Source organism: Blennius ocellaris (assembly GCF_963422515.1).
Source record: "Blennius ocellaris genome assembly, chromosome: 20".
NCBI classification, from domain to species: domain Eukaryota; kingdom Metazoa; phylum Chordata; class Actinopteri; order Blenniiformes; family Blenniidae; genus Blennius; species Blennius ocellaris.
This window is the reverse complement of record NC_137669.1, coordinates 19,703,745-19,774,457: the sequence shown is the minus strand read 5'-3', so window position 1 is coordinate 19,774,457 and position 70,713 is coordinate 19,703,745. Positions and strand designations below refer to the sequence as shown.

The following is a 70,713-nucleotide window of genomic DNA, read 5'->3' as shown; positions in this document are numbered from 1 at the left end:
AGAGCAGAAATAACAAAAATATGTTGGCGTTTAAAATGGGTAATGGGATGTAAATTTACAAGAAATGCAGTAAAAATAAAGAAATATATGAGTAAACAGTTTGTATGGGCAGTAGTACAATAGAGAGCGACAGAAAGATGAACAGAAACAAATGTGCAAATAGACGGTAGAGTGGATGAAGTGAAAACGGCACAAACGATTGAGGAATGTGTGGATAGTGAAAAGAAGTGTGGCAGAAGAAGAAGAGGGGAAAATGAAAATGGAAGCACATTAAAGAAAAAAAAGTGCAAAAACAAATAGTGGGAGAGAAGAGACACAAACGTGTACAATTCATGACGAATCAATACCTCACAACACGTCCCGACTGTTTTTACACACAGTAAATGCATAAACAGAGTGAAGTCATATACAATATAACCATTTCATAACTATTTGAAGACAATTTCAACATAAATTACAATGAAATAAAATACTTGTGATCTGTTTGACTGAATTATCACACGTTTGTCAGAAAATAATGTCATAGTAAGTTTTTCCATTTCTGAATGATAATCACATTATTGAAGATGAAACCATCCAAAATTAATAATTGCTCCACAGTGAAGCCCAAATGCAGTTTCTATTACTTTCCTGACATTAAAAACAAATGTAATGATCATTTTGATTTGGTACTTTGTGTTTCCAGTTCTGAGAAAACAAAGTAAAGTAAATTCACTACGTTGTGTTGCAAGTCAAACATTAAGACAATCTCTCCAGACTAAATTTGAACATCTTGTATGGAATTTAGTCTCCAGTTACCTGGTTTGAACCAAGATCTTGATTCAGAACATAAATTTCTATTGACGTTCAATTGGCCTTGTACACACACGAGCATTTCTAACATTAGAACACAAACAGGCAAGAAACCTGTGAAGTGTGACAATCTACTGAAGTGTCTTAACTTCTACAACTTGTTTGAGTGGGGTTATTTTAATATTCTGTTGTTTTTGTTTAAAGAATGAACATCTGATAAAACTCTGTTGTCGATTGTAAATGTTAAAAGCGGTTGGTTCCCATTTTATGTGAACCACAGCAGAATTACTTTGAAAGCCTACAGATGGGTTTTTTTGATGAGCACCTCGGCTTCAGGTGATTCACAAACAATCATGTAGTGTGATCAGAGCTTGTCCAAAGAGTTTTTTTGTTGTATGACAGGTATGCTCATAAAAAGACTGATGTTGTACTGAAGTACACTTTTCTATCTGGCCATGTTACATTTAAATATGTATAAACACATAGCATGTTCGTGAATATATTAGCAAACTGATCAGACCTGATTAACTTGTCGGAGTCACAATTAGCCTTCAACTCATCTCTACTATAAAATCTGCATTTAAAAATATCACATTCGGTTTTTGTGTGAGGTTATAAGGGAAGCATCAATTTCATCATGTGTTTCTTTCTGAGATTGTAGTTTGTAGCGGTAATAAAAACGAGTTGGTCAGATTAAAAACAAGTGTTACTTGAAGGACATCTCATTCACTGGCAGTATGGGGGGCCTTAATATTACAATATAAAACAGAAGATTATTTTGAGCACCTACAACTTAATCAAAAACTGATTCTAGAAAGGTTTGTAACCTGATCGTCTTTGTTTTTTTAATTTGATCTCAAATAGGACAACAATGAAAATAGTACCAACAATATGCTTATTTTTTCTGTGTGACTGTGGCTAAAAATGTAAAAAGGTGTAATGGGGAAACTACCACCCTAACACTAGCATAAAAAAAAAATAAGAATCTGTGAGAAATGTAAATTTCTCTTCAACGAACCTCTAAGTATCTTTTAACAACTACGTCAATGATTCGATGCAACTTCCCTCTGGCTGAAAGGGGCAACTGTGACTTCACTCGCCCTGCAGATGGCAGTAAACAATAAGTAACTTTTAAATAAAGTAAGGTGATGATTAAAAGAAGTGTGCATAGTCAGCGATCTTTCCTTTTCACCATAAAGGGTAACAACACATGGGGAAGTAATTTAAGACCGGCACTGGTCCACCTCTGAGCACTGGCAAGAGGGAATGGAAAAAATATTTCAAACTGGCTCCGTCTAATTGATAGGCAATGTAATATCTCTCTGCCTCTTGCTCACTCATACAGACACACACCCCTCCTTCCCTCTTCTCCTTACATCTGTCGTTCATCTTGGCCACTACAGAAGGAGGGAGGGGGAGAGAGAGAACGAGAGGAAACAAAAAGAGGAAGAGAGGGGGAAAGGGGTTAGTGTTTACAAGGCTCACCCACCCCCATCTCCCTCTCTACGACTCCTTACTCATTCTTTCTATCCTCTAAAGCAACAGATCACAAGCCGTTTTCAGACATGGAAAATGCAACAGTACGGCGATGTTCTATCCAGACATGGATAAGACTGCACAACTTTACTCAGACATCAAGCTTTTGTGGAAGGAACGTGCATGGTATATTTAAAATCTAACATGCTAACAGGAGGAGATACGATTGTCACATCATTTGTATAAGAGCATTAAAATCCTGGGTAATTTACCAGAGGGAAATTATTAGAATTAGACCATATGCCAGTCTTTTCTGAAAGATATTTATACACTGCTGCTTCACACAGAAAATTGGTTCAAATCACAGTTTCTTTTTCTTTTTTTTTTTTAGAGAGCAGCCTCTTTGAGTCATAAACTAGAGGGAAATGATAGAACCGAGTGAACATGGCCATTTGTTTTGAACTGGGCTCAAAGTGACTGAATTATACTATGAATACTGAAATATTACAATGTCATAACATAAGATTTAGGCTATAGTTCTCTCAGACCAAGATGAAAATTCACAATTAAATCCGCACATTTGTCAAATTATGTTAAGTATTACATTTAAAAGAAATCAGTGGTGTTAAAGATTATGCTTGAGGGTTTTCAAAATACACAGAGAGCAGCTAACGGAGGTGCCATGAATGTGCTTCTCGTCTGCGTTTTTGATCTATGATCACAGCAATTCCATTTAACTCAGTAGTATTTGCAGGGACTTGGGGATTTTGGAAAGTATTTGCAAAGGTTTCTGCATCCACTGGAGACACCAGGCATGCTCCACCACTTTATACAGCAACACATTGGACATATGTCTGTTTGTTCACTGAGACTGCAAATGTTGATTTAATTGTGTCTAAACTGCAGTGGACTCTGAACAGATGACTTAACCTTCCTCAAATGGTTGACGGTAATTGTAATTTGCACAGTAGGCTGAAGAGCAAAAGGTGCTTTTCTGACTCAAATATTGTGACTATGAGTAATGTACACATGCTGTTCAGATTTTGATGAGGGTAAAAGACACACAAGTTACACTGCGACAGGTGTACTACAAGTCCTTCTGTTGTGTGCTGCAAAAGACCAATTCTGTTCTCTAAACTTCAGTTAAGGACCTTGAAAAGATAGATCTCCCACGACTAGCAATGAAACAATGAAATGGTGACTGTAAAGCGGCTGGAAAAAACATCTGTGTAGTTGTAGAAGTGAAGCAACTTAGCTTAAAAATAGCTTCTCCGAAACAATAAAAACTGTTCAACCAGTTTACAAATGTGCTACTTTCTAGCATAAAGCTGTCAGTAAAGGCATTATATGTGGCTAGGTTGAGGGGATTTAAGTGCACAAGGCGACAGAAATAAGGAATTTACAGGGTTTGTTTTATGTGAGCTCACCTTCTCTCTTCATGCCCATAGCCAGGCACTTCTGATAGCGGCAGTACTGGCAGCGGTTCCTCTGTCTCTTGTCCACCATACAGTCTTTATTGTCCCGACAGGTGTAGGTCAGGTCTTTTCTCACTGTTCTCTTGAAGAAGCCTTTACAGCCTTCGCAGCTGTAGACACCATAGTGCTTACCTGCGTAATGAGGAAATGAAAGGGAAACGGACAAACGTTTGGGAAAGATTCATCTGAAAGTACTTGTTGTTTCGTTTCAGAATTGCGACTGTACATGTGACCCTCTAAACAACATCTTAAAAGCAACACTGACCAGAGGATCTATCCCCGCAGATGGAACAAAGGCGTTTCTGGGAGAGCATCGGTCCTGGGCTGTGGGCCGTCAGCTGCTTTAAGCCCAGCGGAGGTTTCACATCATCTGAGCTACTGACTGCATGGAGCCCCGACATGGACACCGTGGAGTTGATCTGAAACAATGACGGAAGACAGTGAAGACAATCACATTTGAAAGACACCGTCTCATAGTTAAGATCATCACTGAGTGCACACAGTAAACATAAGGTCTCAGTGGGAGTCTTGGTCTAAAGCTAAATGTTTTCTTGTCTCTGACAAACTGGTGAGAACAAAACAAAAACAAAAATTGGTTTTAAACAAAACGTTGGATGTTTGGCATATGTAGATTAATATTAGAACACACAACGGAAAGGAATGTTAAATAAATATAAACTGTCCCCAACAATCCTTACATAGATAAACTAGTAAAACAAAAACCACCTGATTAAAGACGACATAGTTATGAAAACATAATGTATTAAAAGTGATCTATGAGATCACCGACTGTCATTTTGTCGTATCAAGCAGCTCACACCACCAATCTTTCAAACACCAGTACTGGCAAATGAGAAAGTTTACTCAAAAACTTGGAAAACAAACTAGATGGGACCGATGTTCAACAGTCGGATCTTACCTGGGGGCTGCTAATCGGGCCATAACCCACTGACGGTGTGCCAGGTAGGCAGGGTGATCCTAATGAAGAGCTGATGACGGAGAACGGGGAACCGATGCTACTGATGGGGCTGTTGACGCCGGTGGTGGTGATGGGAGGGAGGGAGGTCATGGACGCTGCCGCTGAGGGAACGAGAGGCGGCGAGCGTTGGCCTGATGGTGGGGAGGACACAGACGAGCTGTCTGGGCTGCGAGAATCTGACAGTAGACGAGAGGAAGGAGATTTTCAGGATTGTTAAATATTACTTAAGAAAATAATGCGGTGCAGAAAAAAAAAAGTGTTTTATAGATGATGTATGTGAGATATGTGTGGCATAGAGGACAAAGAGCTGAGTTCTTACAATAAAAAAGAACATGCGGAGCTATTTTTTTGGCCTAGAACAGCACGAACAACAGTTATATATATATAAATGGTATAAATAATCATTTTTCATCTTAAAGGTTGAAGCCTGCAGTGCACCACAGAATTCTGATCTCATCTACAGCATTTTCCTCAGAAACAAAACCATCAATGACGTGGTTCCATAAATCATCACCTGCAGGCAATAGCGCAAAACACACACTGGGCACATTTTCAAAAGTATAAACGAGGGAAATGATTAAAAGTAATAATCAGATAAGCATTTCACTCTCATGTTATTTCATTAATTTTTGGCAAATCACGAGTTGAGTGTGCCAAAAACACTGTCATGGTTTGCCATTACAGTCCAATTGTGGAAATGGAGGCTCAAACCGCCGATACTATAATGCATTAAGTTAAGAGCTCTTAACACAAATCTCTGCATGGCACTATCATGACTGCAGACAAATGTAGAAACACTAATGTGTTAAATATACCATGGATTCTGTTGGGTCTTTTAATTCAGCTAAGAATGCACAACTACACAACACCACTTATTTTTCAGTCTATTCATCTTAATTTCAACACCTGGACTCAAATAAGTGTTGAACTGAAAAGATGGCATACACATTGTAGCCCCACCTTGAAATTATGCAATTATGCCTCAATGGGCATATGTATGACATATTTAGGTTACTGCATGACCAGCTTTTTATACTGTTTTTATCTATTACGTTCCTCTTAATTGCTGCTGTCATGTTAGGCCTATATTTAATAGTGGTCACGAAATCCAAATTTTGTGGAATAACTGAATTCTACTAACAGAAGCATGCATTATGCTGGTCTAGATATGTCAGTACTATATTCAGAGAATATAACCGAAGCCTGATTAAGATAATCCTTTCTTTTCGATTTTTTTTTTTTTACTTTGCCTGGTGAAAACATTTGCACTTTGTGCATCCAACCTCTACAAAGCACAGTTATGATAAAAGCAGACATAAAAATAGGGTCGATTCTCCATGATGATTTCAGCAGTTAGGTGGGATAAATATGAGCATACATGGTAATGTATGAGCTGAACCGGTTAACATGTGATACATCCACTCGATGCAATCAGAGAAATTAAATGAAAATTCATTTTGCTTGAGATGAATGTCAAAGAAATGATGATCCATACAAAAAAACAACAATTTTTTGAGTTTTGATCACACCCAATTATTTAACCAAATATGCAAGTTTGAGTCAAACACTAGTTCCTAATGTTTTCTCTTCAAAAGTGGCTGGCAGATGAATCCGTGTGGCGTTTCGGCTCACCTCTACTGTCCCCCATGGTTGTGGTTTGGACACCGGGGCTGGCAGGCAGCTGCAAGGCGACGTGCTTCCGTCTCCCGACAGCCCGCTGCTAAACTCTAGGCCGCGGACTGAGGCCCGGGCCGGAGCCGTTTTGGGGAAACCAAAAATGGGTCTGAAATTCCAGCACAAGGGAGAGCACCTTGTAAAAAAAACAACGCTGTGCCCACAGATTGCGCATTTGATCACAGCATGCAGAACAAAATCCAACACCGAGCGGGTGAATACACAGACGCGACGCACCCGTATCCTCGTCCCGAAAGAGAATTAGACAATTTGTGTATTTCGTGAATATTTTGGGGGCTGTTCAAAGTAACGCTGCGCTCCAGCCAGCTGCTCAGCTGACACCACCGCTGTCCTGACACAGGACGAGGCGTTGGCGCAAGATTGTCAAACTTTCAACAATTCACAGACGCACGAATAATAATAATAATTTAAAAAAAGAGTAAACACGATTTGTACCGTCTTTGTGAAAAAGGGGTCAATACATGTTGAGCAGAAACGAGCAGTGGCGACAGGCGGCAGCGCGCGCTCGTTAAATACCCGAGCTAAGCGCTAACGCTCCAGGCTAACTACAATCTGCGCTCGGAAGCTTGCTGCAAGAATGCAAAATAAAACTGCCGCTGCTCGTACGGCACACGATTTCGCTCGCACACTTTGCGAAAACGATGCGAAACGCGCAAAACGCTGGCAGAACGAGCAAAGCGCTAAAGCTAGTGCTACCTAGCCGGCTAGGTTAGCCGGCGTGCTATAGGCGCTCCGGGGGGGGGGGGAAATAGAGCTGGAGGAGCCGGACACCGTCCGTCCCCCCTCCCGCAGCTCATCCTCCATCGCACCGCTCACACACTGTCCACATGACACCAACACACTCTCCGTGCAGATAAATGACACTTCACTGACGGTTTAGCGGCGCAGCTTCTTCGCATGAAAAGATGTGGTGACTAGGCCCCGTGTATGTGTGTGTGTGCCTGTGCCTCTCCCCCCCACCCCACTTTGCCTCGTAGTCAACCCTCCCTCCCCCTGTATGGATGAAAACACGATGATGATGGTGGAGGATTTGGCTTAGTGCTCTCTTTACAGTTGCATGCCGGGCCCGAGTCGCCACAGAGCGCCGCATGCCGGCCTCTGGAGGCGGCGGGAGGGCTGTGTGGTCATGTCGCGCCTCACATGTGGCGGAGTGGGAGAGACGCATCCAGAGCAGGAGGTCAGGAGGTCAAGACAAGTTCATCTCAGGATGTCGCTTACTGGGGAAAAGGTTACTGGCGGACAGTGGAGCGTCAGTGGGCTTGCTGCTCTGGAGAACACTTCAGGGTGCAATGTCCCGCTGAGTGCATTGCTCTTACCTACCTGATCCATTAAATGTGCCTGTACAGAGATTATATGGTGCATTTTTCTTTCTTTTTTTGTAATTTGTGATGAGTTTAAGATGCTTGGGATAATCTTGAAATTTCATGATTTAGGCACGTACATTGAGGATATCCCAGACTATTTGATTTTATTATCAAATAATGTACCATTTGATCATAATAAAAATCCATCCATCCATCCACCCATCCATCCATCATCCATCCATCCATCTCACTTCATTCTGACGGCTGTGGGCGGGTATAAGGGTTAGTGCAAGGACACACCCTGGGTATGTTGCTTGTCTATCACAGGGGCAAATACACAGAAACAGACAATTCCACACACTCGCATTCACATTGACAATTTAGGGTTCCCAATTAACCTCGAAATGCAATACAAAACAACCCACACCCAAATATGGGAATATGAATTAGGATCAGACAATTTAGCATTTTTCAACTAAAATCCATAATTATATTGATATCAAAAATGCCTTATGTTGTTTTGTCACATGTAGAGAATGAGCTTCGGGAACAATTAACTTTCATCAGTATTACATTTTTTTGAGATGCGTCTTAATGATGGGAAGGCCAAAGTATTCGACTCACAGATATAATGCTGTTTTACTCTGCAAACTACAGTTTCTCCTCTAGCTAAATAAAAATTTCTCTGATTGCTAACATAATGATGTTTTTTTTTGCAAGTATGCTTTGCAGCAGAGCTGCGATGCTGGATTAAATTAGACTGTACACGTTTTTGCAGGAGCAGATTGCAGCTGATCAAGGGTGAAGGCAGGCTACACTCTGGACAGTCATGAATGTTCATACCTACATGCAACTTAAAGTCAACAATTGATCATAATGAAATGTTTATAGTGTTATTATCATGTAGTTTTCTTGTAGATTGTCTTTTACATCTGTGGTGCATGATAAATTGACAATGTTTTTGAAGCGATGAGTATCTGGCTGCCTTCAGTGTTTCCTTTAACGTTGGAGGAAGCTTCGAGTTCTTGTCTGTTCGTTGATGTCTTACCGCCCTCCAGGGGTCTAAAATGGAACTACAAAACACTTCCAACCCTCACTCACTCACTCACTCACTCCCTCACTCACTCACTCACTCACTCCATCCATCTTCTATTCCTCGTTATCCTGTGCAGGGATGTAGTACCAGAGTGCTTTTGATATATTATTGCATGAATAGTCATGTTTATTTCCGCACTCACAGATGTGTTTTATGAGGGATGCTTCTATGTTCCATGTTCCACCGTTTAGTTCAAACATTACAGTGCTTGTACATGTTGTCATTTCATTACAAGTGACCCTTGTTGAATTTTATCGAACTGCAGGGTGGGGAAAACACAACGTCAATGTGAATAATCCACTTTTATTTTGGAAAGGTAGCTATCCTCCCTTTTTTTTTTTTTTTTAAGAAAAAAAGAATCTATCCACAGATAGAAAATAAATAAAGGCTAAAGAACAGCTGGTGAATTCCTTTTAGTAGTTAAACATTCTCATATTGAGGATTATTGTGCCACATGAATGAGTAATAGAACATATATGTGAACATTTTATAGATAGGATATAGTTTCTTGATGTTGATTATATTTTATGATGCACATCTGTTAAAAAAAGGAAATATTGATTAACCGAATGCAGAAAGAAAATGTTGACTCGATAGTTTCCTAAAAATACAGCAGACTGAAAGTTCTTCTTCCACAGACAATCACAGCGAGACAACAAAAGTGACGGTTGAATCATAACTTTTATTTCACTTTATTAACATGACCACAACATTAAAGATTACACATAAGACAACATAACATAATGTGATTAAGAACAGAAGACAACTTATATTAAATTGTATTAGTGGTTGAGATTCCTTTTCTCTTTGTGCAACATTACTTATGCAGGGATTATTTGTTTTACTGGCTGGACTCAGAATTTCATATAAAGGATGATAACTACATAATGATCTTGAATTGGATTATCAGACTCACTCTTGCAGTTACAACTCCTCAGGAGATTTGCCTGAAGTCACAGTCCTCTTCACTTTTAGTCTTATTTGGAGGCAACTTTGATCTGCAAAAAAAAAAAAAAAACACTTAATTTTACTGTGATCACTTGACTCTCAGTTTTATCTTTACATCCTGAAAATGTTTTTTTTTTTTTTTTGTTATCAATAACATAAAATCAGAAGTCCACAATAGCAATTATAAGATTCCTACACCAATCAGATATTAGGATTACAAGCACTTTCCATTTCGGCCTGGATATCAGAACATTAACCTCACCCTCAGTGTTGCATTTCAAATCTGTGCAGGGATACAACAATGATTCAATGCAAAATATGTCACTGTCCAAATATTTTAACCCGCACTGAATGGGCATCTGTGCTTGCATGTGTGTGTGTGTGTGTGTGCGTGTGTGTGTGTGTGTGTGTGTGTGTGTGTGTGTGTGTGTGTGTGCGTGTGTGTGAGGACAGCATGAGGGATTAGCCTCAGTGTGTGTCCACCAGTGATTAGCCTGGTCAGTGGGCCTGTTGTGCATTCACTCAAGCCATTAGCATATTAATGCAGCCTCTCTCTCTCTCTCTCTCTCTCTCTCTCTCTCTCTCTCTCTCTCTCTCTCTCTCTCTCTCTCTCTCTCCCCCCCCCCCTACATATTTCCCAGTCTGAGTTGTAGCTTCCTGCAGCGTCAATCTATAAATCTCACCAATTTACGCAACTCGTGCTGTGAAGCAAAGGACAATCTCTCTGCACAAAATTTCAGATGCCAGGTCTTCTTTTCCCTCCAAAAAAATGTCCTCTTGTTCTCCTTGTTCTCCTCGTTCTCCTCGCCCTCACCCTCCTGCTCGTCCTCCTCCTCCTCCTCCTCCTCCTCCTCCTCCTCCTCCCTGTCAGATCTTTGCCTTCTTTTTCATCCTGCATACTGTCTTTCTCCTCTTTCCCCCCAGCCTCTTTCAAATCCTTTACTTTTTCTCATTTTCCCTTTTCTTTCTTCCAGCCTGGCCCCCTGAACTTTGTCAAACACAGGAAAACACACACAGAAGCAAATTCACAGGGGCAAACAGAGAGGACACACTAGAGTGTGCACGCACACACGCACACCTCCCACAGCACACACATGCTCTCACCTCATTCATTCTCTTTTTCTGTCAGTCTCACCCAGTGCAAATTTAGCAAGACCCTCTCTCGGCTGTGGTGCTGAAGTGCGAACCGGACACATTCAACTGTACTTAACACGGTGAGAGCTATTCAGCCTTTTCTCCTCCACAGACAGACTCTAACCCCCTTTTCCAAAGTGGGACACTCCTGATCTGCAGAGCCGGACGTGGACAGGCGCTTAGACTTTGCACCTGTGTGGAAAACGACTGAAATATCATCTGCAGACTTCACAAGCATCAAGTTGATTACAGCCCTCAACTTGTAAAAATGTTCACGTCAGTGTGGAATAGAACGTTCACCGTGTTGCTTCGATTTAAAAATAGGTGTATAAATAATTTGACCTAAAGGCTGGGTTGTTACTGATTTCAGCACTGACCAGTATGTGTGGTGTGAATTTTCAAATGTAATCACTTTCTCCCCACTTCCCCGTTGGCTACTTTCCACCTGCTTTCTCCGTTTGATGTCACTGATTTAAGAAAACAGAGGTGATATGAATCATTTATAGCGTGGATTAAAAACCACGAGTTGTGAAGATAAAGTAAACTTTTTTCATGACACCTGCGATGACTGAACTATTTAGTAATTAATAAAAAAAACGAACAGAAATCATTGTGGTTCTAGTTTGCAAAGCTTTCTTCCAAATATGTGAAGAAATCTTCTTAAGCTGTACATTTACATAAACACACACTCTCTCTCTCTCTCGCTCTCTCATTCACCCTCTTTCCCGTTCTCTGTTTGTCTTTCAGTGTCTCTCTCTCATGCGCCCACAAAGCCATTGAGTTTTATCCCGTCCATGGTGGCCTGTCCCTCGCTGATTTTCAGAGATCAGGGGCGTGATGTCCATCCACAACTCCTGGTTTCACAAAGGCAGACGCAAGAATTGCGTTTGGACAATCAGCTCCGAACCTCCGTCTTTCTCTCCGGCGGGTTTGGCTCGCTTGGACTATCAGGTGCATGCCCTGGTTTGCTTGGAAAATTACCTCATGTTGCTGAAATGAACTAAGATAAAACTAAGAGTTCAGTTTTCATCCGAATATCACCAATCCTGTCGAGGTTCAGCTTCTTGAAAGAATTTGCTGTACGTCAGCAGACCTGCTCATGCAAAAAAAAACAAAAAACCTAAAGGATGCTCAGATCAGAACAGAGGAATGAGCGGGAAGGCAAGAAGAAAGAGAGGAGAGAAAAGAGAGAGGGAGAAAGCTCTAACTCATGCTTGTCTTCTGTGCTGGTGACACCATGATGAACGAAGGGGTCACCACCCGGGGGCAGGCCCATCCAAAAGGAGCCAAAGATGTGACCTTGTACAAAAGGAAAAGTGGGTCCCCTAACGGTCACACGGATCAAAGAAGACAAAAGCTTGAGATGATAACTCAGCACAGCAGTGGAGCGCATTATTATCAGACACATGAGCACCAGCGGTAGTAAATTTCACTGACTTGGAAGTAGGAGGGTGGAGCTGGGGGGGGGGGGTGGTGGTGGTAGAGGAGGGAGGGCGGGGGCCCGAAAACCAAAAAGTAAAGCTCTGACTCGCCCTAATCTGATTTGCCGTACGCAACATTTTCTCTTTATCTGATTCGCTCCGTGAGGCATTTTCTCTTTCTGTGGGACCCCGTCTTTATCCAAATGATGTGGTCTTTGGTGAGGCCTGGCCTATTCATGGGAACCCCATGTGCTGTGTGCCCACCATTGAGGTGCAGAGTAGCATGGCCACAAAGGATGGCAGCATTTCAGAGAGTCCTTTCCTTACAGTTTAAGTCTCTGTTCAGGAAAAAAAAAAAGAAAAAAGTTTACAGTTAAATCACACAGCCAGAAAATCCACCACATCATTTAGAACATTAAAGACTAAAGCAGTCATATACATCTCTTTGGTATGTGCAGTAATAGTGAGTAAACTTTAAAATGTTAACTATTTATACATAATAAATATGATAGAAACTAAACTTCCTGTCATGTATGTGTCAGGCCAAATTATTCTAACTTTTCTGGGAAGTTTTAAAGGAAGTCATTGCAGCACTTAATAAAACCACCCGAAAAAAACATTTGTTCTCTATATTTTTGCATATTCACAGCTAAAAACTAAATTACAGCTAAAAATTGCAAAAGGACAAATTAGTTATTATGACAGACTGTGATCATGCAGACATTAAAAGAGGCCTGAAGGCCTCAGTGTTTCTGGTTTACACTTCTCATGAGATACTACTTGCACACATGCTGCAAAGTTGCATTTAAAAGAACCTATTACACAACTTAAAACAAACAAAAATAAAAATAGTATAATTTCTAAACTGACAAGCTCAAAGCACAAATTCAAGAAAAAGGGAATAAACCAGGAGCGGAGTGGTGTCCAGTGTTCGGATCTGGATCGAGGAAAAACTGCATAAAGCAGGTAATAAAGTCCCCGTGAGCCTCAGAGCATTCATCCTTACATGTGCGTCAGACATCCTGCCTCTTGTTCTTCCTCCTTCAGTTCTGGGTCGAGTTTTAGCCGCATCTCTGTCGACATCTGACCGCACTTGTCCTACTTCTCCATCTTTCTCCGCCTCAGCCTCCTCTGATCCTGTGTCCTTCTCCCTCTCCTTCTTCAACCCTTTCTGTAGGGCCCTCCCTCCGCCTTTACATTTCCTTTACCCTCTCCCTCTCTCTTTCTTGCTCGCTCTCAATTTCCCCGCCTTCTCTCTCTCTCTCTCTCTCGCTCTCTCTCTCTCTCTCTCTCTCTCTCTCTCTCTCTCTCTCTCTCTCTCTCTCTCTCTCCCACTCTCTCTCGATCTCTCCCTCTCCTCATTTCATGCAGCGCTGGGGTTACCTAAGAGACTGGGCCTCAATGGAGAAAATCTCCTTTGGTACAATGAACTGGGCGAGAGGCAGAGGGGAGGGGGAAGAGAAAAAGAAGTGGGGGTGAGTAGAATGAGGGGGTGTTGGACACAGAAGGAGAAGGAGAGGCTATGGGGGAGAGAGGGGGGGTGGCGGAGGGTGAGATAGTGGGATGCAGATGCAAGCCGGGATGGAAGGGGGATACGAAATCCCAAAAATTGAATAAGTGGCTTCGCTTGTGTGATTTTGCCTCAATGGTCAGTCTTTTGGCGGTTGCCTGCGGTGCCCCCCCACCTGCTCGCCAGTCAGGCCCGTTGGTCTATCTAAAACATGTTTCAAGGCATTTCAAAGAAATGCTTCCATGAAGTCTGGACACATTTATCATATTAGGATCAGGAAGTATCTGAAATAACACATTTTTTACACTCCACATAATTTTTCTTTGTCAGCATGGAAGAATTATTTGAACAACTATCAAATAGCAAACCACAGTGTCGGTGGCCATTTTGTTTGTTTACTTGTTTGTTTGCTCTCGGGAGGGAGTACAAGACGTGACCCATAGGACCAATGCTCTCTTTACAAAGACAAATGTGTCTCAACAGTATAAACCCTCTCTTCCTCTGTGCGGCGCAGGCCCCATTCAGCACAAGTAATTAAGCGATCCCCCTTTAATCTATTCACTGTCTCTATCCGAGAGATGTTCCACAAAATAAAGAGACAAAACACACACAACCTTGTTTAGAGGTTAGTTACTGATTAGCACCAAAACTGTTGCAGTTCATTTTCCTGCTGCACCTTATTGAGCTCCTCAGCAATTCTATTCAGTTCGTCGTTTGTCTTGGAGTTGGCAAACAGATCCCCCGCTGCTCAGTTCTGTGTCTTTACAACTCTCCCCCAAGCCCCTTTCTCATCGAAGGATGTGAGAAAACAATAGGGCTAATAAAAGAAGCAGAGAGATAATTACAGCACGGCATAGAAGTTAGCGCTCCTACGCCCAAAGCCATAAATACCCACAGTGTAAAATGGGATATGTGGGTGACTTTGGGGGTCTTTTTACATGCCTTTCTGCACTGATAAGGTCTTTTTTACTATGTATGCTCTGTGTAAATGCCACTGCGAATCTGGGATCTCTGTGTTAATGACTCTATCAGCCTCTGATATAAGGAGGCCCCTGCTGAGGGAATGGATCCAAGAGGGATCGGGGTGTTAGAATGTGGCACAGGAGGAGTCAAAGTTGAGGTGGGGGTGCGGTGTGTATGTCCAAGTTTGTGTATGTGGTGTCGACTGGGGCGAGGATGCAGGGGGGGGGGGTTAGGGCAGATTGTCCATGGTACTCACCCCTCCGTGTGGGGCTGAATGAAGTTATTTCCAGGCCCCTGTCCATCTGTTACCGTGGCAGCAGCGGTGGCCAAGGTGTTGCCATGGCGAGGTGGACACAAAAAGGCGTGGCGTGGGAACGGGTCCAGGGGTCAGGAGTAAGGGTCAGGAGGTCAAGGGTCACAGCCAGCTGGACAGCACACAAGAGGAGGCCAGGGTGAGAAAAGAAGGAGGGAAGGTTTGATTTTCTTTCTCTTTTTCACCCTTTCTTCTATGAGAGTTTTTTTTTTTTTTTACTTTGGAGGGAAAAGTCTGAAGAGTGGCCACCACTGGACATTAACATTGAACTGCAGCGGTGAGATGAAAAAGATACGGGGGGTTGTAAGGGGTGAAGGGACTAAGAAGGGCCTAGAGGTTTGCAGAGAGCCCCCCCCCACCCCTCCCAACAATATCCAGGCTGTGGGAGGCTCCCCTGCATAAGCACCAATACCTACTGGTGTCTAATCGCACATTGCGTTTGACAGGCAATTGACTCTAGTCAATGTACACGCAAATGCAACCACTGAGGGGAGGAGGACGGCTGCGTGTGCGTGTGTCTGTCTGTGTGGCCACATTCTGCACTTTAGCCAGATAAGTGACACCCAAAGGAAAGAATAGGCCCTTCCACAACTTTTCATTCCAGTCATTTTAAGCTCAAAACCAGTCACAAACAATAAAACCAAACGAAGGGGAGTAATGAATCTAAATTGTATGGGGGAAAAAAACAGTCTGTAAATCTTTTTGCATATTATATGTTTATTTAGAACTCAAAATAAATATAATATCTGGTTTAAGTTCTATCAATTGCACAGTGGATTTTAACTGTGTCACCTTTCATTATTTTTCTGCACAGTAAGACACTGATATATCACGATGCATTGATTTGAGACTTGAACTCCACCATCAGCAATTTTAAAAGTTTGAAAAATGGATTGAAGTTGATCAATATCACATTAAGGGTCTTCTTTCCACTGATTTCCAAACCTTCTGACTTGTGTTTTGCATAGCCCAGACATGCTGCAGAAGTTCTGCTTCATTGGCAAAATTTGTGTAAAATGGGGAGTTTTTCATAATAGTATTGGGAAGATGAACTTACTGTTATTGCTCACACCGGAGAAACATATTTGCCGCAAAAGGATCCTTTATATCCTTAATATCACAATTGGGAATGACAAAGATACATTTTCTTCCACAAATGCATAACCAAAATGTTCAGGTGAGCTTTCACTTTCAACTTTGTCTGAAATTGCACACGTAGTGTTTGTCTTATTAATCTTATCTGACGAGAGTGGTAGCATTAAAAACAAAACACGCCAGACCAAGGATGTTTTTTTTGTTTTTTGTGGCTCTTATGATGGCCAAAAAAAGCAAAAACTTGAAAAAAGCAGAAGATGTGAAGATCAGTGTTATCAGGAATGAGTGATGTTGCATGACTTACTGAAAAGGTTCAGAAGCGGTTAACAATGGCAAAACAATTGTTCACTCATACAGTTGACATTTTAAATGTATTTTGCATCCAGAGTTGGCAGATTTTTTTGGGATCTAAAAAAAATAAATCACATAATAGCTTTTTCCAGATAGATGAAATAACTAAAGTTGTGTCAAAACACGTCCTCACTTTATTCCAGTGGATTGAAATGTCCACCTGCACCGTAGCAAAGTAAAAAAGACGCCAAACCTTGAGCCGCATCAGTGGATAACACATTATGACAATGTGGATAAGAAGACGCTTACAATGCAATTACACACACCAGAACACACACACATACACAGAGTAAACACATTGGGCCCCCTTGGACTTTAATAGTTACAGGGATGAAGGGACTGCAGGATCCATACTCCTCCACAGCTCACATTAATAGGATTAGGAGCAGCCTTGGGAGGACGTGGCCGGCCAAGTCCAACGCTCCGTTTGACACCTTTTGTCCACGAGCCCTGAGATGCAGATCGCAGCAATAGGATGAGGGACAAAGGCTTTTGAACATTGTGTTGTAGCTACAAATATACCCCGATGGGAGAACGCTGAGCCTCAACTTACACAGCAGATAAAATGAACAGACAGCGATTCTGACAACTCAATCCTTTTTAGAAGATGAATAAAGTCGAGGAAAAAAACCTTTAAAAAAAAAAAAAAAAATCTTTCCAATCCAATAAAATGCCTCCAAGCATATTTTCTATTTTCATGTACATTTTTAAAAACACATGTTCTTCGCTCTGTGGTTTGTACATTAATAGTTTTGCTTATTGTTTTGTTGTGCTTCATTTAATAAGGATTTCATTACTAATGCATAAGGTTACAAGATTTTATAAGAGAATTAAAACATATTGTCATGAATTCTTTCATGGACTTGTTTTCTTTATTTTTACTTTCACTTTATCACAGTACAATATAACTGTCTCTCTTTTTCCAGCTCAGTGTCTCCAGGAGGAGCAGCTCTGTTACTAAACTCCTGTTTACTGGACGAGGCATGTCTAATCGATTCTCAAATAACTCACTGTTCCTGACAGCAACACAAAAAAGTCTGACTATAAGTAATAATAGCATTAGCCTGTATTCACTGTGTCTGTAATATATACAGCCATGAATATTATCTCCACTTCAACCAGCAGCCTGCTGCTTTCTGCGTGTTCATAGTTCATCTCAACAGTTTATTTTGCTGCTTTTTCTCACAAGTGCAGAAGTTATAGATCATTCTTTTGCTAAATGCTGTCAGTTGGACTTAAACTAATGTGTCGCTCAGTTTGTAATGCTGATCAAAAGCATCAGAATGAGAGTTCATTTGACAGAGCAATTTAAAGGTAAAATAGGAATTGCTTTCCATGTGACAGGGTGCTGTTTACTTGTTAAAGTAAGAAGTGGCTGATTGTAATCAAGTCCCAAGGTTCATCATCTGCACCACACTATAGATAAAACACAATTACTTGCAGAAAAATACTGCAAGTAATCACAATTCGTGACTAAAGAAATGGACGCAGCTACCAATTCACACAGTTACTCTTCCATCCATCCATGTGTGGCGAGAGATGGGCACAGGTGAAATTCAATGCTTATGCTTAAGTCCAATTATACATTGATCCTTATTCAAGTCAAGTGCGGCGACAACTTGACTAAAGTCCTGAGGTGAGTTTTAGCTTCAGCGCCTCAGGTGATTCTGTTGCAGTGGGCACGAGGTAGCAGCTCATCCTCAGTCGGGGCGATTATTGACATTCCCGGCGATTTCCTCACATCCCGTGCCACAGCGAGTTGACACAGAGATTCTCTGTCCTCTCCCCCCCGTCAGAGCACTATGGGAAAGAGACCAAAAGCAGTTTTACGAGCAGGAGCTGCTGACGCTCACTTCCTGCCAAGAATCGGAGAGATGGGGTTCAAAGTCGTCAGAGACTCACACGCCAACGCACAAGAAACGAGGGGCACATACAAACCCCGCACACGTGTTTGGGGCTTCAGCGTTTGATGCATTCACATCATCGGATTTCATGTTTAAACCTGATCGACTGCTTTTCTCCTGTCTTCCGAAATAAACATAATGCTGGTGGGAGCAATGTACCTGAGGTAAAGGCAGCAGCAGGTGGCTCTGACAAGTCAACACATGGTCCCTCGTCACCAATAAGAAATAAAGGAAACAAAGAAGTAGGTTGTATGAAAAACCTTTGAAAAAAAGTCACCTTGGCAGATTGTAAATATTCGCCTTATAATGTACTTGGAGGGAAAATAAAAGACAATGTGGACTTGTTGAAAATTTCACTTGCTGCAAGCAAGAAAACCATCACCAGGAATTGGCTTAATGCGAAGGAACCAGAACAAGAACAGTGGATGGGTTTTGTAAAAAAAAGTTTTATCTCATGGAGAAATTCAGTAATACATTCGATAAAAGGTTTTGAAAATTGGACAAGTGAATGACACCATTTATATTAAGCGTAAAAATGCTCATATAGCAATTAAAAAGATTTTCAGATGACTGTTTGTTTGTGTAAAAGGTTTTCGTTTGAGAATTGTTTTGTGATTTTAAGTAAAAAAAAAGAAAAAGAAAACCATGCCCGCTGAGAAAGCCATGCTATCCTAATACTTGAAGGGAAGCTCACTAACGTATGTTTAAACTCAATATTGAAACCCTATGATGTTTTTTTAATGTTGAATTATGATGTTTCAAGCATAGACACATCATGACAGACCAATTATGCAATCAGGTCTCTTGCAAAGGGAGATGCAAGTGATGAATGATATTACTCCCACTTAAATATTGCATCATTATAAGATTCTTTCACCAAACTATAAAGTTTGTTATTTACAAAACATATATAAAATTTGACTTATTAAACCTTATTGACAGGGTTTGAGTTCTGATTGGCTCGTTGGAGCAACAGACTTTTTAAAAATCTAAACCAACCAGGGAGAGAGAGGACACATGTCCTTAACTTCTGGGGCATTTTTCCATGAGGCTGCCTATTACTATCGGAAAACCACTAGAAAGGGGATTTTGCATAATATGACCACTTAATGTGGAGGAATGTGAATAAACACATGGGGACATCATATTTTACACTGCAGTGAAGAGGAGGTTTTATATATATTATTTTCTTTTACTCACTTTTCTCCACAATGTTGGTCTTAAAGATTTATTTTAACTATTTTTGCACAACTTTTGTTTCCGTATTCTACATAGTTTTTACCTGTCAGGCATTGTTTTTCCTTTTCATGCTGTTTTTATATCGTACCCATCATGCACTGCTGGCGTTCGCTGTGGTCAGCAGAGAATTTCATTGTACATTCTGAATTAAAATGAATTGACTGAGTTGGTTATTATTTTGGATAATTTGTGTGAAATACTTCAGCCCATGATGTAAGTAAAAGAAATTCTCATTTGTTGTGTTATGTTTAGTTCTCAAACCAAGAGATTGCCTTGGTTTTGTTGAACTAGATTTATTTGTGATTCATTGATGAATTTAGTATTGATTTTTTTTCACTGACTGTGTTGTTGAGATATAATTTTCTTTCTCTTCCATTTCAGTTTTTTTTCTGTGTGATATGTTTAGTTGGTTAAGTTAGCTCATAACATCTCATTGAAAATGAAAAAATTGAAAAGTATAATTTTGGGAAGACACAACCAAACATAGGATACAACAAACACGATTTACTTCGGTGTACATTTATTTTATGATTACATTTATAATGCTCCTCTTGCATGACGATCAATCCAGTCAGACGTCTCTGTGTTGAGGATGGTTTTTGACGAAACCTATGGGGAAGTTCATTTATGAACAGGCAGACTGCTGTGGTTGCTGGGAGATTCATGAAACACCTGCAAAAACTTGACAGCCTGGGGGGGGGGGGGGGTTACATAAGATTCACACTTGTCATGTCACACTATAGGTTCCAGCTTCTTCTTTGACTTAAACATCTACAAAATATTCTAGCAGCTACATTAAAATCATATTCAAAACCTTTTTGAAAAAAGTCATTCTTTTGAATTCAAATGTTTTTTGTTTACAGGAGATATCTTTACACATGTCTTATTTTTTTTTACACATCTTGAGCTTTTAACATGTGCAGAGTAACTAACCTGAACACTACGTTGTTTTTCAGATTACATAGAAGTGAGCCGAGTTCGAGATGCTCCGGTTCCTCGCGGCGTTCTCATCACTTTCCTGATACATCTTTTTCTATATCTATATCTTTTTCAGCCTTTATGTTCTTCTCCTGGTTTGAAGCAGATGTTAGCTTCAAGGTTTACTCCTTTAGTTTCTTGACTAAGCAGTCATGAAGCGACACACAGGACCTAGATTGTGATGCTGCTGTTCTTATTGGCCTGTAATGGAACATGAAAGAGGACATTAAGTGTAATATTACATCCAAGCTCACTTCAATTTGTATTGATGGCATTGCAGCCAATGTTGGGATCTTGGGATTCATTTCAACACAGTGCAATATGTTCACTACGATCCAGATCAGTCAAATGTGCTTCAAGAATACTTGGTCATCATTCAAGAACTTCTTGCTGAGAGGATCTACTGTTATGCATCTATGAAGTTACTTCAGGAAGAATTATGAATCAAAATAGAAAGAAACAAGGGATTGATGGGAAAAGCAGCATTTTACAATTACTTTTATTGAAAAATATGCAAGACCTGTATTTCTGCCTGGGTGTGAGACTTTAACAACATATTCACACTACATTTTTTCAACAATCTTTCAAAACACAGACATCCTTTTATTTAAAAGCAATTGATGCTGATGTATAGTTTCAATGTTTATCATTTGATAAACTTTTGAAAGTACTTATTTGGTCTTTTAAAGGGGGAAACACCAAGCTTCAAACATGAAGTCTGGTTGATTTTATGGTGTTATCAACACATCTCAACTTTGCATTGTGCGTGGTAAGACTCAACACATGTTGCTTTAAACTTCTTGACATGCTCACTTTCTCTTCACAGCACTGAAATGGAGCCTGATGAATCAATAAGAGCAGTAAAGAAAAAAAAAGGGGGGAAATCCTGTGAGAGGCAAAGATGTGTGAATACGAGCCAGCAGTCACAATTGATTGCAATGGAAATGCTGCGGAGAAAAGAAAGCCCTCATTTTAAAGCCATGTCAAAAAAAAAAAGAAAAAAGAAAAGATTGTTGTGAGAAAACAGAGTCTGTGAGTCTGTCTGTCACTGTGTGAGAAAGCAATACAAAAAAAAAAAAAGAGCGGTGCATATGATTATTGGACAAGGGCCGGACAGAGGCCATGCAGGGCAGCCTGCAGACGGACGCAGAGAAAGGGACATTTACCTTGAACTCCAATCGTCCCGTCTCTGGGGCGGGGTCACGCATTGTGGCTGGGCCTGACAGGGTCAGGGTGGGCCGAGAAGGGGGAGACAAGAGGTGCTGGGTGGGGAGCAGGGACACAGGCTGCCCCCGGGGTCATGGGGCGCTACCCCGGTGGGGGGCCAGAGGGGGGGGATGGTGGCCGAGGTATTGGCAGATTTTCCTGGGGTGCAGATGCTCAATATGCAGATGTCTAATCGAATTGTGCGACAATGAATTGGTTCTCGCTCCTGATTTGCATCAGGACAATCCCGAGCCGTGGCTCAGGGGTCAGTGGAGTTCCCCTGGACAAAATGAGCAGCCGGCTGCAGACGCCCCTAAGAACGTGTGAACTTGAAGTAGACTTTACTCAATGACAAGGATATTGATTGCTTCAAATGTCTGTCTGTCTGGGAGTGCGTCTGACATCTGTCTTTCCTGTGAAGACGTTGTTTCTCTAATACGTACGAATCAGAAACATCATTTATTGTTTTTATGGTATTTTGGACTGCACTTTGCCTCAGGCGAAAGCACTACTGGTCACACAGATCAGTGGAGGGTCAGTTTCTTTGATCATATTACCTCATAAAATAAAGCCAATTTAATATACGCCTCCAGCTAAAGAGCAAACAATTCAGTTTTTCAAAAACTGCCTCAAAACTTACTTTGCAATTCTGATGTACACATCAAATACAGCAAAATATAAGATATATTAACTCATCATGAAACCTCATTATAGTAAACAGCTCTAGACCAGAAATAACTAGCTCAGAAAACTCAATTTACAAAGACACATTGCTAATTGTGCTAATGCTGCACAAAAGTCGAGAAGAGGTGAAAGTAATAAACAGTTGTGGTAAAATGCAAAAATGTACAATCAAAATTGATTCGAACTTCTCCTAGTGTTGAGAGGAGGCTTCACACAGGACTTAGAAGCTTGTGAGAGTGACGTCCCTCTACTGAGACTCAGATTGAAAGGTTATTATTCACTCCTTTAATAAATAGATTTCCTGAAGATACAGTGGTTGAATCAAAACAAAAGTCAGACGTTATCCACTTTTACTCCCAATAACTGAAATCATAAAAGTGTAAAAAGTGATCAAACAACTTACCTAAAAACAATAAAGAAATCTTCAGACAAGAAAAAAATGTCTGTTTTGAATTTATTTCTATTTCAAATATTATATATATATTAACTGCCACCAGCTGAAACACAGAGGTAATATAAGCAAAGCAATACAAAGCAGCATTTGGATTGTGGACAGCTTCAGGATTTGGACAATTTTATCAGAAAAAGAAGAAAGAGGGATAAAGATAAAGATATCAAAAATGTATTCATGGAATTTTGAGAACTCCAAACAGAAGTGTTAAACCCAAGACCCATCTTTTTTTTCACCCTTTTATTGCCAGATTGTGCTGATTTCATAGCATTTAGGGTGTTTGAATTCTTTTAAACTGTGTAATAACTGAGTGATTCTGTTGCTTTTTGACTTTTGATATCAGGCTGTTCCTCAAAATAACTGTGTTTTTGGCTGCATTGAGAAGTTCACATTACAAATCTTTCACACACTGGTGAATCTGATTGGATGGTCGTACATTGAAAGTCGTCTGAGCAACTGCAATATGCAACACTCTCTTTATCTGTTTAGTTTTTTTTTGTTGACGTAGTTTTTGAATTTAGATATCTTAAATAGCTGATGAGGTATATGAGAAATAGACAAACGCTAAATCTGTCAGCGGCAAGAGAATTGGAGTGAGAGGTCAATAGATACTGGTTTCAAATAAAATGTTAAAAATAAGCTGGGAAAAGCTGCTAATTAAATCTTCCTTTTTGTGAATGAAAATTTTAAAAAGTCCTGACATACTTGGAGGAGTGAAAGAGTTGGGAGCTGCACCACAAATGAGAACATTTCACTTTTGTTGCCCTCTATTGGGAACACAGAAAATTGCATGCTGACTCGGAAAGTTTATAAATCCTATAATTCAATAAGAAATGGTCAACATATTTTGAAATATTTTTTTCAGATGCTTCCTTTGTAAAATACAACAACCTGGTTCTTCTCACTAATACAGGACGAAGCTGTTGTGGCAGAAGAAGACACACTTTTATTTACAGCTGGTACAGTCAGTGTAAATGTCATTTTCTCTTTCTACAGTGGTAATGTATGTGCATGTAATGTGCTGCAATAATCTTTTGATGTGGAGTACATTGTAACCCCATTGTCACTACTGGCTTCCTCCTTAAAGACATGTATATTTGGGTAACTATCAGTAGTAGGTCTGAATGGGTGTCTTGCACAGGATGTTCCCCACCACCTGCACAGCATATTTAGCCTCCAATTCCACGTGAACCAACAAAAGGGTAAAGCAGGTAAAGTCAAAGCGATGTCCCATTTGAAGTCCATCACAGTTTGAAAAATGACTATTTTATCCAGGTTGTGAATTGAGTGCTGTGGAGAGTTCAACTGTTTCCAGAAGCTGTAAAACAAGAAAAAACCTTTTAGTTCACTTAGCCTTGCACTGATCTGGTTGTATCACATACATGTGATACAACCTCTTTAACGTCAGTATATTTTAGTTAAAAAAAGAAAATAATTGAAGGGCATCTAACTGCTCCTGGTCTTTATAGCATTATAAATGAGAGCAAATGAGATGTATCTCTTATCTACACATTTTACTTGACACTGTTCATTACACTGTGACATTAGTGCTGATCAATTGGTTAAAAAAAAAAAAGGGATCTACTTACAGTTCGGTGGGCATGTAGCTGCAACAAAATAGAAAAACAATGCTTTCAGTTGTGGGGCCATCCTATCGAATTACTAAATGTACTCATCTTACATTTTAATATTTCTTACGCTTGTGTCTCTCACCTATTACAGTATATTTTAACCATGATCATGCCATAGTCACACTGATAGCTGTTGTGATTTTGAAATAATGTAAGCAGCATGTTAGAATAAATGAGTAATCAAAAGTGTCCCACACTTTTCAGTACTTTACAAATCTTGTACGGTTTGCATGTCATGTGCTACCTTTCTTCTTTTTATAAACCATAACAGCTCCAAGACCCCCGATGACGACAATGAGAAGAACAACTGCAGCAATGATGGAAATGGTTGTGATAGATGATTTCACTGCACAAAACAAGACAAAAAAAATTATCAAAATTAAAGAACCTCTTGCGACACATCCCTCCATCTATTTACTATGGCCTAGGGTGTCTCTGACTGGAGATTGCTTGTTCTTCTTGTGCCTTTAGGGTTCATTGCTCCTAGGTGTGAGTGTGATGGGGATGGTTGTTCATCACTTTGTGATGTCCAGGTTGTAAGCTGCCCTTTGCTGAATGTCAGCAGGGATAAGCTCCAGAACCCAACAACCGACTCAACCAATGATGATCTTGATTGTGTTGAAAGATACACAGTAAATGGTGCATTATTTTGATAATTGTTATACGCAATTAGGAATCTGCCACATATACGCCATACATTTCAGCCATCATCAACAAAGAAAGGCCCCTGTCTAAATTTGGTAGAAGTGTAGAGGAAGAATAGATGATCATACAGGAATAAATCTATAAAGCTGGACAGAAAGAGCAGTATTGTGTAAAGTGCATTGTGTCTTTGTGATATCTGTCACACCTATCCTCAGTCTTACCATAGTTAGTCCTGATCGTAGCTTGGTCCAGTGTGGTAACGATAATGTCGTCTGTCCCAGGCAGTTGAAACACACAGTCATACCTCCCAAACTCTGAAGGGGCGACTGATGAAATATCCAGTTCAACGCTCAACTGGAAGGTCCCATCATGGTTCGGCAGGATCTCTCCATGATTCACACCCTCATGAATTTCTTCCCCATCTTTCCTCCAGAAAAGCAAAGCTGCACCAGGGTAGAAACCTGTAGCATGGCAGTTAACATGGGAGGTTGGAATCTTTTGGAGGAGAGACACTGAGGGAAGATCTGTAACAAAAGACACCCAGAATAAGATTAAAAATTAAAGAGACAAAATACAGTTCATTGATCCATGATTTGTATTGATTCAAATGTCAATTATTTTTATTAAACTCTAAACTATATTGGATCAAAAGACCCTTACCTTACCTATTCTTAGTAGAGACTGCTTCCCATAGTGGAGATTTTTCTTGAGGCAAGTAACACAAACCTGGTTGACAAAGTTTGCAGTGAAACTATTTGTATCTTTGTCTTTGTCCCACAAGTGTTTTGTCATGATGGACTGCGGCTTTGGGGCGACCCATGTTTGTGTCTTGAGGTCAAATGATATGAAGTCTTCCCCATCGTAACCAAACTGATGCAATCCATGGACTTCATCAGTTTTATCATCCCATTCACAGCTGGTCAGTCTTTGAAAAATGTGCACCATATCTGCAAAGAGAGAGAGAGAGAGAGAGAGAGAGAGAGAGAGAGAGAGAGAGAGAGAGAGAGAGAGAGAGAGAGAGAGAGAGAGAGAGAGAGAGAAAGAGAAAGAGAAAGAGAAAGTAAAACAAATCTCACCAGATAGTATTGCTGCTGTTGTTGCCCTTTTAACATAAAAAGTGAGGCCAAGTTTTAATACCAGTCTAACAGAAACCAATGATAGCTCTGTTTCTTCTTCTTTATTTTCAGTATTGCAAACAGTTAACAATATATTTTGGTGCCCTCATGAAATAGTAAATGATTGTTCAATTTAGCATAAACATACAGAAATAATTATGATTACGCATCATTCAAACACAATGACATTTCTGTATAACAGTTACTAGTTATCTTCGTACTTAGTATATTTTACATATTGGTGATTAGTCCTGTGCATTTATTGGAAAACGGAACAAGATGGAAAAACATACCATCAGTTTGGTTCATGCGTTTCTTCAGAAATTGAAATTCCTCATAAAATAACTTCTGGTGCATTGCACATTCCCCTGCATACCACTGCCAGTACTGTGGTTCCCCAGCTATAAGATACTCCATCCAGTCCTCTTTGGGTACTGCCGTCTGGAGTTCACTGTCGCAATATCCTGTGACAACATTATTTATTTGGATGACAGTAACAACGTCTGGGAAGCTTGGGAGTCCGGATGATGCAGTGAAAAAAACTTTCATGGAGTGTTTCACTGCAATAAAAACAACACATCAGTTTTACATTTGCATTAACCTTTGCTGCTTGACACTATTCAATATGGTATTTGAGAAGCCTTCAAAACAACAGCGCAGGCAGACCGGACCTATATTGTTATGTTAGTTGTAAGAAAGGCTGCACATTTATATGTGCTACATTAGTTTTTTTTTATTTTTTTTTTATAGTGAAACAAACTACAATAATGGAGCATAGAAAGAAACTTCAAATGTTGTCTTACATGATGAAGAAAAATGGCTGAAGAGCAGCAACAAAAAAAGCTTCATCTTCTCTTTGCTTCAAAATACAGATTGAGAGGGATTGCAGAGCCCAAGAGATTCAACTGAATCAGCAACTAGTGTTTCCTGGTTCCCCAATTTGTTTTGTTTTTTTCATGTATGTGAGGCGGGGCCATAGCTACAAGACAAGACAGTAAAAACAGTCTTATCACTGACTCATAATTACATTAAGATTAGAATGATAATTTCTCTTTCAAAAATTTTAAATCACTCCAAATGTTTGTGATGGTTTTCCCCCAAGGTGGATCTTTTCAAAGGATTTGTTATTAGATTTAGTTACACTCCACTGAAAGTTCCTCTGATATGCCTGCACTTGTCTTTCAAAGTCCAAAGCCCAGTGGCCGGTGGACGTTCCTAAATTATCCAAAGTAGGCAACACTTTCAAGTGTTATTTCAGGAACTTAACACAGCTGTTGTTAAGAGCAGACAAAAACGCAACTATTCAATAAAGCTTATAGTTTGTGCTTACTTGGATCACTCCAGACTATTTACTTGGGTTAAGCAGCAGTGTTTCAAAATGCCACTGACTTTGTGAGTCTCTCCTCTCTCCACCAACTTTGTGCAAGAAAAAAACACAGATCAAAGAAAATGTCAAACATGTTGGGAACGTAAGTAGCGCCACCTACTGTCAACATTTATAAACATCATGCTTTGCTTCTGGGAAAATAATAATCCTAAAATCTAACTACACACGGGGTTTTCAATCTGACTTGCACAGAGGATCATATAAACAAGTGTCGGTGTGGTTTCTGTTTAGATATTAGATACTTCCCCCAAATAATAATATGGGAATGGGGTTGTTAATGCAACTCTTATCTTCACAGCAAACTTATAAAACAATTTCACCGCATGGTATAGTTTTGAAATGTTTTGAATTGATTTGCTCGTTGCAGTTATAGCAAAGCATGATACGCTTTCCTTTTTGTCAATGCAAAATAGAATAGGGTTTGGAAATATTAAAGTTATATGATATTATATTAGTTTACCAAAGGTGCCTGTCGTTGCTTCATCCGGCTTCACATCCTGCACCAGTGCAATTTAAACGCCGACTCTGATCTCGCGATAATTCGAGTGACCGCTCCCCCTCCTTGCAAATCCCGATAAGTCTTTGGCCCACTTTTTATATTAAACTGATGCGGATTTATCACAGGATAAGATGCCACCGCACTTCTAAAGTGATAAAATTCGACACAAGAAGTGACGACGAGGTGGAACACCGCGGAGGTAAAACTTTGAATGGAGCGAGTTCTCGCGAGATTTCACGCAGCGCGTCCAACTTGTGTAAATGCCACGTCTTATTCGCAGAGAGCAGCAGCATCAAACGTAGTCACTAATAACAGTTTCTCTCTCAAGAGTTCTCCTGGTGTCCAAGAGTCGGCGATCCTCGACGCTGTCCGGTGAGGCTGAAATCACTGTTTTTTCCTCCTTATCTTCGGCTCAGCCGGCGTTTGTTGTGCTGCGTGGAGGTGATAGCAGGACTGGGTATTAGCTCGTAGCTACAAAGCTAGCAGGCTGTCTGGACTTGTATTGTTTATGTTTGATGACCAGCTTTTAAGGTTTGCTGTGAGATTAAACGTGATGCTTTTAACAAGAGAGTCCATCAGATTATCCGCTTTGCATGCAGCCAATGGCAAACAATCACACCAAAAAAACCAGACGAGATGAGGAGTGAGCTGACAGACTCACTGTTATACATTGCTTACAATGTTGTACCATGTAAGTTACATACGTTAAACACATTCCATTGAGGTAAAAATCACATGAATGCAACGAAAGTAGAAAGTATTGCACGGCCGTGACTTGCAGCTTATATATTGATGTATCAGTGATCAACTTTCTTCTCAGTTTGATTGGCTCATGCCCCTAAGATTATGTGGATTTCTCGGAAATGTATTGATCAGATGCATCGAGCACCTCGTCCCCGTTTCAAATCAGCCTGTCACATTAATCCATCCTTTGGTTTCATTTGCTGATACCAAACATCCTCAGTAAGAAGTCACTGGCCCCAGCAAGTTGTCTCCAGTTCCACCTCGTGGACTTCAACCTGTTTCCAGGCCAGCCAACAGCTGGAGTCTCTCCTGTGGGTCCTGGGTTTTGCCTGGCACACTTCCAACTGCAGGCATCTTTAATCACGAACCCAAACAAACCTCGATGGCCTTTCTTCAATGTAGAGGATCAGTGGCTTCACTTTGAATTCCTCCTGTATGTCCCATCGGGCATCCTGACAAGAACACGTAGTATTGCAGCAGCTTCCTTTGACTTTCACTTTCAGTCCATTCACTAATTACATTTAATGAATATGTAATCATAGGGCTTTGATTGTGTGCTCAGCTACCTATTCCCCATAACAGTCCTGTACAGTCACTACAGCTTCTTATTTAATATAAAAGAAGACATGGACTCTTTAGATTGCCATTTGCACAAGTACCAAAAAAAGTGCACAGTCAATATACAACAGATTGATTAAAGTTCACTAAAACTGGGGGAGCAGCTTCTGGAGTAGCCATTTCTATGATCATGATTCAGGAGACTGCTGTGGCAGCCCTTTGGTACATTTTCTTGTGAAATTCTGGTGGTTGAGCTTCTATTTGAAAAGCAAGACAATTCTTGACTATTTTCACAACTAAGTCAGGTGATCATAATTGTCATATTAACCATATTCAAATTGAGTATCCATTGGATTTACTACAAATCACCATATTACTGAGATTATTTGCAGACTTTTCAGCCACACATCAATAGTCAATGATGATGAATTGAAGACTGTCTATATATGATGTATGATCCAACAAGACATGTCGAAATTTATGAAATAGCTGAGAGTGAACATGTAAACAAGTTTATTGATTCATTTGTGGAAGGCCAACTGAGGCTGGAGGTGTTTTTATTTATTGTGTCTTCTTCACTTTCCTCTTTGTCAGCAGATAATATGGGCTGTTTACGTGTGCTGGTGCTGACGCTGGCCACATCCACAGTACTGCTCTTTGCGTCTCAATCAGCCTCCGCCCACAGCCATTCCCATGGCGACCATGGACATGGCCACCATCACCATGGCCATCATCACCATGGCCACCAACACCACGGTCACTCCCACGGCGAAGATGAGGACCACGATCAGGTGAAGATGTTCCACGGGGCGAGCAAGTGGAGCGCCGAGGCCAACCTGCCTCAGGAAGAGGAGGACCATCACGACCACGGGCACGCCCACGACCACGACCACGGGCACGCCCACGACCACGGGCACGCCCACTCCCACGACCACGGGCACGCTCATCAAGAGGATTTCGCCCGAGTGCACAAGGAGGAAAGTGGACATGGACACTCGCATGGGGGCGAGAGAGTGAAGCGGGAGACGGAGAAAGAGAAGAGAGACACGGTGGAGCTCTGGACACAGGTGAGCTCATGAGAGCGATGGTGGAAGCATGTTTGAAGGGTTTTTTTCAAAATAGTTGTGGGAGAAAAGGGAAGGAGATGCAGTGTAACCGGATGCAGCTGCTCATTGGGTTGCTTTGGTTTACACTGGAGTGAGTTTTAACAGTACAGTTTTGTGTTGCTAATTCATTGGATTTTAAGCAAAAACTAGCAGGTTTGTCCAACACATAAGAAGATGTGTCCACAACATAAGCTTTTTTAAATTTTCTTTTTTAAATACAACCTCAAAGTTGTGTTTTTGGGGTTTTATGTGTGAATTAAGTTTTGAGTCTGAGAAGTTACAAGAGTCACATTTTTCTTTAATTTTGATCCACCAAATCCAGATGCATTGAATACATTCCATTAGAATTTTTATACTTGGATCGGTTTCAGCTTTGTGTGTGATGCAATGGACAGATATTTTACTTCTGTCGCTCTTCTTTCTACTTAATTAACTTTGTAATTTCATCACTTCCGATTCTTCAGGGTTTTTTGACGCTGATGTTCTTCTGTAATCAAGCTGTAGTCGGCAAACGTGCTTGACACCCACAGGTTCATTATGACTAGCTTTGCTTTTTATTCTTACCTGGCAGCAGTTACTCCTCCTGCAAAGTCATTTCCTATTGTGCTGATGAGTTTTCACATTCTGCCCTTGAGCGTGGGTGACAGTCTTGCTGTGACATCTCCTTTCAACGACTTCACCCTTGTGGAAAAACAAATTTGCTTCCGTGGTCGTCCGCAGGCTATCGGAGCCACCCTGCTGATCAGCGCGGCTCCGTTCCTCATCCTGTTCCTGATCCCAGTTCAGTCCAACAGCGACCAGCACCAGAACCTGCTCAAGGTGCTGCTGAGCTTCGCCTCGGGTGGACTGCTGGGAGACGCTTTCCTGCACCTCATCCCACATGCGCTGGGTAGGTTGTAGGTAATTTGTGACGTGGTTTCTTTGTAGAGGAAGTTGAGGGAAAAAATAGTGAGTTTCAACTTGTGTACAAGCTTTTTTTTTTTTTTTTTTTACGTTTGAGAGAATACGCAAATTGAACCCATCCAGGACAGCTGTGATGATTAATCTTCAACAAAATACGTCAAACTGCAGCATTGTTTCCCACTGAGTCAGTTGTAATTTGCTACAGTGCTTCTGAAGGCCATCCTGTTGTGTGTTTGCTTTAGTTTAGTCTTTATTTCAGGCCGGGATTTACATGTCACACCAGTGTGGCTTTTATACATTTTTTGTTCTTATTGTTTGTAACAATATGAACATAGTGTGGTTTAGTTCTGCCCATATTTTTCTTAAATCTGGAGGTTTGAGGAACAACTAAATGCTGAGTTTTTCCTTCTTCGTATTTAATCTTGTATTCTGTTTTTTTGGGCCCAGAGCCCCACTCTCACCACGGCGATGAGGATCACGGACACTCGCATGCAAGTGAGGACCACGGCCATTCTCACGGTATGGATTTATTTTTATTCTCAATGTTTATGTTGAAGCATATCGTAATCTGACCTTGGAGAGTTGAGACAATATTTTTTGTGGTTGTTTTTGTTTTGTAATTAAAGGGAACATCCAATGGCTGATGATTGTTACTAAAATGACCCATATACGTTTCAAGATTTTTAGATAAAAAAAAATTCTGTTACTTCAAAAGTGTCAAAATAAGGAAATGTGAAAAAATCATTTTCTTCAAATCATCTGCAAGCTAAAGAACACCAGACATTTTTAAAGAAAAGTTTGTGATAAATGGTGACAGATGGCACATTTTGGGTGTCAAAAAAGACCTTTCGTGTATTTTAAACCACGTCTTCAAAGTTGCAGCAGTTTAGGCGAGTCCAACTTTGGAAAAGTGACTTCAGCTTGTAAAGATTCTTTTATTTCCTCATCACAATTTGATGCCCTCAAACTTGATTGAGCACGTCGATTACGATCCGTTGCGCAGGAGCTGCTCACGGCCACATGATGTCGGTGGGTCTCTGGGTCCTCGGCGGGATCATCGCCTTCCTGGTTGTAGAAAAATTTGTGCGCCTGCTGAAAGGAGGACATTCTCACGGACACTCGCACGGTACGAGGAAAAATGCTTGTGTCCTGGTTTTTAAAAAAAATTTCCCCCCCTTTTTCAATTTAGAACGTTTGCCTGCAACGTGTGTTTTTCTGTGAATAACTCAAAGTGCAGAAGTTGTAGCACTTTGTGAACTTTGTGTTGGACATTTTCAGCCGCGACGAAGGAAAAGGACAGTGATGGAGAGGAAGAGAAGGAAAAGAAGAAAGAAGGAAAAGATGCGAAAGTGTCAAAGAAAGAGAAAAAGAGCACAGGTAACCGGAACGCTGCAAACTGAACCTTGTTTAGCTTTGAATGACAAGTTTCCTGCTCGAACAAAACTGGAAGCACAGAGTTACGTCTGACTCGACTTAAAGATATTTGTTAAGACGTATAGAAATTGATTTGTCTTTTCTTTACTCTTAAATGTTGCACATGTAATCTGTCATGGGTAATATTGTGACAAATTTTATTTAGAATGTAAAGAACCTTTCTGTTTTTACTGGGAATATGTAGTGCTGCTGTCGGCTTCAAGTTAATGGTGTTCAGGCATTTAAGCGACGTAAATACGATTTGGATATTTTCAAACTCCGGACACGTCTGGTCATCGCTTATTGTTTGACCTCGGAAATGTTATGCTCTTTTTAACCCTGCAACAATCTGAGGGATAATTTGAACTGACCTCAGTTGGAACGCCTGACATGTATGAAGTGGTTATGTTTTCAACGGTGTTAATCAATAAACAAGGGAGAGGCTCTGGCTTAGGTTCAACTCTGGGTTTTGGCGCACAGCATCTTAGAATACCACGTCAATCAAATTTACATTAATTGCGGATTAAACTTCGAAACGGTGTGTGTTTATCCTCTGAACTGGAAAGTACAGCAACGGGTTGTCGTGGTTACAAGAAAAGGCTTCTCACCCGTGGCTGTTATTTAATTTTGTTTCGTCTGCTCTGTCCACAAACTCAGACATCAAGGTGTCCGGTTACCTGAACCTGGCCGCTGACTTCACTCACAATTTCACCGATGGCCTGGCGATCGGAGCGTCGTTCCTGGTCGGCCCGGCGGTCGGCGGCGTCACGACCCTCACCATCCTGCTGCACGAGGTTCCACATGAGATTGGAGACTTTGCCATCCTCGTCCAGTCCGGCTGCACCAAGAAGAAGGTAAACGGAGGGAAGATTTTAGCATTAAAAGTTTAAAACAAACCGGTACTTTGTAATGATAAAGTTGTCAGGTTGAGCTGCGCGGATCCTTTTAATCTTGTTTCCTGATATTTCTTAAAAACACGACGAGACCCAAAATCGGCACATTTCTCAACTTTGCCCTCGTCGGTTGTGCTTCAGGCCATGTGTCTCCAGCTGCTGACCGCCCTGGGCGCCCTGGCCGGCACGGCCTGCTCGCTGCTGGCCGAAGGCGTCGGCGCCGCCGCCACCGCCTGGATCTTGCCCTTCACGGCCGGGGGTTTTGTTTACATCGCCACCGTGACGGTGCTCCCCGAGCTGCTGGCGGGCCGCTGCAGCTTCGGCCAGTCGTTGATGGAGATCCTGGCCTTGCTGTTCGGCGTGGGCATGATGGTGCTGATCGCCGAGTACGAGTGAGACGCTGCAGGACGGACAGACGCTTGTCGCGGCGGACGGAGAGGACAAGGGCACAGAGACGGGGACGGTCAAAAGGTTTAAAACGGTGGCGTCTTTCTTGTTTTTAGCAGTTGTGTTTTGGACGAATGCCACCGATTGCTTGAAGATGGATGAGTTTTGTTAGCTGTTTTTTTTTTTTTTTTTTTAGTATTTTATGCGCACATTGTGTTACTATTTGTTTTTGTAAGGCACCCAATGTGGAGATGTTTTATTGAAGGTGGAGAAGGAAACCTCGGTCCAATAGGAGATGGCATCCTTCTGCAACCTGATCGCAAGATTCATGCACCGCTTAAGCACGACACAGACCCGTCCACCCGGCAGTTTGCTTCTTCCCGAAGTGGCTCTAATCAAATCCTTTTTTCCAGAAATGTCACCAAATTGCCCACGACTTGACCGGCTGCCCCTCAGATCTACATTTCAGAGACGCGTCAGTGGAAGAGGAGAGAAGCTGAGGGTCTGGTTCCGACGTGTGTTTAAGTCTCGAGATATTGAATGTTAATATTTTTTACATTCCTCAAACATAAATGTGGCTTCTACACATGTTCAAAGTGAAATATTTTGTCTCGAATTATGAAACGTGTCTGGTAATTGCTTTTTTTTTTTTTTTTTTTTTTGAAAAGAAATGTTTTAACGTTCCTATCCGAACTGTATATTTTTGTTTTCTCCAACCGATGAATGCAAAAGAAATAAACACTTGCAGTTGTGTTGAACATCCCAAATAAAACTGAACTATTTTCAAATCGATGGCTGCTTACTGGAAATAAAAAAACGTTCAAATCGGATTAACCTGCAGCTGTATGCAAGTCATGCAAATGTTTGAAATCGGGTTTTTTTCTCAGAATATGAGCTGCTTTGCATATGTGATGTCTTATAATGTAGGCGCTTGATATTAAAAAGCCAATAAGAGATTATAAGTGTTGGGGTGAGAGAGCACCCCAGGCTTCTGTCACACGGGAAATGTGATAGCATGACGGTGTCAGCTTATGAACCTCTTTGTTTGGATAATTTCAAGGCTTCATTGAAGCACTAATATTATGTTGTTGTTGTTTTTTTTTTTTGAGAGACCTCGTCTATTTTTACTTTATGAATAAAAAAGCTTAATTCGGACTAATAAGACAATTTATATCCGCTTCAACTGAAGGAAAAGAAATGCTTTTTATCATTTACAACCACAAGAGAGCGTTAGAGGTCCTAGAAGTTAGAAACGGGTTAGAAATGCCTCTTAAGTTGCTGGAATGATCTCTGTGTTTTGCGTGTGTGTTTGTTTTTGTGTCGTTACTGGTAACTTCGGAGTTGCTTGCAGCTAAACGCCGGTGAACCGATGATCCCCGTGGTTTTAAAAGGGCAAAGTCACACTGAACCTGCTATTACACTACTTATCATACAGAGACAGGCAGGCGACACATGAACGATCTCATTCCTCTTTTAACGGGATGATCAGGAGTCCGACAACCATTTAGTACAATTTAGTTTTTTTAGTTTTTAGTTTTATTGTTAGGGGTGGGGTTACTACTCAGATTAATGGGAACACATGAATGAATCTTTATTTCAAACATACAAACATACGAAAGAATAAAATAATTTGTTTTATTCATCTCAATGTTTCTTTTTTCATGTTTGTATGTTTTAACCATAAAAAAAATACAAATATCGTGTTTGTTCAAAATAAAAATAAAAATAATTGTGTAAGCTTAATTGCAGTGTTTAAAAATAAAGTGACGTTAAAAGCTCAATGAGTCTGCCCACACAAATTTTGAGCATCAATTCCTACATTCCTTCTTCAGGTCAAATGTGTTGGATGCTTCACAGGTTTCATTGCATTTACGCAAATAAACCCTCTCGTCGCGCCTCTAATCTGAGTTTCACATTAATATGCCGTCAGATTCCCAGCGACGTTCTAATGGCATTCGTAAAACACGTAATAGGTTTTGAAATGACGCCCTTTGATGAAGCCCATCATTAACTTTTAATGGCAATTGAAAGAAGAAGGCGAGCCGATGGCACTAATTACTCCCCTCCTCTCGCAAGAATTTGGAAGAGAGCCTATAAAAAATAACATTTACCTGGAAACGACTTATTGGAATGACTCTGCAGTTCTATCTAAATATTTTTTTTAATATAAAAAAGAGATTTGGAAACTACTTAATAAAGATTATGATTTTTTGTCTCAAACAGTGGGATTTGAGTCTTGAACATGTGAATCAGCGTGAAATAAGCATTATTCCAAACTGAGGAAAGTCAATCAACACATACAAAAACCGGAAATAAGATGACGTAGTTAAAACATTTAAAAGTATGAAGATTTCTAACCTGATTTAAGAACGAAAACAAGATTAAAAAAACAAACAAAACAGCATCTTTTCCAGGTAATTGCTAGAATGGATAGGTTGGGCTCTTGTAATGGAACAGCTGGAATGGATAGAAAAAGTTCCAAACATTGATTGAAAAAACAAAAAACAAAACAAACAAAACAAACGTTTTTATTGTGTTTTTATTGTGAGGTCTGTCTTTACAGATTTACCGGAGATAAATTTTACTTTCTGAAAACTATATACAAAATGAGAGAGAAACCTTTTTTTCCCCTTCACATGCTGTTACCAGCTGATCACATCAAAGGTGCCAGTCTTCACTTTTGAACTTATCTAAACTGTGTAAACCGCATTTAGTCTGCAGCCACATATACATACATACACGTATATATTTATTCTTCTTTTACTTTGGTGCAGCATTATTTTGGCACATGCTACACTCTGCGATACACATCTGGGAGGGTGTGGAGTTTCAATTAAGACATTATGACATGCCCAGTGAGTCAAGTGCCGCTCTTTCAAAGCATTACATTTAACCAGAGCAAATCAGTCTGCCACAATCACCATGGAGGAGAAGGAGGACACACACATGCCCAAGTAAGTGTGACTTTAACAGAAAATTCATTTTAGATCTACATGCATATACTAAAAATAGAATTGTGTTTCATTAAGACAGCTCCATCTATATCCGTTATCAATTAGTCTTAATATAATGTAAAAACTCTGATATAAAAATAGATGATTTGTTGAACTGAATTTTATTTTCTGTACATGGGTTGTGTATTTCAATTATTGACATGTTTCAAATTCTTTTTTCATTTCTTTTCATTTGTGTTTGTATTTTGTTTTACTGTTTTATTTATTTATTTAATTATGTGTATACGAAATAAAAAAAAATCCACCACCGAGAATACCGGGGATAGGAAAGAGAAATTGGTTTTCTATTAGGATTTAGTGGTTCACCTGACTGGACGCTCAGAAAGACGATCACGAGGCATTAATGGTCAGTGTAGAAAGTGGGACATCTGTTCTTTCGGAAATGAAAACCGCTATAACTTGCTTGGTGGTGGAATTCGAAATTAATCTAAACCTTTGAAACAGAACATGTATCGCCATTCTGCTAAATAAAAGAAAAAAAAAAGAAATGCAAATTGACAAGGCTGCTATATTTAATGAAGCGATCAGGTCAACCAGAACGGAGAGTCCAACCGCCACACAAACTCAGCCACAGAAGCTTAGATTTCCCCAGATAATCCCAAAATCATGTTTTTGGGCTGTGGGATGTGCGCGGAAAAAACACGCACGCACAAAGGAGATTTTTTTCCCCTGTAAGGCAGGAGCGATAACCATTGAATGGTAAGAAAATGAGCCATTATAATGTTCTAATGACTCAGGTTAATTAAAGGCCCTTTAACAATGGTCACATTGGAAATGGGTGCGCTCCGTACGCATGTCCGAGCGCACCCTCCGGCACACTGCGCCACGATGGAGCCAGTCCACTGGCGCACTTACGCACCAAACCTATGCTGGAAACGCAAGCGTTCAAATTATCGGTGACTCGGAATACAGCTGTAATTTGAAGTGTTCGTCAGAGGAGGGCAGGGCAGCGGCGAGAGAGAATTTCTAGCTCTAATCTTGTGAACCATACCCGAAGAGTTCTTATGGTGCAGGCTAGTGAAACTGATTCAAATGTTTCACTGAAGCTAAATAAATAGCCCACACAAAGTTAGAGTTTCCAAAAGGGCTGGACTGGGACATTAAAAAAAAAAAAAAAAGCACCTCATGTTCTTCCATCAATCTGAAATATTACGCCTCAAATTAATAGAGAACATCTTCCAATCTATAAATAATATAGTCTTGGTCTTAAAGGAAAGCACAACTACACAAGTTAGATTGATATTTTGATCAAAATTTGTCATTTTGTCACTGTGAATTGATCTAATCTCAACTTTATTTAAAGATAACTTTAAAAACATCCACAGCAGGAATAAAGTCATGTACACAAACAGACGTGAGCACCTAATAGCACAACACAAAAAGAGAATAAATAGGATAGGTGAGAAAGTCAACATTTTCATTCCTGCCTGAATTGTTTGGTCAATTCTGATCAATATATAGATATACAGTAAACCATGTTTTATAGCTCTATACTTATGTGTCTCCAACACTCAATATGTCTCAGATTAAATATAAAGAAGAGCATTTTAAATGCAGGTATAGTAAAACAAATTATAATGAAAAAATCGTAATTCTATTATTTCTATTGTGTTTTATTGACATTTTTTTTAAATACAATAAATAAATTGTGTTAAAAAATGGCACCTGACCACCAGATTTCCTTGCTGCTGTCTGTACCCTGAAGTTCTGTGGTAGCTCCACTGAGGAGGAACATTTAATACTTGAAAAAGAAAATACCACTGTCTGAATACCTGCGATTTCCTGCTTTCCTTCAGGAGGCCCTGGGACACCTGTCGAGAAGTCCCTGTGATTGACGACGAACAGACGCCATGGAAACTGCTCAAACTACTCAAGTTCATCTCTTTGATCGTCGTGGCTGTCTTTGTGTTTGGATTGGCATTGTGCAGCAAGGTTTGGTCCTTTTTTGACTCTAGACATTACTGTGAAACTCCCAGGAACTACAGCGAAAACATATTTTAGATGTAATAATTATACTTGGGGATAAACGTCTGCTCACTGTCTGTAGAACAACTCGCCTGAATAATCTTTTTTTTTTCACATTTCCAGGCATCTTTTCTCCTGCTGATCACTTTTGCCAACGAAGGCACAAAAGTCCTTCCAGATGACCAAAGGCCTGTCGCGCTGCTGTGCATCGGCTGCACTCTCATCACATCCAGTGTGCTTTTATTGCTGAAAAGCTTCTGGAAAGCGTGTTACAAAAGTTCCAAATTTCCCAGAGCAAACACCGCTGCACTGGTAAGACAAGGAGCAACCCTTGTGAACTTTGCCTCAGGTTCTGTCGGGCATGCTACTGAACTGTACCGTTCTGCTTGTTTTCCCCCTTTCTTGTCAGATTTTGTTCATGGAGTTTCTGTCTGCAGCCGGTGCAGCAATCCTCACGATCGTTGCCATGCCTCACTTTGATATTGTGACCAACATCATGATACTGAACGGTGTGGGTATCCTCTCCGTGCTTCTGCAGGTGGTCGCTCAGTGCTACGCCAAAGAAAGGAACCGTTTCTTGGCGCCGTCCTTCACTGCCTTCGTGTTCATTCTTCTTGGCTACGTGCTGTTTGTTGCCATATACATCATAAAGGATCCCACCGACATCAGGATGGCTATTTGGGTGGGGCTGGCAGTTGGAGGCTCCTTTTTGTTGTCATTGAACTGGTGGGAAAATTACTTCCGACTGATTTGCGAGAGCAGCGACTCCGTCTTTCTGAAGAACGTGTGCCGAGACATGAAACATTGTGGGAACACGCTGCACATCCTCTCCAGCCTGCTCAGGATTGGAGTGACTGCCGCCGTCCTGGGAGCGTACGTGCCTCTGGCCCGAATGGACTGGGAGATAGTGACCACCATCCCAAGGCGCGAGACCCGAATCATAGCCATCACTGTGGGCGTGCAGCTGGTCTCCTCGGCACTCTGCTACTGGTTCTCCTTAATCGCTTGCAAGATGCACGCCCTGCGACGCTGCTTCATCCTGCCCTTGTACCTCGCCTCTCTGGCGGTCATGGCTCTGTTCATCATCCCCGTTTTCGTTTCCTATCAAGAGTACAGAATAAGCCTGAACGGGACCAGCGTCAATTTCACCGGCTACTGCCAGACAGTTGTGGACGGAAGGAACCGGAGCCTGACTGGCAGCGTGTTCCCTGATCTGGTCCTGGACGTCACGCACCCGCTGTGCTTCTTCGACTTTTCCAGGCTATTTGACATCGGCATGCTCACAGGTAATAACAGTCTTATGGTGCAATTTAGCAGCACTAACAACAATAATCTGTGTGCGAATGGTATACAGTGGTAGGTTAATGTTATGATATTAACAAGCACAACAACCAATTCAGTAGGTTTGGAACTTAAATACTTATTAAAACCACATTTCAGATCCATGAGTGGCAATTATAGGAAGAAGAAAGCTTTTAGTATCTCGGGGCCACTCCCAGCTCTCAGTGAGAGGAGCCAGGCTACACCCTGGACAGACTGCCAGTCTCATCATTACACCTGGAGACTAAATACAAGTGAATAAACTGCAGTATGCTCAAAACAAGTGTTTCTCTTCCCTCAGGTATGGCGGTGTCGTGGTGGATGGGCCTTGTGTTGGGCACCCTCCATCTCTGGTTCCTCAATGTGTATCGCATTCAGAGGACCCAAGACTTGTTCATCAGGAGGCTGTACGAAGGAGCTTTAATTGAACAGTCGTTGCTCCTCAACACACGATTTGACATCCAGACCGGACAAAGACGCAAGAAGTAAGCAAGGGGGAGATGTGCGCTGCAATGCATCTGTATTTTTGTTTATTAGGTGCTTCAAGGTTCAATTGTAAGTTAATTTGAATGTAAGTTTTGTAGTAGGCTCAGGTATAAACATGTAAATGTTGTCTTTTTTTAGGGTTAGGAAATTTGAAACACTGATGATATACCTGTGTTCAACCATGTGGCATGAGACTCCAGAGGAGATGATGAATATTGTTATCTCCATTTTTCGGTAAGTTACACGGGTTCAATCTGTAATTATTATTCTTATTCTTATTAATATATATATTTTTTTAATGCAAGTGACTGATTCTGAATGTACCTTTAAGTCTAGAGAGCTTTAGTTCAGGTACTTTTATATTTCGCGATTCACAGTTTAAGAACTCTGATATTCAGTTGAAGTAAAACAAAGTCTTTATTTCAGCCAGTTTGATTACCCTTCCATATAACCCCCTTCTTATATTCTCACACTGGGATTCACCACTTCACCTTGTTATGTTTGACTGACTGTTGCAGGCTGGATAAGTACAGATCAAAGAACCAGCCCAAAGTCAATGACTTCGTCTTTGAGGCCCACATTTACTTCGATGATGCATTCAGTGACGTTGAGGGGAGTCGGGAGCGTCACCTCAACGAATATGCAAAGAAACTGGTGGAAGTCATCACAGATGTTTATGGGTGAGTAACGCGTTAGAAATGACTGGCAGCCATGAAGTAGTATCAGATTATCTTAAGGTGTCTTACAGTGTTGGGACGTCCGCTAGCTTTAGGTGAGCCTGCACTCAGCCACTAGAGACCAAACGAGTCAACAGTAACTTTTGACACAAAACCATGAGTCTGCCTTGTTGTCGCTGTGCACGTTGTACGATTTACAAGCAATGCGCTCCATCGTTCTCTGTCATCAGCATCTTCATGAGTCTGGATGAAAAGCTGTTTATTAAAAAACAGCAGATCCCTGAACAGACAATCATCAGGACACCGTATGGAGGCCGCCTTATCGTCACCATGCCGGAGGGAAACTGCATCATTGTTCACTTTAAGGATAAAAACATCATCCGTCACAAGAAGAGATGGTCTCAGGTCAGAAACTCCAGACTTAAAGAGGCAGATTTATGTGTGCAGGACAATTTCTGTCCAGTTGACATTCTTGGTGTCATGGTATTGCAAAACACAGGAGTTAGGACTGTTATTTGTTTCATTCCTCAGGTGATGTATCTTTATTATCTTCTGGGCTGGAAACTCATGTCCAAATATTACGTACGGTGGAATCGCGGAGAGGACGAGAAGGGGCTCAGATCTGAAATTCAGGTGATTATACAGATAAATATTCTGACCAACTGGACATCCATGCATATGATTACGTATTGTGACATGGCAATAGTGCTCAAACCGGTCTCTCACTCCAGAAAGAGAAGCACAACACCTACATCCTTGTTTCGGACGGGGACACAGACTTTCAGCCCGCCTCTGTCATGCTGCTCATTGACCGCTTAAGAATGTATCCCAAAGTTGGAGCAGCATGCGGGAGGATCCACCCCACTGGCTCAGGTTGGCATCAATGATAAAAAAAAAAATGTTAGGAAATGTATACGTTGAGTGAATGTGCTGAATGGATTGTGAGAGAGGATCATAAATACAGTAAATTAGACAATCAGTGCAACACTGATGCTCAGCATAGATCATGGTTTGGAAATTCCCATGGGATTCAAGACCACATTTACATTCTCCATCACCCTTTTGAATTTCTTTAAATACTTTTTGATTAATGTAAAAGGCACAACAAGAACGACGGCTTAGTTCTCTATCAGCTTTCTTTCTGCTACTAGGATCAGAAATAGCATTACATTATTCTTCGACATACAGCATGTCATATTGCTCATCCCTTCCTATTCAGTAGCGGCTGACACTTAGTAATATGCACATATTAAATGTGATGTCGTGCCCAATTATATGAGATTCATGTCACACCTTATAGAACTGCTAAAACTAGTCTGTGAAAGGCATTAATGTGGGGAGTATTTTTACTGATGTTCCCATTCCTTTCTGCATCTCCTGTAGGTCCTGCCGTTTGGTTCCAGAAGTTTGAGTACGCAATCAGTCACTGGCTTCAGAAGACGGCTGAGCATGTGTTTGGGTGCGTGCTCTGCAGCCCCGGTTGCTTCAGTCTTTTTAGGGCTGAGGCACTGATGGACGACAACGTGATGAAGACATACTCCACCCCGTCCGTGCAGGCCAGCCACTACGTCCAGTACGACCAAGGTAAAAAAAAACTACAATGTCTCATATTCACACTCACAAATGGTCGACCTGTGATTGTACGACTCCGTTTCTCCTGATAACTCCTTCTTTTCTCTTGCTTTATATTTTCTGCCATGTCATTTTGATCTACAGTCTTGGCAGGAAACGTCCCATGGTGACAGCTTTGTTCTGACTCCTCAGTCGGCAGGAAATTATAAAAAAGAAATCTATTTTCCGTGCAGGTGAAGACCGCTGGCTGTGTACTCTATTACTGAAGCAGGGGTGGAGAGTAGAGTACAACGCGGCGTCTGACGCTTACACCAATGCACCAATGGACTTCAAAGAACTCTACAACCAGGTGAGAAACATCCGTTGCCACACAGAAAATCCCAGTTAAATCTAATTATTTGCTTCCGATGTTTGATCAACAAATGTTGATCTAAATGAGTATAAGATGTCACTGGCTATACATTAAATCAGCGCCATGTTTTTCTGTTTCACCTCTTCAGCGCAGAAGATGGGGACCGTCCACACTGGCCAACATTGCAGACCTGCTGGGCTCCTCCACCAGTATTTCCATGAAGAACACGTCCATGTCCAAAGCCTACATGTTCTACCAGCTCTTCACCCTAATCTCCGTCATCGTGTCGCCTGCCACCATTTGCCTTCTGATTGCAAGCAAGTGCCTCTTTTTACATTTGAGGGCAATTTGTATGCGCCCGGGAATCTTGCAAATAAAGTTTGCATTGAAGTATCCAAATGTCAAATTCTTTGTTTAAAGGGAAAAGCAAGATGTAAAAACGACCGTCTGTTTTCCTCTGCAGGTAGTTTGAGATTCATTTTGGACATCAGTGGCTCAGGAGCACTGATCTTAGCTGTAATACCGCCTTCTGTCTACCTGGGCCTTTGCTTCAAGCTGAAGTCAGACACTCAGATCACTGTTGCAGCAGTCCTGAGTATCATTTATGCCTTCCTTATGTTGGTGGTGATCATGTCCATTATCGGTAGGTTATATTCAAACAGTTATACCTTCATGCATACCTCTCTATTATTGAAATGTAGTCCATTATTTTCACTTAATGCTGCTTTAATTATGAAACTTGTTGTTTTTTCCTCCATTAGGGGCAATGGTGCAGGACCAAACGATTCTCACACCCAGCAGCATTTTCATCGTCTCGATGGCCATCATTTACATAATCACCGCCATAATGCACCCTCAGGAATTCACGCTGCTGTTCTACAGCCTGATGTACATCATCAGCATCCCTAGTGCCTACCTCCTGCTCATCATATACTCCATGGTCAACATGAACAACGTTTCTTGGGGCACCAGAGAGACAAAACCTGTCACTGAAGCACCTGTAACATCAAAAATGACAGCACAGAAAGGTAGGAAGCGACACTCCACTGCCACGCCATTCACAGAGCAGGACATGACTTGTATTATTGATTGTCCTGTCCTGACTGTACTAACTGGTGCTGATTTGAACCCCGACAGCCAAAAATGCCTTCCAGCGGTTCCTCGCGTGGGCTAAATGTTGCAAATGTTCAAGTAAGTCTTATAAAGCTGGGCAGGCGAACCGGAGCAAAATCTCAGAGCCAGCAGAAGCAGCAGAGCCAGAAGCCGGACCCCAAAACACTATTGTGGAAGATGCAATGTTCTCAGAGCCGGAACTAGAGTGAGTTTTGATTAATGAGAAACAATGTCAAACAAATACTGTGAGCATAAGATTGCACCTCAAATTTTTTTGAAATTTTTTTTTTTTTGCAGGCAAGACTTTGACAATAATTCTCAAAGTAAGTTGAGAGAAAAAGAGAAAATAATCTGACTGCACACTGTTATGGTGTTTTCCTATCTAATAAAGTTCTGTCTTTTTCCAGACTGGGTCATTCACTTAAAGAACCTGTCCAGGGACATGGAACTTCAGGAGGACTACCTCGATGAGGTTTGTCTTTCGTATTACCCGAGGCTGCATTATTTCAACATTTTCTTATTCAGCGTTTTTTTTTAAACATCCATTCTTACAGTTTTTTTTCCTTTGGTCAATGGAAGTGCTCTTGTGTCTCCCATCAGGAGGAGACGAGTTTTTGGCTAGACTTACAGGAGAAGTACCTGAAGCCTCTGCCCTATGATGAAAAGAGGCTGAAGAAGACCGCAGATGAACTGAAAGACTTGAGGAACAAGGTCGGTGTGAAGGAGCTGAGGGATTTTAGTGCCTTGTTGTGGCTCCTGTCAATTCATGTTATCTTTCTCAAAATGCACAGATCACCTTTGTCTTCTTCTTCGCCAATTCGTTGTGGCTGGTCGCGGCTTTCACCCTTCAAACCTTCGAAAGAAATCTGTCCATTCAGATTCCAATTGTGGACTTCAATCTGGAGTTTACTGGCCGCAACATTGTGATCGATCCCATTGCCTTGTTGTTCATTTTGGGATTTGCACTGTCTGTTGTGATTCAGTTTTTGGCCATGTTATACCACAGGTGAGCGCTTCTTTTTCTCCACAATGTTTTGTACTCCTGATATTTGTTTGAAAAACTCTTTTAACACATTTTGCTTGTGTTCACCCAGAGTTACCACACTAGTCCATTATGTGGCTTTCCTGGACACCGAACCCAAAGAGCAGAAAATGAAGATAGAACCAAAATACCAGCCAGGCAAAAAGGTATGACCGATAAACTCTATCAGCATTAATAATGTGTGATGGGTCCCACCTCAACTTAAAGCTAGAGTCTAATCCTAGGAACAGGCATAAAGACAACAAACGGTCTGCTACATAAGGCCTTTAGAAGTTTTTTTTTGTTTGTTTTCCTATTTGTTTATCACAATAAGTAAGCAGGCTTTGAAAATCTGACCTCTTTGTAATGTATAATTATTTTGTTTTACCTCTTGTGTTAAGCTGTGCTTGCTGCCAGCTGCACCTTCACTAACAAATGGTTGTGTCACCATTAGCTCAAGGTGCAGTTGCAATTTTGTGTTAACAGAATGTACTCAGTCAATTTGAATGTCATCTCCTCCCAGGACGACGCCGTCTCCAACGCAGATTCGAGCTACAGCTCCCAGTTGTCCAGTGAGTTTGACGACAGCGACGACGACGAACTGTACATCAGAGGAAGTGACGGAGGAACTTCTGTGTAAACACAAACCAACAATGTTCGTGCACTTTGAAGTATCCATTATATGTGACATTTTTACCCAAACTCCTTAGATTATGTGCATTTTTTTTATCACTTGCACATGGTTAAGCAGTTAAAAAATAAGGAATCATTATAGCCAACCTTCCAGTTTATTTAAAAAAAATGTCTTGGTGTGTTCATAAATGTTGTTAATCTGAAATGTATTATTAATATTGCGTAGTATATATATACACACTGACTGTGAGCTATTTTAGTAATTTATCATATTTATCTTTTCTTGTAAATTTGTTTCTGTTCTATATAAGCTGATTAGATGAAGTGAATTCGACACAAGATATTATTTTTTTGAATGCAGTTTTTCTTTAAACAATGAGTTTACGCTTTAAGACACCTCCTTTTCACCTCTCATTACCTTAAAATCATATCTCAGTGCAATAAATGACCATCATATGTATTTTATTTAAAGTGAAAAAAAACATGTAAAAATGTAATTATCAACAAGTGCAGGAGGACCATGACAACTATTGTTAGGCTCAGATGCAATTCCTTTATGATATTTTAGCTCTGATGAAGAAAGTTGTCTGTGATCCTTTTGTGCTTCAAATATGCCAAATAAAAATGTTGAAGCTGGCTTAGCGTTTTTTTCTTCTTCATGAGGTGAATGTGAGCTGAAGTCTGTTGCAGGTGAGACTCGGCCAGTCAGATTTACAAATGTATGAAGCTAGCAGCCTTATTATTGAATTGATAACTCCTCTTCAATAAAAAATAAAGGGGATCCATTTATCCGACAAGGGGCACAAGTCACCTTCATGTTGGTTAATCACAAACCAGCGAGACTAAATATCTTATTCACACAGAGTACATTAAATAGCCTATGCTACCCATTCTATGTAAATTCAGTCCTCATAACAGATTATTTTGCTGAGAAACAATCATGAACTAAAGACACATGCTCAGTCTGGAGTTACCATGAAGTAGCATTCACTTTTCAGCAATATTACACAATATCCATAACATTGGCTTTCACGATGACTCAGTTTTCTCGAGGTTTCCTTTATGAAGGACCCAAGAAATGAACCATCCCATCTAACTACTGACTGCAAGATCCATCTGTGTTCAACATGAAAGCTCTAAACGCACCGTCACCACTGCTGCTCTGCAGAAGCCTGATCGCTTCAGGCACATCATCACAAAGACTGGCTATGGATTCAATTGGGGATGAATAAAATACTGCAGGGATTACATAGCTGTATGCCAAGAATGAGCGAGAAATCGATTCACTGATACATTTTGTGTCAGTCTTGTTCTTTTCTTACTTTGGTTTGATATCTAAAGGTGGATTAGTCTTCTTTTAAAGACAATAAAAAAATGCTGCATCCCTTTGATTACTGTTCTGAATCTTCATATTTTCATAATGTCTGTTCTGCCAATGACCCATGAACAGAGGACGATTCAATAGGCCACACACAGAGGACATGGAGAACACAGACAAACTGGTAACAACACACCAAACAGAAGCCCATTTTATAGCGCTGTCACCAGGTGAAGACAATCATCCAATCAGGCACATCAGGGCAGGAAACAGCAATCAGAGACGAGGAGAGGAAATCAAGCCGAATGACACCAGAGACTGCGTGAAATGCAGAGATGAGATGAGATGAGAATGTCTGCAAATGAAAGAAAATGGGAGTCAAAGATACGGTGCCAGCAGGCAGCACACAATCAACTGTTCTTACGATCTAGTGTTGAAAACAGCCCAATTCTTTTAATGGCAAACGACACAGACAAGATCAGATTTTCACTTTTCACCCCCATATATTTCACAACATGACTAAGTCAGTGTTTTTTAAGGTCTACAGTTCATTCCGTTTAAATTAGCACAAATTGTTTTGGAGAAACACATTTCTAATACAGGACATAATAAAGATTCATATCAAGACGGAAAAAAGATAAGTTTACCATACACCAAACCAGAGAATTCTAAAAACAAAAAGAGAGAGAAAGAGAAAAATGTGCAACTCTCCCTCAATATATATTTTTTCCTACAATTTCAGAATTATGGCTTTCTTTTTAGAATTCCGGCTTTTTTTTTAGTCAAGAGTGGGAACGCCTGCGTCGGCCATCATGAACTTTCACTGTCAGTTCCAGCTGGCTCACACAACACAATCATTTGCTTATGATTTATAGTGTAGCAACCACAACAATAGCCCAATGCTGACATAACTAATCCACCTTCTGTTCTTCTGAATGTAAAAACAACCACATTTATGATGACTCAAAAGCATTTTGCTCAGCCTCAGGTTATTCTTGTCTGGAAGCTTGATGTTGAATACTGACAGTGGCCCGCAAAAGGCTATCTCTTGAGATTTAAGTCCCAATTCGGCGAAAAAAAAGTCAATATAAACGTTTGTAACAGTTCTTCTTTTCTTTTTTCTTTTTTTTTTAAGTGGCCCTCATTTTCTTCTATAATCCTACTATTAATTCCCGACAGAAATCCTGTCAAAAAAAATCCAGTGGTTCCAAAACTAAGACAAGTGTGGGACTGCTATAGTGACAGAATTATTTGAGCTTGCATGTGGAGCTGGGTTTTGCATAGACAAATTTGTGTGTGTGTGTGTGTGTGTGTAAAACTCGATTTACAAATGCTCTTACCTCTTACAGTGTAACTCGGCAAAATGGCCCACAAGCCTGAGAGAATGAGCCTTCCACTTTTGGTTGAGAGTCAAAAAACACCAGTGTCACAGATTAATCATGCATCATAATAGAAGAGCAACAAAATCCACTTTGGAGGCAATCTGAGGTGGAGGTGACGACATAAATGTTCATAGGATTTTGTAGACACGTACATTACATACACACAAATTAGAGTATGTAACTCGTCTTGCTCACATGTGAATCTGTGCATAGATCTGAGCACGCCAGCACAAATCACCGTACAAACTGAAATATCACTACACATGCTCGTATCCTCCACACGCTTCCCATAAACATCCTACAATAAAAGTGAAGAATAAAAAGCCAATTTAGCTCATTTATACTTGAGTATCTGTACAAAAACGCAAGGCATTATGGTCAAGTGTTACTGTGTAGAGCTGTTCATTGAAAATGTGACTTGATTGTATTTTTGAATTATTTATTCATTTCGAGCTTAAAAACCTCAGAGTTATACAACAGCTATCATTGGTGTTCTTGTTCTTGCACAATGCGCCATAATCACCGCAAATATGTGGCATCGCATATAAGACAAATGAGGACAGGACACAATAGTTGTCCTGACTCTCCTGACAACTTAAATCTTTGCAGTTACACTAATCTCTGGATAGACAAAGCAAAATATGCCCACATATATGATTTTGTAGGTGTGTGTGTGTTTAATGATGGTTGTGGTAGGTATTAACATGACCCGAAAAAGGAGTGGCGCTGTCGCAGGAAAACAAAGTTCTATGAGCTTTAATCTGTTTGTCATGCCTTGTGCTTGTGTTTTCTGTCTCCTTATCTATTCACAATGGCAAAATGTATTTGTGACATTTCAAGAGACTGTACAGAGCCAATCACTTTAACCAAGGTTGGAATTGGTTCATTATTGTTTATGGTTTAAGATCCAAATACATTCGGGTTCAAACAATATAACAAAACAAAACAAAACACTGTAACCAAAATCTAACCAGGAAAACTTGGACCAGTAAGTTTTACATTATCTTAAAATTTTAAAATGAAATTACTGCAAAAACATGTTTCCCGACCTTAATGAACTAAGTTGACCTCCACTGAGATACTGAGATGATCCCCTTTGTTCTGCTCATCAACCTTGTCAAGATGACGTGACTTAAAGGCGATTAAAGAACTTCTTTAGTGTTTGTTTTTGGTTTTTTTTAAATCATAGCGTGTGTGCTACATGGGAAACTATCAGCAAGATTAACTGTTGTCAGGTTCACATGCGATGATTTGAAGTCGCCACACCAAAACCTTCGGGACAATTTCATGTCACCCGAGGTCTTTACAGATTTAAAAAGATTTAGCTGGTTGATGCAGGCTTGTCACGTTTCATAACAGCAGGTTGTCTCATCTCCTTTAATTCACCGCAGGACTGAATCCGTGTTTGTTTTCGCAGCTGACCTGTTCGAGGAGTATTCTGCCTCTGCTGAGACTCACTCACGATCGACTCCGGCGCCACCTCGAGCTTGATAGAGCACCACAGGCAATATGATCTGAAGTGCTGTTTTATTGAAGAATAAAGGCTTTTCCCTGGATAAAAGAAAATGTTCTATGATATCTCTATACGTGCATGAGTTGTGTGTCAAACAAGCTGGAACGTCTCCCGAGTTTTTAATCTGCAACACAACCAGCCCATGGTTTCTCACAATGATTTTAAATGTTGATTTAACTTTGATCGGGATCATTCCTGATGGGTTTTGGTCCTGAGAATACAATAGTGTTTCTGGACTTGTTTGTCGACGCAAGCTGAAGTATGTCTTTGTGGATTTGGCAGTGCATGTGATGTGTGTTCCTGATGCCATCCACAAAATGAAAAACTGAATCCAATAGTGACGTCCAGCATTGAACCCTCATGCAGAAATATTTAAAATTCTATAAAGCTGGATCTTGTTTGCACCCACAGCAGGTGGAATTGGCTCCAGCCCCCGTGACCCGAAGGCCCCGTTTACACGACAACGTTCAAAGTGACAATACCTTGTGCGTTTAAAAAAAGCCGAGAGAACCCTTAGATTCGTATGGAGAGCTGACAAATTAGATGCTATCAGGGGTGAGTCTAAATTATAAAACTAACAATATGGACGATAAAACCAGAGTATGGACTGGGAGGAACGCCATGCTTGTTACTCGCACATGAGCAGAAGAGCTGTTTACCACGGTGGTAGTTTGCTTCTTACACAGCTATTTTCTGACTTGCTGTTAACCGGTTGGTTATAAATGCTACGCGAGATGTCGTATATCTATGCTGTTAGTTTATGCTGACCCAACTTTTCAAAGTTAAGTACAAAAAATTAAAAGATGAATATGTTTCATACATATCATCCCAACCTTTTTTGAATTGGGGTTGTTAAAGTCATTATTAAATGTCTCTTCTCGCATTTCCACGTATTGTTTTTAAGAGTGTGGTCGAGAATAATGGCAAATGAGAAACTTAAACTGGTATATATAGTTTTCTTTAAAGATACTGGACAACGTGGTGATCGGTTATACAAATTTCAGCAAATGCTGCTTCATCACCTAAATGACTCAGATGACAATTTTTGATGATTGATTCTTTCAACGGCCGTTTTGGGTTTTTACTGTCAAGGTAATAATTGTCAGTTATCAGTCATTCGTCAAGACTATCTGTTCCAGGAGAAGGTGTGACCTTAATCTAAGAAGTCAGAGACATTTTATTTACATGAAGATGACTTACAGCTGAGTCAGTCTTGTCACGACATTGCCTTGATGCATCCTCATTGCAAATGCAGATGACAGGATGATGGGGAAGTTTTTCCACCTGAAACAGGAAACCAATTCGAAAAACTACAATACTGAACATTTAATTTAAAATGATGAGTAAGTTTCAGTAACACCTTAGTTTCAGTGACGTAAAATGTCACTGAAACTAAGGTGGCTAACAAATTCAAAAGTATGTTGTAGGTCTTTTTGTGTACTGAGGTGATATTTAGAAGAAAATAATCAAGAACAGCAAGAAGAACGAAATTAATGGATTTTAGTAAGAATTTAAGAACGGATAATTAACAGGATAATTAAAAAGCTGATTCTTTTTACAAGGTATATTCAAGATTAAATACTCAATATTCTGAATAAAAAAAGGCTTCATATGTGACCTGAATCTTGTACTTGTATTTGACAAAATAGAGCAAAATACATCTTTCATACATTCTTGTGCGGTGATTTTGGCCTCATAAAAATTATTGTTTGCTCGATTGGATTTGTGGCTGAAGCCATATTGCACATTTAAATTGAAATACTTGACTTGTCAAATATCTGAAAACCACATTTGTCTGTTAGGTCTGTTTAGAGCACGAATAAACAAACAAACGAACAAACAAATAAATAGATAAATACGATTTTATGGATCCCAAACAACTCTCAAATCTCCTGAACATTTATTCCAAAAAGTAAAATAATTCAAAATGAAAATGGGTTAATGCCCACCAATTTAAACCCACAACCAACTGTACTTGCCAAAGTGTATTGTTGTAATTTTACAGTATTTCTTTTTTTTCTTTTCTACATAAAGCAACGGTTACAACCCACAATGTGTTTTCAGCCCACACATCTTTTGGGGAGGCCACGGCTGTCACGTTTTTCTGGAAACGTGAGGAGGGAGTGGCAAGAGCAGGAAGGGAGCACGTCAAGGAAAGGTGTAAGTACCTGGCTCGTATGCCACGCCTGGCCGTGCGCAGCTGTGTGCATCATACATTGCACGTAAGATCTCCGTGCGATTGCCACGTTATCCTATGGTGCTGCTCATGCACAGTGTTCTTACTCGCATGTTGTAAGTGGGTGCAACGAACGTGAGTTTTTCCGCCCGATGTCCCAGCTGCCGCCCATTCCACCGCAGAGACTCCGGATAATGATGCCGCAAGCAGCGTTGCCAGATATAACTCAGTGTTTCCAGCCCAAACAATGTAAAAACCACACTTCAATAAAAACCAGCCCAAATTTCAGCCTGTGTAGAAATCATGCTAGACCGTCAAACTATATGTTTAGGAACACACAAATGCACGAAATAAACATTTAAAATGTAAGAGAATTTGAGGGAGGTGTGCCATTTTTGGCTTGCAAGCACAGCGGGTTGTGACCGTCACTTAATCTTAGAGAATCGGAAAAACAGAAGAATTTCACTCACATTCTTTGTATCACGTTGATGTCGACATTCTGGTCCAACACTCCTACAGTCATGGCAACAGATAATCTTCTAAAGAAAAGGAATGTTTCATATACGTCATGTTTATTTTTGGATACATCAACATAATCACAAAAGTCTTTAGAATCATTCGAACAGAACCAATGGTATATCGGCCTCGAGTGCTCCTGCTGCTACGGGGATGAACGTATGAACGAATGAATCTTTACTTCGAACATAAAAATAGAAAATGAAAAAGAAAAACAAAGAAACGGCATATGATCTATATTTGTATGAATGACAAGGAGTAGGAAGAAGTAAAAATGTATTTACTCTTACCCCTCAAACACTCCTGTATCCCTGTCAACCACTCAGAGACAAAAGTTCCTTCCAGCTGAAGACTCTGGTGCATTTAGTGCAATATTCTCCACTGAACAAGCAAACCCTCACAAAGATAAACTATTGTACCTCTCAAGAATTAGTCCTTTATATCTTTTTATATCTTACTGAATTATATTTGATATTTGTTTTTATCTCCATTTCTAATTTATTCTACAGCTTTACTCCACAGATGGTATCACAGAAACCTTAAAGAGTAGTGCCCACTTTGTATATCTTGAAATTTAGCCTTCTTCTAAAATCATAACTTCTTAGTCTTTCACTTCTGGTTATTATCCAGTAATAACTTTGCTTTGTACGATATTTTGAATGGTTTTGAACGAGATTAATGAATTCGTGAAGTTTTTACTTGTAAAAATATATAATTCATGTCCTCCGAAAAACAAACCTTGTGAATAAAGACACACAATGCAGGGCGTATTTAGGGTGTGTAATCTTTTAATGACTGGTTGTGACGATAAATCTTCTGTGCCTTGTTAGGGAGGAGGAGCAGTCAGTCAAAGGGAATCTTTTCGTGCGAAACATGGATCGCGACAGAGGTCTCCCTGAGTGAGTAGATATGATATTTTATTTTACAAATGTATTTGTCTCCAAGTTTATGAGTGGATGGTGTCGGACACCATGGCACAGCCAGGGATTGGTGGTGGAGGCAGGCGCTCTGTATCTGTACAGCGTTCTAAATGCCAACACAACATTGTGGTCGAGGTTGAGTCGCTTAACAATTGAAAATAAATTATGCGGTTTCAGTTGTGGTTCTGTTTAAATTCAATTCAATTAAAAGCAAATTAATGTGGTTTGTGATATTGATTCACATCAAGTTATTTTGAATACTCTCTTTGTTTGTTATAAATCTTTGAATGACGCTTCTATTTTTTCTTCTAAGACGTCTGTTTCAGGCGTTTGGGGTAGTTTGGTTTATGTTCTTTCAGACTATTGGAACAAATGACAATTGTGTACTGATTACAATTTATGGTTTTCAAACTCATGCAATTATTTGTGTAATCCGGTGTATATTTCCTCAGTGACATTTCAGGAGTGCCTGCAATAGTTCTATATTTATACAACGTGAAACGACAGACATTAAAAGATTTACTCAGGTAAAAGTATTGTTACTTCAACATAATATCACTCAAGTATTGAGTAATTTACTGAGTCACCTTGTTAACATCATTAAAGGATTATTTCAGGAGTTCGCATTAAGCAAAGTGTAACATGTCACCAAACACTTTATTGTCTGGTTTTTATTGTTTTTCAAAGGGCTTGTATTTAAATTGACTTACGTGCTTAGTTTGGAAAAGTGACAGTGAATGAAAAGCTTTGGCTCAGCTTGAATGCATTTCTGAATTGTAGAAATCAAGATACGATAGGACTGTTTGTAGAACAGGTGTTGTAAAACAATGAGTATCTGTATCTTTTAATAAAAAAGAACTTCTATCCATAAGGAGGAGGTGTACTTTGAATAAATTAAAATGAAAATGCACCTTTGTGTACACTTCAAGTATCATTTGAGTATCTCAAAGCCAAATGTCAGAGCAATTTGTGACGTTGTGTGTCTGTGGTGTGTTCTCAGGAGATTGTGGGACACCTGCCAAGAGTTACCAGTAATTGAAGACCAACAGACGCCCTGGAAGTTAATCAAACTACTCAAGTCCATCTCTCAGTGTGCGATCGCCCTGTTGGTGTTCGGACTGGCACTATGCAGCAAGGTGGGTTTTCAAATGTAACACAACCGCCGGGCTTTGCATCGGCCGCGCTACATGCCGTCATATAATTCTCGTCTTGTTCTGTTCTCCAGACATCCTTCCTCCTCCTCATCACCCTGTCCAATGAAGGAACCAACATCCTCCCTGATGAGCAGAAACCCGTCAGTCTGTTGTGTATTGGTTGCTCCATCATCGCTCCCAGCGCCCTTCTCTTCCTGCAGAGTGTCTGGAAGACATTTTACAAATCTGCAAAACTACCGTCCTTAAAAAGTGTGGCTTTGGTGAGGACTTGGACTGATTCTGCTCTCTTCTCACTCAAGTATCTCAAAGGGACTTTTGCTTCATTGCGTCACCAAACGTTCTCTCCCTCTGCTTCTCCTACAGGTCTTGTTCTTTGACCTTGTGGTGTCTGGGGGCACAGCGATCCTCACAATCGTGGCAATGCCGCACCTGGACATTGTGACCAATATCACAATACTAAACAGTGTAGCTGCTGTCTCGGCGCTCCTACAGGTGTCCTCTCAGTGTTATGCCAAGGAAAAAAACCGTTTCTTGGTGCCATCCATCACTGCTTTCATCCTCATCCTGCTTGGTTATGTTCTGTTTGTCATCCTATACACCATCAAAGACCCCACAAACACCAAAATGTTAACCTGGGTGGGTCTGGCTGTCGGCGCATCCTGTTTGGTGTCGTTGAACTGGTGGCAAATTTACTTGCGACTGATCGGTGGAAGCAGCAGCTCCGTGTTCCTTAGAGAGTTGTACATAGACACGAGGAGAGGCCAGAACACGCTGCACATCCTCTCCAGCCTGTTCAGGATTGTAGTGACTGCTTGTGTCCTCGCCGCCTACGTGCCTCTGGCCGGGATGGACTGGGACGTAGTGACCAACATCCCGAGCCGTGAGACCAGAATCATAGCCATCCTCATTGGTGTGCAGCTGATCTCTTCACTGCTTTGCTACTGCTTTTCATTGGTAGCGTGCAAGATGCACGCCCTACGATCTTGCTTCGTTCTTCCTCTGTACCTCGCCTCTCTGGCTGTCGTGGCTCTGCTCGTCATCCCCGTCATCGTTTACTATCAAGACTACAGAGTAAACTTCAACGGGACCGAAAGCGTCAATTTCACAAGCTACTGCAGCGGAGTTGTGGATGGAAGGAACCGGAGCCTGGATGGCAGCGTGTTCCCCGATCTGGTTCTGGATGTCACACACACGCTGTGCTTCCTCGACATGTCCAGGGTGACTGACATCGGCCTGCTCACAGGTACGTTGCACAGAGAATCGATCTATCGTATGCACACGTTTACTGCTTGTGTCTTGTGTTTCAAGACTGAAGTCAGAGGTATTTCACACACAGAATGGCTTGGCTTTCAGAAGTAGACTTGCAGGGGACTGGTAGAGAATGAATGCATCGGCAAGGGGTTGAAACCAGACTGAAGTTACCATCTTGCCTTAAAAGTTGTGGTTATTTACAGAAAGTCCAAATCTTTTGAAGACGAGGCAAGGTCCATCTCACCATGTATGGAATGTCAGATGCATATAAAATTGGAGAAGAACATTTGCGATTTTTGTCATTTATATTGCATCATGGTGTCGACATCTCCTAAAAACTGATAATCACCACAGTTTAAGAACATGTACATGGTATTTTCATTAACTGTGTGAGTTCATCTGTCCTCAGGTTCTGCTGTGTCTTGGTGGCTCGGTTTAGTGCTGGCCACTGTCCACCTGTGGAACCTGAGTCTGTATCGCATCCAGAGGACCCAGAACCTGTTCATCAGACGGTTTTACGAGGGAGGATTTATTGAGCAATCACTGCTGCTCAACACTCGATTCGACATTCAGTCATCAAGACAAAAGCGGTCAGTCGTTTGTCTTTGAGAGTGTGGTCAAAATTGCTTTAACAAAAGTCACAATTTTAAACCAGTGCAGGAACGTCTGAGCAAGCAGTTAGCATTAGCAGGATTTTGTGGTTTTTGTAATGAAGTGTTGATCGTTTTCAGATTTAGAGATCTCGACCCTGTGACAATCTACCTTTGTGCAACGATGTGGCATGAAACTTACGATGAGATGTCAAAGATAATTATTTCAATATTTAGGTAAGTGTAAAGCTTTTTTCTTAAGATTTTAAGAAAAACAAAGTTTTTATCTCTGAACCTCCACACAAGTCAAAGCAATTATACATTTTGTGCTAAAGGACATTTAAAAGAGTTTTTTTTTATTACAAATATATGACTGTGGTGTCATTCTTCCTCACTGAACTTCATATATTACAAACAGCCTCTTCTATTTTGTCTTCAAACTGAATCTCATTTCTTATTTGGGATTTCATATTTGACATCATCATCATCGATACTTCAAATTCTCCCACAGACTGGACAGGTTCAGGCCAAAGCAGGAAGAAGGAAAAAGTGATGTGAATTTTGAAGGTCATGTCTACTTCGATGACGCGTTCAATGACGTCCCTGGGAGTCGCGGGCGGCACGTCAATGAATATGCAGAGATGCTTGTAGAAATCATCAAAGAGGTGTACAGGTAAAAACCTGTCATTCTGTGAAAAGTAATTTGTCAAAAATATATGAGAAGCAAGGTTCCTATTGGTGCATATTATCACTTTATATCAAGATAAAAAAGCGTCTCTTTCACTTTGTTTTGCAGCATCTTTATGAACATCGACAAAAGCCTCTTCCAAAAGCAGCAGCAGATTCCTGATCAGAAGATTGTGACGACGCCGTATGGAGGCCGTTTGGTGGTGACCATGCCAAACAGAAACAGCCTGACCATACACTTCAAGGACAAACAACTCATCCGCCACAAAAAGAGATGGTCTCAGGTAGGAAACGAATGCAATAGCAAGTTAATTATTCTCTTAATGAAAATAAAGTTTTTTGCTTGAACATGTGTTCATGTTCCGATATTTTACATCGTCTACTGTCACATAATATTGGATTCAAGGCCAAACTCAATCAGAACCACTGCAACGATCGTAATGAGCGTACCTGTCGGCAACTTTAAGTGGATTTTCTGTCTTGTTTCACGTTTCCCAGGTCATGTACTTGTACTACCTCCTCGGTTGGAAAGTCGGAACCAAGTATTACCAAGAGTGGTGGAAAGGTGGAGAAAGCTCTGAGCTGAAAAAAGACTTTGAGGTATGAAAGAGCCCACTCAGTCGAGATGATGACAAACATGAGCAACAAGGTAAACCACGTCTGTTTCTGCAGAAAGAGAAACACAACACCTACCTCCTGGCTTTAGATGGGGACACTGACTTCCAGCCGGCTGCTGTCATGTTGCTCGTCGACCGGCTGAAACTGTATCCAAAGGTTGGAGCCGCCTGTGGGAGGATTCATCCCACCGGATCAGGTCAGACCTGTTTCTACTGGTTAAGGAGGAGGGAAAAAAAAGCAATAATCCATCATATCATTTGATGCTTGCAAGCAACACACTTTGATTGAACTCACAAATTTAGAGAAATTGTTCCATAATGAATCAGTAGAAAATAGTTCAGCATTTCTCTACGTCCATCAGCGCTGCGCCTCGTTCTTCTTTTCCAATAGGTTTTTTTGGTTTTTCTTAACTCCTTGTTATCATCAATGGTCCAGGGGATATGGTTATGAGAAGTACAGATGCTAAATACATGCCAAAGATGTGCAGATCTTTCTTGTTCTTGTTTCTTTAATATTGAGCTTCACCTGGTTCTTCCTCAGGCCCCTTGGTTTGGTACCAGAAGTTTGAGTATGCGGTGGGCCACTGGCTGCACAAAACAGCGGAGCACGTGATTGGCTGCGTGCTTTGCAGCCCAGGATGTTTCAGCCTGTTCAGGGCGGCAGCACTGATGGACGACAACGTGATGAAGAAATACACCGTCAAAGCCACAGAGGCTCAGCACTACATCCAGTACGATCAAGGTATCACAAAAAGAAAAAAAAAATGCAGACTTGTCTGTGATAATTGTGAGAGAAAAAAAGTGATGTTTGGGTTAATCAGTATTTAATGTAATATGGTGGATAAGGAAGATTTTTCGGTACACGCAAGGAAGTTTCTATATTTGTGTTGTTTCACGACTAGTTTACAAACATCCTTATTAGTTTCCAGTTCGACAACATTCAAGATGTATTTTCCAACGAAGACTCTTTCTTCTTCTGATACTCAGTGAAGTTAAGCGTGGGTGTACCTTTACAGCAAAGCAATCAAAACAGCTTAAAACAAATGTCAGTCATTCTCTTCAGATAATGCCACTGATGTCGTTTTGTGGCTTTGTTTTATTCCAGGTGAGGACCGGTGGCTGTGCACTCTGCTGCTGAAGCAGGGCTGGAGGGTGGAGTACAACGCTGCCTCTGACGCTTACACCAACGCACCCGAAGACTTTAAAGAGTTTTATAACCAGGTAATTGGAAGCCATTAAAATGTAATTTCTTGTACAACACACTCGTAATGGAAACCAATTTTAACTTGTCAGGGGCAGTTCTTTTCAGACATATTTTTTCTGCAAAGACTTTATTGATTTTCTTTTATTTATATTTTTCTCATATGACACATTTTCCCAGTGACACCCCGAGGGCCAGTCACACAGAGCTAAAGGGCCACATATGGACCCCCGGGCCTTACGATGCCCATGTCTGACCTATCTGCTGTCTGTCGGTTAGGTTTTATCAAATGTGCTCATTCAATACCTTTCAACAATGATTTCAGTTGTAATTTGCATGTTCTTGTACCTGTGTGCGTTCATCCGAGGGGCGACTGAGACTTTTCGTCACAAAGGCCTGCTGGGGATGTTGATATACCCCTCATATGCACCATTATCTAAACACGATTAGATATAAGAATTTAAGGATGGATCCCGTAAACACTGTATTTGAACTCCACCCTCAGCGACGTCGATGGGGTCCTTCAACAATGGCCAACATCGCAGACTTGCTGGGCTCCAGCACCTTGATCACCAAAAGGAACGAGTCCATGTCCAAACCCTACATGTTCTACCAGCTCCTCACCCTGGGGGCTTCCGTGCTGTCTCCCTCCACCGTCGTCCTCATGATCACAGGTCAGGCTTAGTTTTACGCTCAAAACGTTTTCATCCACCTTCAAACTGCTCGGGGGGGGGGGGGGGGGGGGGGAGTAATCGCTTTCATTCAAACTAACTCGATGCGGCTGTGAATCCGTTTGAACTGCCGGGGACTTTGAAAGAATTGTTTGTTTCCTCCCGTCTTTCAGGGTGTTTGACTGTGATGCTCGACATCCATCCCAACTGGGCTTTGATATTGGCCGTGATTCCTCCGGCCATCTTCCTCGGCGTCAGCTTTAAAATCAAGTCAGACACTCAGATCCGCATTGCAGCCGCCATGAGCGCCTTGTACGCCATCGTCATGCTGATGGCGGCACTTGTGATCATAGGTATTTCCTGAAGGACAATTGAGCGTCAACCCGATGAGTTACGACTCGAGCATATCTGGTTTCTGAGTCTCCTTTTTTGCCTTCTTCAACCACCCCCCCCCCCCCCCCCCCCCCCCCCGTCCAGGCCTCATGGTACAGGACCAAACCATCTTGACCCCCAGCAGCATCTTCATCATTGCTCTTGCCAGTTTTTACTTCGTCACTGCGCTCCTGCATCCTCAAGAGGCGTCTGTGGTCGTCTATGGCTTGCTTTACATCATCTGCATCCCCAGCGCCTACCTGCTGCTCGCTATTTACTCCATGGTCAACATGAACAACGTGTCGTGGGGCACCAGGGAGACTGCGCCTGCTCCCGGCGCCGCCGTCGAAGCCGCTCCCCAGCAGAGTGATTTTCAAAAAGGTAAACGTATGTTGTTCTGGTGCATTAACTCATTTGCATTATTTGTATTTTTTTGGAAAACAATAAGAACCTACATTTGTTTTTGGTGGCGGTAAGAGCGCTACTGATTGAGCAGTCACTCTTTTAATTGATAGTTATCTGCATATTGAAATACTGTTGTTACTAATATTGGTGGCATTTTTAAAATTTCGAGTAATTTAATTGTTCAGCTTTATTTGAGGGATTTTACATTTGAATTGATCTATTTTTATCTTTTTTTTTGTAGCCAAAAGTACACTTGTACAGTTCTGTTCATCGACCAGATGCTGCAGAAACATGTGTCGGAGAGGAAGCACAGACGAGCTCATCGTCAGCGAGGACGATGAGCCTGAAAGTCAGGGGCAGAACACAGTGGTTGATGAGGTGAAGATGCCTGCGACGGTGCAGAGGTGAGATCTGATGGGAGAGCAGACGAAATGCAGTTAAAGTTACATTTATGAGAAAAATCGGACAAAACAAAAGACGTATATTACAAGAGTTTGAACATATTTGATAACGTTCAGTCATTTTTAAAAATTTTTTAACTCTTTATCTTCAATGTATTGATGTGCTTCAGGCCGGCAGAGCCTGTGTTCGATTGTCCCAACCAATGTGAGTACCAGTATCACAAATATCACTACAAAAACTCTGCGGCTGTTAAGATTTCCTAAAACTTGTCTTTTGCTTATTTTCTCCTCCAGCTTGGGTGAGTCAGCTTCAGAGTTTGTCAGGAAACATGCGCCTGCAGGAGGATACCCTCAATCTGGTGTGTATCTGCTGTGCTCACTGGATTTCCCTTCTGTTGACATTAATTTAACTGTAACTCGTGGCCATAAATAATAATAATAAAAGAAGGATATTAAAGTGACATCAGCCAAACAATATAATGTTTGATATGACGTCTAGAGAGGTTATCACTAGCACTTTTAGTTGACAAAATAATTGAGTCGTTCATGCAAAACTATGATAAGGTTTTGCTATGTTGATAATGTCACTTGAGTTATACATACAGTATTTTTTTGGATTAATGAAACATCATTTAATGTTACATAAAGATTTTTTTTAATGTTGTATAACTTGTGAGGTTACTTAAGACATGGAGCACAGCAGGGAATACTGCTCAGCTGTAATACATCTGTTTGGCAATATGTTAAGATAATCCAGTTTTTGGTGCATATGTTTGCGTGACTTTGAGACGGACATCCACCAAAGGGTTTGAGAGTCGCAGAAGCACGCTCATGCTCATGTTGTCTTCCCCGTGCTGCTTATTGTGCAGGAGGAGGAGAAGTTCTTCACAGAGCTGATCGCTCAGTACCTGGAGCCACTGCCTGTGGATAAAAACAAACAGCAGATCATGACTCAAAAACTGAAGAGCCTGAGAAACAAGGTAGCTTCTTCTTCTTTTTCTCACTGTGAAGCTCTCAATGAATGACGTATTTTGAAATGTGAAAACATGTAAAAAAAATTTTAACTCTCCTCATCTTTTTCAGATTAGCTTCGCTTATTTCATCTGCAACGCCTTCTGGCTCTTAATGACCTTCATCCTCCAGCTGATGGACTTCGTCTTCATCCAAGTGCCAAAGCTGGACAGCAACCTGCAGTTCACCGGAGAGTACATTTTCATCGAACCAGTGGGCTTCATGTTCATTTTTGCCTTTGCCTTGCTGGTGCTCATTCAGTTCATCACCATGTTGTACCACAGGTAACACTTGAGACAAAGTGCTTCAGCACCGCAGCGTGTGAAGGTCATGTTCTCACGTTTCCTTCTAATTTCTCCCCAGAATATTAACTCTGATCCATTATATCGCCTACCTGGGCACGGAGCCTATTTCTGGAAAACAGACACAACACACCATCCAGGTAAAGGTTTGAGCTCCTGCGCCGCTTTATTCAGCTTCAGGGATCAGGAAAATCATCTGACAAAATGATGAGTGAAAATGTATTTTAAAATCAATGTAAACGTACTAAGCTCTATTCCAATTTTACAATCAATCAAATCAAAATGACAAAAATCACCCTCAAAAATAGTCTATTTGAATACTTTACATTTTACACGATTTTAATTTTTTTTAATTTTTTTTAATTATCTGAATAAATGTTAAATCATGTGTCAAGTAGCTACAGATTTTTCACTTCAGTAATAACATCAGGAGCCACTTTCACATCTCCCTTTCTCCAATAAGAAAAAGTCCACATCTCCTTAATTCTTTTGTAAATTGAACATGAATTGCAGATAGAGCTTCCGAATGAAAAAAGTACAAAGATTGCTACCTTTAAAAGGGGAAAGTCCAAATATGGTATGAATAGTAAATAGTGAATATGGACTGTGCTCTCAGGTGTTGTGACATAATGGATTTTTTTTTCTTTAATTAGACACAATTATTATGTGAAACGTAAAGTATTTAAGCATGAAAACGTCATTGTTTTATTGGCGTATTCAAGGTAGATCCAATTAATTATACGTGTCTAAGATGTGACAACATGTACTCATATCATTTTGGCAACGTAATGGTGACAGGGCCCATCGTACCGCACCTTCTTTCGCCACATTACGATCAACCGAAAAGGAAGCCATGCCAAACAAAACACAAGAAAAACCAGGAAACCTCTTCTTGAACGCTCTGGTCTTGGTGTGGTAGCAGATTTGCATGAATCATACCAACAATTCTAATTACCTCTATCTCATGACAGGCTGACGATGGCGATGACAGTGACGACTCATCAATCGCCCACCTGCACCAAGGAAGCTACGAGCCGGGGACGCTGGTGTAAACGTAGAAAACTACCAAACCAACAACGTGCTGTGAAGGCTACATGCGATTCGTGACTCGAAAGACTACGAGAGTGTGTGCAATATTATCTGAATATAGCTCAGTAATCAAACTACCCACATGAAGCTTAATCTCCGTATTTATATATTTCATTCAGATGTATTTTCAGGTGAAATGTGTTTTTTGTACTACCATTAATGCGAAGTGCACACACACACACACACGCACGCACGCACGCACGCACACACACACACACACACACACACACACACACACACACACACACACACACACACACACACACACACACACACACACACACACACACACACACACCTAATGTATTTTAAGGGGTTTTGATAAGCTTTACTCGCTCAGGGTTGACTGTGACATGGTTACATAATATATACAGATTATTTTATCATACAGAATATTTAACAAATATTTTTTCATGTTGTATAACATATGTAATTTTATTTTGGAAATAATACTGTTGAATTAATGTGAGAGATCTGTTGTTTCTTCTTTGTTTTTTTCTAAAATGCTCTGTGTCGTATGTACAACTTCAATAACTCCACGGTCATAAAAGACTTAATTAAAAATTGACATTGTCTGGTTGCCTAGTTGCAGTTTTTTTTCTCCCCCCCCCCACTGAGACAACACCTTTGTGACAAACTCGGCATGGGTTCAAGAAAAGCAACCAGCCTCGTGCAGTGCAGAGACTATTCCCACGTTGCCTCACTCCACCCACATTTTGGACGTATTTTTCAAGGCTGCACAGTTTTGTACTCAACTCCAAATTGTTCGTAGGTGTGAATTTCAGTGTGATTTTAGAGTGCAGTGACCAGTTACACTCAAAATACGTACTCATTCAGGAACATTCTTTTTGTTTCAGAATACAACAAAAAACAGTCCCTGATATTTACTATGCCACAAGGATTTTCTGCAACATAACTTCCACAACAATGCAGTACATGTTGGAACACTGTTTACAACAAAGAATGAACCACCGAGGATTTGAAGCCAACTGTCACGTATTGCAGGAATATAGAATGAACTTCAATCAAACTGCAATCAAACTCATTTTAGTGCATACATTGTTCACGTTACACACCAATCACACCTGGACTCTGCACTATCAATTTTTTCAGAATCTTTTATTTTCACAGTACAGTTTTCTGAATATCCATACATCCACATTTACAAAGTCATACATATATTTTGCTATGGATATGTTAGAGATCTACAGCGAAAGATAATCCAGCCAAGCTGTAAATCTCTCTTAACACTACGCATTTTATCTCAGCTGCAGCAGGACTCGTATCATAAAACTTAAAAGACTTTAAAATCAACAAATGCAGCGTACTGAGCCCAGTGAGGGTTAAGTAAACTGAAAAGCAAGCACAGCACAGCTGTTTTGAATCCAAAATAACACAAAGTTCAAGATGCACAGGCTGGCTGTGCTCATCCTAATGGGTGTGTGTTCATTCTGCAGAGCAGTGTTTTATGACCTGGTTGCTAAGATTTGGTTTTATTGTTGACATCCACCCAATCATATCATAAAAGCCTCTCCCGAAATGTAAAGCAGTTGTGAAAAGCCTTGGCTCTACGTGTGGTTTTAGTTCAGCCGCTGTGACCTCTGCACATGGGACAGGAGTCATTACTGACCTTCCTTTTAATAGTCTCACTTCCCCTGGCCCTCCAACTCATTCTTCCAGACTTACCACAGTTCCACTTTTTTGTCTTTGACCTTATTCACATGCCTGAAATAAAAAAAACAACAACTCAAAAAGGTAGCAGGAAAATGTTAATCTTATTTCTGTCTGTCGTCACGTATGAAGCTGCTTCTCAACAGTGAGCGCTGCGGTGTAGGCGAATAAAATGGAAAATCTATTGAGGTGCATGAACACAGTTGACACTGTTTGGCAAAAAGCACTATCAATATTTTTGAAAACTTCTATAATTGATATATGAATGAATAGTATATTTTGGTTAAAATCTACAATACAAAAAAAATGTTTGTGTTTGAATTCAGTTTACAAAGTATGATTGTACATTGTTGCACTAATTAATAGTTTAGTATATCTTTTGAGACTGATAGAACTGAATTGACTATCATTTCCTGTTAAACAGATGGCGCTCCCAAGGGATCTGATACAGATCAGATTACATTTTCAATAACATAATTAATAAATATATTTGATAATTATTCATCGTTATCGATAGCCAAACTGGAAAAAACCTAACATGAATGGTACCTAGTGATCCTTACGTGTGCGTGTTTATTCTAAAATGACTCCAAAGTGGCCGTCCAGGATGTCATGAGTCATTTGAATGAATCATCATCGAGTGCATCAGAAATGTGGCATTCAGCTTGTGACCTGTGTGGCACGTTGGGGAGGAAACGGTCAAACCATTAAAAAGTGGGTGTAGTCATTAGAAGAGATTACATAACACAGTTAATGAAGTTAATGTCTCTAGAATGCTAAAAATGTCCGTACTAATTCGGGAAAACAACCTTTTGCATAATTTGGGTGAGTTTACGTAAACACCGGTAGCTCTCGAGGTTTGTCAACGGTAGATTATATAATATATTACTACAGCCAACAGAGAGGCACATTCAATGCCAGAAGTTACATAACTGCAAACCAATTGGCTTTAGGAAAAATATATATTGAATGACGGTAATGTCTGTAGAATGCCATCAATGTCCATATTCATCCAGCAAAAACTTTCTGCATGTTTTGAAAGAGTTTCCGGGAACAGATGTATGGTTTGTCGATGGTAGAAGATACAATGCGATTATTACAACACCCAACATCTGTTGAGCCTTGATTCATTTCTGAAGAGCTCCCAGCGAACTCAAGCTTAGGGAACCTAAGCTTCTCTACATCCACTGTACCTTATTGCCAATTATCTTACAAATAACATGTCAATCTCATGTTTTCTTTCGCTGCTATGTCTGAGCTGAAAAGAAAACCAAACAATAACATTGGGACTTGTAATATAAATTTGCGACTGACTCAGAACAAGATGGATTCAGCAGTTTCTTTCTACATGCTATATACCCATATAAAGCGCAGCATGTTAAGGTCATTGGTGCAGTAAAAATAAGTCAAATAATAAATATATGCAAGGAAGAAAAGCCTAAAAGCAACGGGTGAAGCCCTTTTTCACTATTTACAATTCTGGAGCAAATACTGTCGCTTTTGCAGTCAAACGATAATCACATCATGTTCATAATGAAACAAGCTTCTTGGCTGTCAGAGGAAATTTCTATTTGTAATATTTTTCCCTCGAAACTGAACTGGACGCTAATCCTCATACGAAGGCGAAGGGTCGAGGATGCAGTGTTTATTTGAAGTGGGTTTCGACCGCAGCACGGCACGCCGACAACTTCTGTGTCCAATAAATCGGCAGGAACTTAAACTTTGGCTACGTCCACAGCTGTGTGGCGGCGACCTCCCACCACGTCAGTGCTGTTCCTGGACGCGGTGCTGTCGTCGACAGAGCGGTCGTTGGACTGAGACGTCGGTCCGTCCACGTCCTCGGCCAGGGCCCTCCTGTACACGCCCGTGAGGCTCTGCCTGAACCGGCCCCTCACATTCAGTCCCATGCAGAAGTACAGCAGAGGGTTCACGCAGCTGTTGAAATAGGCCACGCCCTTCGCCACGGGGTGCCAGATTTTCACCACCGCGTTCTTACTGTCCACCATCTTCACCAGCAGGAGGCAGTGGTAAGGCGCCCAGCACAGGAAGAACGCCACCACCAGGGACGCCAATATGCGCAGGGGACGAGATTTCCCCGAGAGACGCGTGCGGCGGATGCCGATGCCGGCCAGGACGTAGCAGATGAGAATGACCATGAAGGGCAGCATGAAGCCACAGGCGAAGCGAATGGCGTAAATAGCTACTTTGGCGCCGTTGCTTCCCTCGGCCGCCTCCTTCTTATCCACAGAGCACTTGCTCAGGTTGCTCTTCCCCACGTAGACTTGCCGGGAGAGGTAGTAAGGCGTGCTGAGCAGCGCCGCCGACGCCCAGACGCAGAGGGCCACCACCCTCGCGGCCCACACGGTGCGCCGGCGCTTCGTGAAGACCGGCTGCCAGACGCACAGCGCCCGGTCCAGGCTGATGACGGCCAGCAGGAAGACGGAGCAGAACATGTTGGCGTACTTGAAGAAGCCGTTGAACTTGCAGAGGAAGAGGCCGAAGGGCCAGTGGTCAAAGAAGAGCTTCTTGGTGAGGGAGAAGACGCGCGTGAAGCAGAAGATCAGGTCGGCTATGGCCAGATTGACCAGCCACACGTTGGTGACCTTCGGCTGAGGACGACAAAAACGAAACGGAGGTAAGCGAAGAAAAGAAAGATCACTGAAAATGTGTAAATGATGTGAGAGAAAAAAAAAGGACTTGCAGTAAAAAGCTGCATGAGCTGATTTATCTCATCGGTTAAACAACGGTTAAAAACGACTGTTGATAATTCACGAGAACGTCATTTTTCAACTGACCCTTTTCGCAAAGAAAGAAATAAAAGAGTCATGATCATCCACCTTAAGCTTGAATCCAGCCACCCAGATCACGACGGAGTTCCCGGTGATGCCGACCACGACGGTCAGCGTGTAGAGGACGATGCTGACGTTGTCCATGATGGCATCGATGTCCACCATGGCAGCCTGCTCATCTTTAGACGACCGGGGTATTTGTGTCGGCACGGGGGTGTTGGGAAACATTGCGACTAGAAAAAAACAAGAAAAAATGACTTCAGTAGATATTCCCTGAGTGGTAAAATGATCATACGTACATCGTTTTCAAGTATAAAACGAAACAATAAGCAATTTGAATGCTTTGTTCAGAAAGTTAGATTACTTTCTTTTGAGTTACTTTCCGAGAGTCAAACAGAAACACAGACTTCCTTTTCCTAAAAATAACATTGAGATGATGATAAAATTCACATTTCATATTCGCAGTTTTAACATTAATGGTTTGTTATCGTAGAATTGATGAACACATATGAGACAGCTTCACCAGTTATTTTTTTAGAATTGGTTGGTTGATTGATTAATTGGGATTCTTTATATACTGATTAATCAAACTCACATGTTATGGTATCTGAAATGTTGAAGTGTTTCACCATTTCACTGATTGCATCAAACACAAAACTGCATTTTCACCCGTCACTTCTTGTTTTGTTCTCAGTTGAGAAAACTGCATGAAGATGCAGCATTTTGTCGTGAGCTGCCAACGCCTCATCAGTCGCGCCACACGTGCAGTGACACCCGATTAAACAATTTGCTGTTTTCCTTCCTGTTTTGTTTCGTTCACTACACAGGCAAGAAACACGGGAGTCTTGCTTTTTGGTAAATATAACATATTATTTATTGGAAATATAACTTCCAATAAAATAAAAGAAACTTTACCCCGATTTTAGCATGATGGCAGGCAAATAGGCTTTGAGGACTGTTTATAACATGCATAATGCTGATGAGCCACATGGACTCTGTTGAATCAGTGTCTGAGACGATACTAATGTCTGTTAGAACACAGAATGAATCTTTACATTGTCTTGCACTATGATATGATATTTGTATTATAAACACAGTGTGGGGCTGAATAATGCCAACGCAAGTCCAACATGGACAAACTATTCAGCCCTTCAGACATGACCAAATAAAATAATAATTTACATTTCTTTAAAGACACACACCAATAACTTGAAGGTTGGGATGATCATGATGATTATTGTGATAATGATGATTATAATAAGTATTGTGGTTGTTCTTGTTTTAACAGCAGAAAGACAAAAAGGGAAACAGAAGAATTAAAAAAACAAAACACGAGTGGTGTGCACCCATTAAGGTCATTCTATATGAACCCAATGAAAGTCTACGAGTCAGCAGGAGGTCAGAACCACAGTCAACAGAGTCAAAAGTGCACGAGCCAAGCAAAGCTTGAGGTTTGTACAGAGTCCTGAGGACCGAAGAAACATTCTCATGGGTTCTACTGAATGTGGAGCAGTTAAAATCTCTCCTGTCTAATGTGCTTCATACACAATCGCCATCTCTTAAGAAGCCCGATGTTAAATAGAGACGGTGTTTCCTCGTACAAAAATGGAGCCTTGTCATTCCACCGTTCCTTGAAACACATAGGAGGGGATGATTGCCACTATTCCAGTATGACCCCTCTCTGCAAATCAAATATTAGGCTGCGCTGTAATGACAGCAGAAGGTACAGTTTCACACTGAAACCACAAGGACTTAAATGCTTGCAATTAATACCACTGATCAGACTAAAACATAATTATGACGTCAGTTGGACCATAAAAGGTCACCTGAGGCGGCAATAGGACGACGTCTTTATTTCGTCTGACAGAAACTAGTTGGAAGGAGTTACACTTCCCCCAGAAAACTAAGTCAGTGTACCAAGCAAACGTAACCCTTTATTCACTGAAATCAATTAAAAACGGAACATTTTTGGATTAAAAGACAATAATAAATTGAAAATATGGCATAGAAATCAGTTGGAAATTGTAAGGCTGACCAAAAATGACATTGTATTATTATGTACTTTTGTTTTCCACAAGTTCTCATCAAATCATTGACCTTCTCTTGCCTTGTCGGTCGACGTGGTGAATAAATCGTGGGTCACATTGTCTAGTGAGTCAAATCCACCTCAATGTGTCACTTTGTCTGTGTCCAATGGCAAAACCTTTCCTTCAGGGAAAATCTGTGCGG

General features: G+C 40.9%; 7 protein-coding genes across 8 annotated transcripts in view; 4 read left to right on the top strand and 3 right to left on the bottom strand.

Moving 5' to 3' along the window:
• rxrba (retinoid x receptor, beta a) overlaps positions 1-6,468 on the bottom strand; it is a 13,463-nt gene extending 6,995 nt beyond the window's left edge. Inside the window, exons 1-5 of the mRNA XM_080515756.1 lie at positions 6,355-6,468; positions 4,663-4,898; positions 4,009-4,162; positions 3,696-3,875; positions 2,169-2,189 (exon numbers count right to left, since the gene is read on the bottom strand). Of these exons, the coding sequence (XP_080371882.1) occupies positions 2,169-2,189; positions 3,696-3,875; positions 4,009-4,162; positions 4,663-4,898; positions 6,355-6,370 (607 nt within the window). The 5' untranslated portion in view covers positions 6,371-6,468. The remainder of the gene's footprint in view (positions 1-2,168; positions 2,190-3,695; positions 3,876-4,008; positions 4,163-4,662; positions 4,899-6,354) is intronic.
• Positions 6,469-24,878: 18,410 nt separating this feature from the next.
• Positions 24,879-26,235, bottom strand: LOC308144675 (major histocompatibility complex class I-related gene protein-like; the record flags this gene model as incomplete). Its single annotated transcript, XM_080515855.1, has 3 exons — positions 24,879-24,991; positions 25,512-25,814; positions 25,956-26,235. 3 exons carry the CDS (start codon positions 26,233-26,235, stop codon positions 24,879-24,881), a joined length of 696 nt encoding a protein of 231 aa, XP_080371981.1.
• Positions 26,236-28,556: 2,321 nt separating this feature from the next.
• On the top strand, positions 28,557-34,956 carry slc39a7 (solute carrier family 39 member 7). Of its 2 annotated transcripts, none has more exons than XM_080515747.1 (8): positions 28,557-28,663; positions 30,188-30,660; positions 31,420-31,588; positions 32,050-32,121; positions 32,606-32,728; positions 32,881-32,979; positions 33,673-33,869; positions 34,050-34,956. In XM_080515747.1, exons 2-8 carry the CDS (start codon positions 30,196-30,198, stop codon positions 34,302-34,304), a joined length of 1,380 nt encoding a protein of 459 aa, XP_080371873.1. In that variant the 5' UTR covers positions 28,557-28,663; positions 30,188-30,195; the 3' UTR covers positions 34,305-34,956. The 2 variants fall into 2 exon arrangements, with proteins under 2 accessions (XP_080371873.1, XP_080371874.1); XM_080515748.1 differs by having other exon boundaries at positions 28,568-28,663; positions 30,191-30,660.
• Positions 34,957-37,217: 2,261 nt separating this feature from the next.
• Positions 37,218-45,003, top strand: LOC308144674 (chitin synthase chs-1-like; the record flags this gene model as incomplete). Its single annotated transcript, XM_080515854.1, has 16 exons — positions 37,218-37,249; positions 39,106-39,241; positions 39,398-39,586; positions 39,684-40,560; positions 40,896-41,079; positions 41,219-41,314; positions 41,599-41,760; positions 41,988-42,162; positions 42,289-42,390; positions 42,489-42,630; positions 43,141-43,341; positions 43,563-43,678; positions 43,830-44,002; positions 44,149-44,324; positions 44,443-44,709; positions 44,819-45,003. The coding sequence occupies 16 exons, from the start codon at positions 37,218-37,220 to the stop codon at positions 45,001-45,003; spliced, it is 3,213 nt and encodes a 1,070-aa protein (XP_080371980.1).
• Positions 45,004-45,081: 78 nt separating this feature from the next.
• On the top strand, positions 45,082-47,057 carry LOC308144597 (chitin synthase chs-2-like). Its single transcript, XM_080515753.1, has 6 exons — positions 45,082-45,117; positions 45,202-45,266; positions 45,395-45,505; positions 45,586-45,800; positions 45,889-45,982; positions 46,339-47,057. The coding sequence occupies exons 2-6, from the start codon at positions 45,237-45,239 to the stop codon at positions 46,453-46,455; spliced, it is 567 nt and encodes a 188-aa protein (XP_080371879.1). The 5' UTR covers positions 45,082-45,117; positions 45,202-45,236; the 3' UTR covers positions 46,456-47,057.
• A 7,169-nt stretch (positions 47,058-54,226) lies between these two features.
• On the top strand, positions 54,227-63,987 carry LOC308144673 (chitin synthase chs-2-like; the record flags this gene model as incomplete). The annotated part of the gene is made up of 22 exons (XM_080515853.1): positions 54,227-54,252; positions 55,274-55,409; positions 55,499-55,687; positions 55,791-56,670; positions 57,088-57,268; positions 57,410-57,505; positions 57,780-57,941; positions 58,065-58,239; positions 58,454-58,555; positions 58,628-58,769; positions 59,114-59,314; positions 59,678-59,793; positions 60,279-60,447; positions 60,618-60,797; positions 60,922-61,197; positions 61,463-61,625; positions 61,793-61,827; positions 61,917-61,981; positions 62,492-62,602; positions 62,706-62,917; positions 62,997-63,075; positions 63,907-63,987. 22 exons carry the CDS (start codon positions 54,227-54,229, stop codon positions 63,985-63,987), a joined length of 3,777 nt encoding a protein of 1,258 aa, XP_080371979.1.
• Positions 63,988-67,410: 3,423 nt separating this feature from the next.
• On the bottom strand, positions 67,411-68,664 carry LOC308144672 (fMet-Leu-Phe receptor-like; the record flags this gene model as incomplete). Its single annotated transcript, XM_080515852.1, has 2 exons — positions 68,533-68,664; positions 67,411-68,304 (listed from the first exon to the last, which is right to left on the bottom strand). Exons 1-2 carry the CDS (start codon positions 68,647-68,649, stop codon positions 67,411-67,413), a joined length of 1,011 nt encoding a protein of 336 aa, XP_080371978.1. The 5' UTR covers positions 68,650-68,664.
• Between the last annotated feature and the right edge of the window lie 2,049 nt (positions 68,665-70,713).

Bases quoted from the DNA above. Each gene is read 5' to 3' on its own strand.
- slc39a7 (XM_080515747.1), top strand. From the start codon at position 30,196: ATGGGCTGTTTACGTGTGCTGGTGCTGACGCTGGCCACATCCACAGTA. The intron at 32,122-32,605 runs GTATGGATTTAT...TCCGTTGCGCAG, and splicing joins GGACCACGGCCATTCTCACG to GAGCTGCTCACGGCCACATG. The intron at 33,870-34,049 runs GTAAACGGAGGG...GTTGTGCTTCAG, and splicing joins CCGGCTGCACCAAGAAGAAG to GCCATGTGTCTCCAGCTGCT.
- LOC308144597 (XM_080515753.1), top strand. From the start codon at position 45,237: ATGGAACTTCAGGAGGACTACCTCGATGAG. The intron at 45,801-45,888 runs GTGAGCGCTTCT...GTGTTCACCCAG, and splicing joins TTGGCCATGTTATACCACAG to AGTTACCACACTAGTCCATT. The intron at 45,983-46,338 runs GTATGACCGATA...ATCTCCTCCCAG, and splicing joins AATACCAGCCAGGCAAAAAG to GACGACGCCGTCTCCAACGC.